This window comes from Hyperolius riggenbachi, chromosome 12, assembly GCF_040937935.1.
Source record: "Hyperolius riggenbachi isolate aHypRig1 chromosome 12, aHypRig1.pri, whole genome shotgun sequence".
In the NCBI taxonomy this organism is placed as follows: Eukaryota; Metazoa; Chordata; class Amphibia; order Anura; family Hyperoliidae; genus Hyperolius; species Hyperolius riggenbachi.
The window spans coordinates 221,821,046-221,893,134 of NC_090657.1; the positions used below are offsets into that span (position 1 = coordinate 221,821,046).

The window sequence follows — 72,089 nt, forward strand, 5'->3', positions numbered from 1 at the left end:
TAACATATTATCATTATGTATTATATAGCCCTGACTAATACATAATAATAATATGTTAGGGCATTAGACTGACTGTGGTAGGATTAGACCAGGCATGGGCAAACTTGGCCCTCCAGCTGTTAAGGAACTACAAGTCCCACAATGCATTGCAGGAGTCTGACAGCCACAGTCATGACTCATAAAGGCAAATGCATTGTGGGACTTGTAGTTCCGTAACAGCTGGAGGGCCGAGTTTGCCCATGCCTGGATTAGAGTGTGAGCTCCTCTGAGGACAGTCAGTGACATGACTATGTACTCTGTATAGTGCTGCAGAAGATGTCAGTGCTATATAAATACATAATAATAATATGGTAGGACATTACACTATGACTATGTTAGGATTAGAGTGTGAGCTCCTCTGAGGACAGTCAGTGACATGACTATGTACTCTGTACAGTGCTGCAGAAGATGTCAGTGCTAAATAAATACATAATAATAATAATATGGTAGGACATTAGCCTATGACTATGGTAGGATTAGAGTGTGAGCTCCTCTGAGGACAGTCAGTGTCATGACTATGTACTCAAAATGTGCTGCAGAAGATGTCAGTGCTATATAAATACATAATAATAATATGGTAGGACATTAGACTATGACTATGGTAGGATTAGAGTGTGAGCTCCTCTGAGGACAGTCAGTGACATGACTATGTACTCAAAATGTGCTGCAGAAGATGTCAGTGCTATATAAATACATAATAATAATATGGTAGGACATTAGACTATGACTATGGTAGGATTAGATTGTGAGCTCCTCTGAGGACAGTCAGTGACATGACTATGTACTCAAAATGTGCTGCAGAAGATGTCAGTGCTATATAAATACATAATAATAATATGGTAGGACATTAGACTATGACTATGGTAGGATTAGAGTGTGAGCTCCTCTGAGGACAAAGAGTAGAGAAACCGAGAGCCCAATATAGTGTAGTATGTTAAGCATAAATGAAGTAAAGGTTATCGTGAGAAAATTATACTCACAAACATGGGTTACCACACAGGCAACCACTGTATAGGCAGGTGAGGAGATTAGACCTGTCCTCACTCAGGGATAAGAAGTCGCTCTCTGTAGATGCGAAAGGGGGTAGATCACCCCTCCACCAGGGGTGGACACGGTATAGCAGTAGGAGAACAGAGGCGCCAGCAGGATAAAAGTGGATAAAAACTTTAAAATTTGCTGGGAGGAAGTGGTGGACTTACCTCCATAAAGCAGACACGAAAGACTGTCTGAATAGTAGTCACATTTATTAATTAGTACCCCAAAACAGTGCAACGCGTTTCGCAGGCCCAGCCCGCTTCATCAGGCAATAAAAATGGGGACAAGACAGAATTTCAGCCATAGCAGGTGTAGCGCTACACCTGCTATTGCTGAAATTCTGTCTTGTCCCCATTTTTATTGCCTGATGAAGCGGGCTGGGCCTGCGAAACGCGTTGCACTGTTTTGGGGTACTAATTAATAAATGTGACTACTATTCAGACAGTCTTTCGTGTCTGCTTTATGGAGGTAAGTCCACCACTTCCTCCCAGCAAATTTTAAAGTTTTTATCCACTTTTATCCTGCTGGCGCCTCTGTTCTCCTACTGCTATCCTCTGAGGACAGTCAGTGACATGACTATGTACTCAAAATGTGCTGCAGAAGATGTCAGTGCTATATAAATACATAATAATAATATGGTAGGACATTAGACTATGACTATGGTAGGATTAGAGTGTGAGCTCCTCTGAGGACAGTCAGTGACATGACTATGTACTCTGTAATGTGCTGCAGAAGATGTTAGTGCTATATAAATACAAAATAATAATATGGTAGGACATTAGACCAGTGTTCCCCAACCCTGTCCTCAAGGTCCACCAAAAGTGCATGTTTTGTATAAATCCACAGAGGTAGTTAATAAGTTCTGCTGAGATACTCATTACCTCACCTGTGCATGTTTGTGGTTTTCTGCAAAACATGCACTGTTGGTGGGCCTTGAGGACAGGGTTGGGGAACTCTGCATTAGACTATGACTGTGGTAGGATTAGATTGTGAGCTCCTCTGAGGAGAGTCAGTGACATGACTATGTACTCTGTAAAGTGCTGCAGAAGATGTCAGTGCTATATAAACACATAATAATAATATGGTAGGACATTAGACTATGATTATGTGCTCTGTAATGTGCTGCAGAAGATGCTAGTGCTATATAAATACATAATAATAATAATAAGGTAGGACATTAGACTATGACTATAGTAGGATTAGAGTGTGAGCTCCTCTGAGGACAGTCAGTGACATGACTATGTACTCTGTACAGTGCTGCAGAAGATGTCAGTGCTATATAAATGCGTGATAGGAATATGGTAGGACATTAGACTATGACTATGGTAGAATTAGAGTGTGAGCTCCTCTGAGGACAGTCAGTCACATGACTATGTACAGTGCTGCAGAAGGTGTCAGTGCTATATAAATACATAATAATAATAATAAGGTAGGACATTAGACTATGACTATAGTAGGATTAGAGTGTGAGCTCCTCTGAGGACAGTCAGTGACATGACTATGTGCTCTGTAAAGTGCTGCAGAAGATGCTAGTGCTATATAAATACATAATAATAATATGGTAGGACATTAGACTATGACTATGGTAGGATTAGATTGTGAGCTCCGCTGAGGACAGTCAGTGACATGACTATGTGCTCTGTACAGTGCTGCAGTAGCCAAGTAATGAAAGGCAACATGGTATAGACCAATCACTTCATATTAGCCAGCTGGAGTCTGGCGGCATCAGAGTGATGGTTTGCAGGTGCTGGGTGTGGTGGATGCCGTCCGCCATGCCTCTATGGCCAGGAAGACTCTCTATTGGATGGGTGCGGCACATGCAGTACCAGTGCGCCACATCCCCGTCCTGCCTGTACACTTCAGGTTGCTATAGCAGCCCATCTGCTGGGCACAGTCAAGAGGTGCAGTTGAGAGGACAGCAGGCAATTCAGCCCTGCGCAGCACTGTGAGCAAGTGGCCTCCGTCCCGGGATGCTACACTGGCGGCACCGTGTGGGCGGAGCGAACAGGAGAGAGCAATACACAATTTGAAACTTGACGACTCTATCGCGCTTCCGAGGACAAAGAGGGGCGGGGTGACCTGCAATGGCGTCTTTATTATGCATTCTCTGCCTGAAGCTTCTCATCCATGCTGCCCCCTGCATGCTGCCACTAGAGGTGTCGCGAACCTAGAATTTTCCAATTGCAATGGCGAACACGAACTTCTGAAAATGTCACGAACAGGCGAATCTAGCGAATTTTTATATACTTCAATGGGCAGGCGAATTGTAAAACCTACAAAGCCTGTTTCTGGTCACAAAAGTGATGGAAAAGTTGTTTCAAGGGATCTAACACCTGGACAGGGGCATGCCAGAAGGGGATCCATGCCAAAATTCCCACCAAAAATTACGAAGTTGACACAAAGTCGGGTTTTAATCCCTAAAGGGCAGAAATCACATTATGCACATCTCTGGGTGTCAGTGGGCTGTGGAGTGTCTCACACAGAAAGATACAATAGTACTATCAGAATACAGTGAAATAATAATGCACTGGAGTGGTTCTGTGCCTGCAACTTAATGAGGCAACAGCAGTAGTGTGCTTACAGCTCTGGGTGTCAGTGGGCTGTGGAGTGTCACACACAAAAAAACACAGGAGACCGATGTGCTAGTCCTCAAAAGGGCTGTTTGGGGTGCTTTCACAGCAAGTGAGGAACAAGAACACAGGCCTAGCTAATGCTTTCCCTACCTATCTGCAGCAAGTCTGACCCTGCTCTCACTAACAGTGAGCAGCCAGCAGAAAATGAATCCAATATGGCCACCGCAACTGCTATTTGGTAGGGAGGTGGGGGGTCCAGGAGGAGGGGGTGCTAGCTGATTGGCTGCCATTTGTCTGCTGACTGTGAGGTAAGGGGTCAACGTTTAGCTCAAGGATAATGTGTAGGGGGCTAATCGAACACGCCAAATGTTCACTGTTTGCTGCGAATGCGAAAAGCGGAAGTTCACAGGCGAACTGTTCAGACCATCTCTAGCTGCCACTCTGAATCATGTGATTCAGGCTGCTTCATGCAAGTTCCGGCCCTGGGGAAGGTATTACACTGAGTAGGGGAGGGGCAGGTTAGGTTTCAGGGAGGGGCTTACATTGAGTGGGTGAGGAGCGGGTTAGGTTTCAGGGAGGGGCTTACATTGAGTGGGGGAGTGGCAGGTTAGGTTTCAGGGAGGGGATTATATTGAGTGGGGGAGGGGCAGGTTAGGTTTCAGGGAAGGGATTACATTGAGTGGGGAGGGGCAGGTTAGGTTTCAGGGAGGGGCTTACATTTAGTGGGTGAGGATCGGGTTAGGTTTCAGGGAAGGGCTTACATTGAGTGGGGGAGGAGCAGGTTAGGTTTCAGGGAGGGGCTTACATTGAGTAGGGGAGGAGTGGGTTAGGGATCAGGAAGAGGTGTACATTAGTGATGGCCTAAACAGTACACAGGCGGACGGTTCCCGGCGAATGCCGGCTGTTGGCTGTTCGCATTTAATGCAAGCTGTTTTGTCAAGCGTTTGCGTTCACATTTAACATTAAGGTCAATCGATGCCGACTTTAGCGGTTAATAGAAAAGCCCAATTTGCAGGGTGTGTTAAGGGAGACAGTGGGAACAAGATGATTTTTCTTTTTCAAAAACACCTTCTAGGTTTAGAGAAAATCGATTTTAAAGTTACGATAGGAAAATCCTCTTGAGCAGTAATGGCAAAGATGATTTGCTGCATACCCGCGGCCCTATGAAGTCTTTATCCCCCCTGGGGCAAAATTCTACGACTTTCAAAGTTGCAGATTTTGCTGCCCAGGGGAGGTAGAGCTTTGGGCTGTAGATCCGCCTCCAGTCCATTCAATCAACGCTGATCGCCGCCTCTCCCCCCGCCCCTCTCAGTGAAAGAAGACTGAGAGGGGCGGGGAGAGGCGGCGTTCGGCGGTGATTGAATGGACAGGAAGTACCGGAGGATTTTGCCCTGGGGATTACAGGGAGGGGGGAGGATAAAGCCTCGTATGGACGCGGGGATGCGGCAAATTATCTGTGTTATTACTGCTCAAGACGACTCTGAAATAAAAAGAGTTAATTTGGGACACTTCAGACTCTTTAAAGAAACTGTGGCTCCGGAGATGCCCTTATAGTTTAAAGTGAACCTCCGGACTAAAAATCTACTCAGCAGATCTGAAAAGGTTTGGTGTTTCTTTAACAGTTTCACAGCATCAGAACTTTGCTTTTCTTACCAAAACATAATTTTTAGCTGCATTTTTAGCTAAGCTCCACCCTTTAAAGAAAAAAAGCCCGGGGTTTTTTCGCCTGATGCTGTGCAAAGCATGATGGGATTTCCTATGTTGTTCATGTTGCCTAGCAACTGGGAGAGGTGCTCAGGACACAGGATAGTTGGAACTGTGTCTCATGCTCCCTGTCACCTCCTTTCAACCAAAAAGATGGCTGCCATCATGAAATCAAACATTTGCCTGTTCTTTTAAAACAGTGTGGGTAAGAGATTATATTACCTATCTATTTTAATTAACTAATGTAACTTAATAACAGTATGTTTGTTTAGGCTGGAGTTCCTCTTTAAGTTCACCTGCCCATTAAAGTCTATGGAACTTGACGTGAACGGTCGGTTTGCGAACTTTTGCGGTAAATTTGCGAACGCGTTTGCAAGTGCTAAAGCTTTATGTTCTGTCGTCGCTAGTGTACGTTAGAGGACATAGGTGAGAGTCAGGTGTCAGGAAACAGAAGCTGATTGGTTGAGGATAGCTGGGTAATAGGTTATGGATCATTGCATAGCTAATACAGAATAATAAGTGCTCTATACCAATGCCCTGACTATAAATGGTATTCAGTTGCCCAAATCCTGTGTCCCTGGACTCCTAGTCCTAGCACCCCCTGGAGGACACCTGTGCAAATTATGGCTAGGAACACAGTTAAAGGACTTACGAGGTGAAAATAAAACTGATGAGAAAAACAATTGCATCTATTCTCAGTCTCCTAAAAATAACTTTTTTAGATATCCCACAGTTTTATTTTATATTTTAATCTAGATTTTAAGTTTTTATTGTTTCATTGTCTCTGCTCAATGACACCTTCATTGAAGTATGTCAGAGCTAAAATCTATGAACTATTGACCCTTTTTATCTCTTTACTGCTTTTAGAAGCCATTTTCTGCTAGGAAAGTGTTTAATGGCTGTAATTACTAATCAGTGAGGGTTATGCTATAGTCCGACCCAGTCCAACCCAGACAGAAACTGTCACTTGCATACCTGATGTTTAACTCTTCCAGGCAGGGAAAGAAAAAAAGGAACACAGCATAGTTATTTGTGTGCTAGGCACTGTACATACACATGTCTATCTCATCATGTCACATGTCACCTCGGGGATTCTTTAATACTCCACTGCTGCAAGGTAACATTGCTAACCACTTATCCTCCATATCTCCATTACCCGGATGTCCCCTAGAACAGCATACTGCAGCAGAGACCTATCCCAATGCTCCTATCAGCAGGGAGACACATCCCTCCATGTTGGATATTCCCCCTCATTTCTCAGCGGAGAGACACGAGAGGTTCCTCCAGCCGCCTTTTCTCCGAAAACATCAGATGGCGACTCCTCACCCTCCCCCTCCCCCGCAGGACCATCCTGTCCTCGTACACGTCCACCGTCCCAAACGCATTGGAGTCCGGCGGGGACTCCACCACCCCCTCCATGGTGATGTGATGGATGCCACGGGAGTCCAGGTGGTAGCCTCCGCTGTGGTCGTGGCCTGCAAAGTATGCCACCACACTGCGGTGTGACTGCAGCACCCGCAGGATGTCTCTGTAGTTCCACGCCAAGCAGTCGCTACGTTTCGCCTTAGGATGGACGGGAACGTGACCTGAAACACAGAATATCGCAGTGTTATGAGCTGGCGGACTACAGAGACCGCTGACATCATTCTCTACAAGAAAAAGGCTAATGATCTGACTGTCTTTCAGTTTTTTTTTTTTGTTTGTTTTTTTCAATTCTGAAAGATTTTTCCGCATGCGACCATTTTTCTGCAATTTTTCCGAAAATGCGTTAGAATGTGTGGAAAGTGCAGAAAAAAGTGTGGTATTTCAGCAGTAAGCATGCGGTAAATCAAAACAATAATCTTAACATCTGTATAGTGTTTTTCTCCTGTTGGACTCAAAGCGCTCAATAGCTGCAGCCACTAAGAGGCCATCCTGCAGTGTTGGGGAGTCTTGCCCAAGGACTCCTTAATGAATAGGTACTGACCCTAGCCAGGATTCAAACCCTGGTCTCCCATGTCACAGGCAGAGCCCTAAACACAAACAAGGGTTACCGCTGAGGCAACCACTGAGAATGCAGGTGAGGAGATTAGACCTGTCCTCACTCAGGGTTAAGAAGTCGCTCTCTGTAGATAGAAGAACGGTAGGGGTGGGTCCCCCTTCCACCAAGGGTGGACACTATAATGTCTTTGATGTACAGAGGCGCCAGCAGAATGAAAACAATAATTACAAGTTTTAACCACTTTGTCCTCCTTGACGTATAAAAACGTCAAGGAGGACATGCGCGCTCCCGCGGCCGATCGCGCACTCCCGGCCGCGGATTCATTAGCCCAGGAATCAATGAATCGGGCTATGGTGCCCGATCACTGATTCCTGTCCCCCGCAGAAAAAGCGACAGCTTCTCTCGGAAGCTTCACTTTTTCTGACTCTATGTCCCTCTAAGCGTACATTGTACGCTTAGAGTGACGTCATGTAAACAAACTCAAGGTTGCCATCTTGTGGCCAAAAAGTAAAACTACATATAAAAGTAATACAAATTACAATACACAAATATTTCCCCAAATCAAACACTATTTACATCCCACCCTCCCAAAAATACCCACATAAAATGTTTAATAATAATAAAAAAAAAATTACAATAAAAAAAAAACAACACATAAATATTTACCTAAGGGTGTAAACTTTTTAAATATCTATGTAAAGATGAAATATTTCTATTTTTTTTATAAGCTTGTAAATAGTGATGGATGAAAAACTGAAAAAATGCTCTTTTATTTCCAACTAAAATATTGTCGCCATACATTGTGATAGGGACATAATTTAAAACTATAATGGCCGAAAACTGAGAAATAATGAATTTTTTCAGTTTTTTTCTTATTCTTTCTGTTAAAATGCATTTACAGTAAAGTGGCTCTTAGCAAAATGTACCCCCCAAAGAAAGCCTAATTGGTGGCGGAAAAAACAAGATATAGATCAGTTCATTGTGATAAGTAGTGATAAAGTTATAGGCTAATGAATGGGAGGTGAACATTGCTCGGATGCATAAAGTGAAAACGACTGAGGGCTTAAGTGGTTAAAATATGCTGGGGAGGCAGTGGGGGACTTGCCTCCGAAAGCAGACTAGACTACTTGTCTGATATAAACACTTTATTAGTACCCCAATAGATGCAATGCGTTTCACAGGACCAAGCCCGCTTCATCAGGCAATAAAACAGGGCACAAACAGTAACTCTCAGGTAGCGTGTATATTATAGTGCCTCTGGGATATTTTTTTTATGTTCAGTATAGGTTCCCTTTAAGGCTGCTTTTCATGGAGACCACACCTGAGAAGAACGCAGCTGTTGTTAAACTGACGCTAAAGATGAAATGTGACTGTGCCCCAAGTCCGGTGTAATGACCTAACATTCGCTGGCGGTACGTACCGGCTACAATCGCCCTCTCATCGTGTCTGTCGCAGTAACCGAGCCGTTCATCCAGCCAGGACAGCTGCTCCGCCCCCATTCCACCATTAAACTCCACCAAGTGTCTGTCATCCAAACCTGCAGGAATATGAGAGGAAAATGCTCAGGTCAGTGTAATTCATGGCTGTACACCCCCATCCCCCCTTCCCGGTGCAGCTAAAACCTTGTTTCATGTGGTGTAATTAAATGTGATGTCAGGACCATGGTGCTAACATCACACTGTGGGAGCCTTGTTGCATTGTGGGAAATACAGCTGTTTCCAACTGCCAAAAAAAGCAAGCAGCGTCTCCTTCCAGTGACATCACCTGCCAGCAGTAAAAATGTCACCATGTGATAAATGTCAGAATGTAAATCAGGGAGAGGAAAGATTTTACAATGGGGAAACCGCTGACTAAATCATGTATACATAATTTTTGTAAAAATTAAGCACTTTTTTATTACATTATTTTCAATGGGTCTCCTCTTTAAGTTTTTGAATGCAAAAGCTATATACAGTGGTTTGCAAAAGTATTCGGCAGCCTTGAAGTTTTCCACATTTTGTCACATTACTGTCACAAACATGAATCAATTTTATTGGAATTCCACATGAAAGACCAATACAAAGTGGTGTACATGTGAGAAGTGGAACGAAAATCATACATGATTCCAAACATTTTTTACAAATAACTGAGAAGTGGGGTGTGCGTAATTATTAAGCCCCCTTTGGTCTGAGTGCAGTCAGTTGCCCATAGACATTACCTGATGAGTGCTAATGACTAAATAGAGTGCACCTGTGTGTAATCTGTCAGTACAAATACAGCTGTTCTGTGACGGCCTCAGAGGAGCAACAACACCATGAAGTCTAAAGAACACACCAGACAGGTCAGGGATAACATTATTGAGAAATTTAAAGCAGGCTTAGGCTACAAAAAGATTTCCAAAGCCTTGAACATCCCTCGGAGCACTGTTCAAGCGATCATTCAGAAATGGAAGGAGTATGGCACAACTGTAAACCTACCAAGACAAGGCCGTCCATCTAAACTCACAGGCCAAACAAGGAGAGCGCTGATCAGAAATGCAGTCAAGAGGCCCATGGTGACTCTGGACGAGCTGCAGAGATCTACAGCTCAGGTGGGGGAATCTGTCCATAGGACAACTATTAGTCGTGCACTGCACAAAGTTGGTCTTTATGGAAGAGTGGCAAGAAGAAAGCCATTGTTAGCAGAAAGCATAAGAAGTCCCGTTTGCAGTTTGCCACAAGCCATATGGGGGACACAGCAAACATGTGGAAGAAGGTGCTCTGGTCAGATAAGACCAAAGTTGAACTTTTTGGCCAAAATGCAAAACGCTATGTGTGGCGGAAAACTAACACTGCACATCACTCAGAACACACCATCCCCACTGTCAAATATGGTGGTGGCAGCATCATGCTCGGGGGTGCATCTCTTCAGCAGGGACAGGGAAGCTTGTCAGAGTTGATGTGAAGATGGATGGAGCCAAATACAGGGCAATCTTGTAAGAAGACTTCTTGGAGTCTTCAAAAGACTTGAGACTGGGGCGGAGGTTCACCTTCCAGCAGGACAATGACCCTGAACATAAAGCCCGGGCAACAATGGAATGGTTTACAACAAAACATATTCATGTGTTAGAATGGCCCAGTCAAAGTCCAGATCTAAATCCAATCGAGAATCTGTAGCAAGATCTGAAAACTGCTGTTCACAAACGCTGTCCATCTAATGTGACTGAGCTGGAGCTGTTTTGCAAAGAAGAATGGGCAATGATTTTAGCTCCTCGCCGTGTCAGCGGGGGCCGGCTCCTCGTCGTGTCAGCGGGGGCCGGCTCCTCGTCGTGTCAGCGGGGGCCGGCTCCTCGTCGTGTCAGCGGGGCTGTCTGCTTGTTAGGTCAGTGGGGGCTGGCTCCACATCATATCAGTGGGGGCTGGCTCCTTCGTCATGTGTGTTGGGGCCGGCTCCTCATCATATGAGTGGGGGCCGGCTCCTCATCATGTGAGTGGGGGGCATAGCAATACAGAGGTCAACAAAGGCTTTGAATTTTTTGATCTCTGTGTGAGCGCCTCCTAACATTTCTGTAGACACCACTAATTCAGGTGGGTTATGCACACAGTTTAACCACTTAAGGACCGAGGTGATAGAGATCTACGCCCTGTTTTGATGGGCTCCTGGCTGGCAGGGCGTAGATCTCTATCACCGGCGCCGCCGCTCCCCGCCGCGATCGCGCGCACCGAACCGGCTGCACTTAGCTGTCTTATGACAGCTAAGGCTTCCGGGTATCGGCAGGAGCCGTCACTGATTGGCTCCCTGCCGTGTGATCGCTGTGAGCCAATCACAGCGATCACCCTCCGAAAGGCAACATAGTTGCCGTTCCGCCTCCCTCTCCGCCTCCCTCTCCCTGTCACTGTGGATCTTGTGTGACAGGGAGAGACGCACAGCCTGCAGCCATGACAGGCTGTGCGATTTTAGTGTAAAAAAAAATCTTTTTTATATCCAGATCTCCCCCCAACCACCTATATATAGATATATATATAAAGATCTATATATATATATATAGATCTATATATATATATAGATAGATCTATATATATAGATAGATCTATATATATATAGATCTATATATATAGATAGATCTATATATATAGATAGATCTATATATATAGATAGATCTATATATATAGATAGATCTATATATATAGATAGATCTATATATATAGATAGATCTATATATATAGATAGATCTATATATATAGATAGATCTATATATATAGATAGATCTATATATATAGATAGATCTATATATATAGATAGATCTATATATATAGATAGATCTATATATATATATATATATATATATATATATATATATATAGATCTATATATATATATATATATATAGATCTATATATATTTTACTGGATTGTGATTTTAACCACTTGCTGACCGCCCCTACGCGGCGGCAAAGTGGAGCCCGCAACGACCGCAATACGCCGATCGGCGGCGGCTCGTTGCGGGCTAGCTGGCCGGGGATCGCACGCTGGATGTGCCCGCCCGCGACGTCAACCCTCCAGCCAATTAGCAGAGGCGGCGGGTTGTTAACCCCCGATCTGCCGCATGTAAAGCGGATAATACGCTTTGTAATGTATACAAAGCGTATTATACAGGCTGCCTCCTGCCCTGGTGGTCCCAGTGATTGAGGGACCACCAGGGCAGGTTGCAGCCCTCCTAGTAAGTACCCAAGCACACTGATCCTGCCCCCTGATCGCCCACTGCACCCATCAGACCCCCCCTGCCCACCCCTCAGACACCTGTTTGCACCCAATCACCCCCCTAATCACCCATTAATCACTCCCTGTCACTATCTCAACGCTATTTTTTAGATTAGGTCCTAAACTGCCCCCTGGGGGCTCCTGAACACCCCCCCCCCCACACCCTCAGATCCTCCCTAGACCCTCCCCCCTGTGTACTGTATACATCTATTCTTCCCTATAATCACCCACTGATCACCTGTCAATCACCCCCTGTCACCACCTGTCACTGCCACCCATCAGATCAGACCCTAACCTGCCTTTTGTGGGCACCTGATCACCCACCCACACCCTCAGATTGCGTGCAGACCCACCCTCAGATCACCTCCGAAAGTGCATTGTTTACATCTGTTCTCCCCTCCAATCATCCACTGATCACCCATCAATCACCCCGTCACCAACTGTCACTGCTACCCATCAGATCAGACACTAATCTGCCCCTTGCAGGCACCCAATCACCCGCCCACACCCTCAATTAGCCCCCCAGACCTCCTCTGATCAACTCGCCAGTGCATTGCTTGCATATATTCTCCTCTGTAATCACCTACTGATCACCTATCAACCACCCCGTCATCCCCTGTCACTGCTACCCATCAGATCAGGCCCTAATATGCCCCCTGCGGGCTTCTGATTACCCGGCCAAACCCTCACCCGCCCCACCACAGTGACAGAAATTTTTTTTCTGATTACTGCTGGTACGACTTAATTGCCATGTCCAGGTCACGATTTGAGAACATTCCTGCACTTCAGTGCCAATACAACCTGTCATCTAAGAAGCCACCCTGCTTATGACCGGTTCCACAAAATTCGGCCCCTCATAGACCACCTGTCATCAAAATTTGCAGATGCTTATACCCCTGAACAGTCATTTTGAGGCATTAGGTTTCCAGACTACTCCTCGTGGTTTTGGGCCCCTAAAATGCCAGGGCAGTATAGGAACCCCACAAGTGACCCCATTTTAGAAAGAAGACACCCCAAGGTATTCCGTTAGATGTATGACGAGTTCATAGAAGATTTTATTTTTTGTCAAAAGTTAGCGGAAATTGATTTGTATTGTTTTTTTTCACAAAGTGTCATTTTCCACTAACTTGTGACAAAAAATAAAATCTTCTATGAACTCACCATACACCTAACGGAATACCTTGGGGTGTCTTCTTTCTAAAATGGGGTCACTTGTAGGGTTTCTATACTGCCCTGGCATTTTAGGGGCCCTAAACCGTGAGGAGTAGTCTAGAAACCAAATGCCTCAAAATGACCTGTGAATAGGACGTTGGGCCCCTTAGCGCACCTAGGCTGCAAAAAAGTGTCACACATGTGATATCGCCATACTCAGGAGAAGTAGTATAATGTGTTTTGGGGTGTATTTTTACACATACCCATGCTGGGTGGGAGAAATATCTCTGTAAAGGGACAACTGTGTGTAAAAAAATCAAAACATTTTAATTTACAGAGATATTTCTCCCACCCAGCATGGGTATGTGTAAAAATACACCCCAAAACACATTATACTACTTCTCCTGAGTACGGCGATACCACATGTGTGACACTTTTTTGCAACCTAGGTGCGCTAAGAGGCCCAACGTCCTATGAGTACCTTTAGGATTTCACAGGTCATTTTGAGGCATTTGGTTTCTAGACTACTCCTCACGGTTTAGGGCCCCTAAAATGCCAGGGCATTATAGGAACCCCACAAGTGACCCCATTTTAGAAATAAGACACCCCAAGGTATTCAATTAGGTGTATGGGGAATTCATAGAAGATTTTATTTTTTGTCACAAGTTAGTGGAAAATGACACTTTGTGAAAAAAACAATAAAAATCAATTTCCGCTAACTTGTGAAAAAAAAAAAGAAATCTTCTATGAACTCCCCATACTACTAACGGAATACCTTGGGGTGTCTTCTTTCTAAAATGTGGTCACTTGTAGGGTTCCTATACTGTCCTGGCATTTTAGGGGCCCTAAACCGTGAGGAGTAGTCTAGAAAATAAATGCTTCAAAATGACCTGTGAAATCCTAAAGGTACTCATAGGACTTTGGGCCCCTTAGCGCAGTTAGGGTGCAAAAAAGTGTCACACATGTGGTATCGCCGTACTCAGGAGAAGTAGTATAATGTGTTTTGGGGTGTATTTTTACACATACCCATGCTGGGTGGGAGAAATATCTCTGTAAATGGACAATTGTGTGTAAAAAAATCAAAAGAAATCTCATTTACAGAGATATTTCTCCCACCCATCATGGGTATGTGTAAAAATACACCCCAAAACACATTATACTATTTCTCCTGAGTAAGGCGATACCACATGTGTGACATTTCTTTTGCAGCCTAGGTGCGCTAAGGGGCCCAAAGTCCTATGAGCACCTTTAGGCTTTACAGGGGTGCTTACAATTTAGCACCCCCCAAAATGCCAGGACAGTAAACACACCCCACAAATGACCCCATTTTGGAAACTAGACACTTCAAGGTATTCAGAGAGGGGCATGGTGAGTCCGTGGCAGATTTCATTTTTTTTTGTCACCAGTTAGCAGAAATGGAAACTTTTTTTTATTTATTTTTTTTGTCACAAAGTGTCATTTTCCGCTAACTTGTGACAAAAGATAAAATCTTCTATGAACTCACCATGCCTCTTAGTGAATACTTTGGGGTGTCTTCTTTCCAAAATGGGGTCATTTGGGGGGTATTTATACTATCCTGGAATTCTAGCACCTCATGAAACCTGACAGGTGCTCAGAAATGAGAGAGATGCTTCAAAATGGGAAAATTCAATTTTTGCACCATAGTTTGTAAACGCTATAACTTTTACCCAAACCAATAAATATACACTGAATGGGTTTTTTTTTTATCAAAAACATGTTTGTCCACATTTTTCGAGCTGCATGTATACATAAATTTTACTTTATTTGAAAAATGTCAGCACAGAAAGTTAAAAAAATCATTTTTTTGCCAAAATTCATGTCTTTTTTGATGAATATAATAAAAAGTAAAAATCGCAGCAGCAATCAAATAGCACCAAAAGAAAGCTGTATTAGTGACAAGAAAAGGAGGTAAAATTCATTTAGATGGTAGCTTGTATGACTGAGCAATAAACCAATAAAGCTGCAGTGGTCTGAATGGAAAAAAGGCTCTGGTCCTTAAGGGGTGAAAGGACTGCGGTCCTTAAGTGGTTAATTAGCTGTGAAACAGTTATAACTGTGCTGTAAGTATTTACTTATAGCGCACTGGCTAATGTTTGGCCATCTTTAGCTGACCTGACATTCGCCTCATCTACATACCATTTTGGTCTTCCATAACTTGGTCAACGAAGTCCCAGGAATCAAGATACCGCTGACAGTCCTGCCTTCTGCCGAGAACGCTTAAGTCGTAGGTGTCAACTAAGATGAAGCAGAACTTGGAGTGAGGACTGAAGTGATAGGCATAATAATCGGCATTGTTTGGGTTTTCGCTGTGGCTTCCCCCACACTCATCGCCCTGCTTCTCCTGAACTGGTTCAGTATTGAGTCTTGACTCTCTCAGAGAGTCCCGGTTAAAGTTGTAGAGCTCATGGTTCCCCCAAATGTGGTGAAAAGGCATTTTTGCTTGGCTAACATGTTTTAGAACCACCCCGAGGGCCTCTTGCGACAAACCATAACGTCTGTTGAAACTATCGATAATATCGCCGAGCTGCAGCACAAACTGGGGTGGAGGCTCCTCCTGGTTCCACTCTTCAATGGCCTCCTGGAGGTGGTGGAGGCTTTGCTGATAGTATCGCATGGTCTTCCAGTGGCTCGGTCCATTGGGTTTGTTGGCGTACTGGATGTCTGCTATCACCCCAAAAGAAAAATGTGGCTTTTGATCTTTGAGATCTTCTGTCACTTCTCCATGTTCCTCCATTCTGCATGAAAGATACAAAATAGTCACTAATATAACATTTCCAAGGCCTTGGGTACATGGACTTCATCAATTCAGCTCAGTGCCCGTCAGACCTCAGATTTAGGAGTTATTGGTGGTGTTTCTGTCTGTAATTTCCCTTCAATATCCTGTTTTAAGGTACTTTTGAGACATCTGACCTTTGCCCAATTCTACCTACTTCATATAATTAAATCCAACCTTTACAACTAACTAATGTTCATGCTTTTCTTACACCCATTTCTTCCCTCACAGGAGGCTATTAAAATGCTGCTACATGCTCTGATCATAGCCTGTGTTGACAACTGTAACACCCTACTCTCAGTCTACCAAAAACCACACTGGCACCTCTCCAGTGCCTACTGACCTCTTCTGCTGCTTCTTCCTCCCGCTCATCTGAGGCAGCCCCTCTCTTCCAATGCCTACTGCTTGCCTCATGATCCACCTCTCCTCCCGCTCCTCTGATGCTGCCCCTCTCTGTCAATCCCTACTGACCTCTGCTGCCTGCCTCATCCACCTCTCCTCCCGCTCCTCTGATGCTGCCCCTCTCTGCCAATCCCTACTGACCTCTGCTGCCTTCCTCATCCACCTCTTCTCCCGCTCCTCTGATGCTGCCCCTCTCTGCCAATCCCTACTGACCTCTGCTGCCTGCCTCATCCACCTCTCCTCCCGCTCCTCTGATGCTGCCCCTCTCTGCCAATCCCTACTGACTTCTGCTGCCTGCCTCATCCACCTCTGTTCCTGCTCCTCTGATGCCGCCCCTCTCCCTACTTACCTCTGCTGCCTGTCTTATGCTCCACTCCATCCTGCTGCCCCTCTCTGCCACTCCCTACTGACCTCTGCTGCTCATCTTATCCACCTCTGCTCCCACTCCTCTGATGCTGCTCCTCTCTGTCACTCCCTACTGACCTCTGCTGCCTGTCTTATGCACTTATCCTCCCTGCTGCCCCTCTCTGCCAATCAGTACTGACTATTGCTGCCCATCTCATCCACCTCTCCTTCCGCTCCTCTGATGCTGCCCCTCTCTGCCAATCCCTACTGATCTCTGCTGCCCATCTCATCCACCTCTCCTCCCACTCCTCTAGTGCTGCCCCTCTCTGCCACTCCCTACTGACCTCTGCTGCCTGTCTTATGCACCTCTCCTCCCTGCTGCCCCTCTCTGCCAATCCCTACTGACCTCTGCTACCCACCTCATCCACCTCTCGTCCCACTCCTCTGATGCTGCTCCTCTCTGTCACTCCCTACTGACCTCTGCTGCCCGCATCATCCACCTCTCGTCCCACTCCTCTGATGCTGCCCCTCTCTGCCAATCCCTACTGACCTCTGCTGCCCGCATCATCCACCTCTCCTCCTGCTCCTCTGATGCTGCCCCTCTCTGCCAATCACTACTGACCTCTGCTGCCCGCATCATCCACCTCTCGTCCCACTCCTCTGATGCTGCCCCTCTCTGCCAATCCCTACTGACCTCTGCTGCCCGCATCATCCACCTCTCCTCCTGCTCCTCTGATGCTGCCCCTCTCTGCCAATCCCTACTGACCTCTGCTGCCCGCATCATCCACCTCTCGTCCCACTCCTCTGATGCTGCTCCTCTCTGCCAATCACTACTGACCTCTGCTGCCCGCATCATCCACCTCTCGTCCCACTCCTCTGATGCTGCCCCTCTCTGCCAATCACTACTGACCTCTGCTGCCTGCATCATCCACCTCTCGTCCCACTCCTCTGATGCTGCCCCTCTCTCCCAATCCCTACTGACCTCTGCTGCCCGCATCATCCACCTCTCCTCCTGCTCCTCTGATGCTGCCCCTCTCTGCCAATCCCTACTGACCTCTGCTGCCTGCATCATCCACCTCTCCTCCTGCTCCTATAATGCTGCCCCTCTCTGCCAATCCCTACTGACCTCTGCTGCCCGCATCATCCACCTCTCCTCCTGCTCCTCTGATGCTGCCCCTCTCTGCCAATCACTACTGATCTCTGCTGCCCATCTCATCCACCTCTCCTCCCGCTCCTCTAGTGCTGCCCCTCTCTGCCACTCCCTATTGACCTCTGCTGCTCATCTTATCCACCTCTGCTCCCGCTCCTCTGATGCTGCTCCTCTCTGCCAATCCCTACTGACCTCTGCTGCCTGCCTCATCCACCTCTCCTCCCGCTCCTCTCTGCTAATCTCTCCACTGGCTACCTATTACCCAGTAGATCCAGTTTAAACTCACACCATGGGCTTGATTCACTAAATCGTGAAAACTGATATAACGGTCGTGCTAGCATTTGGTCCTCTGCTGCCCGCATCATCCACCTCTCCTCCTGCTCCTCTGATGCTGCCCCTCTCTGCCAATCACTACTGACCTCTGCTGCCCGCATCATCCACCTCTCGTCCCACTCCTCTGATGCTGCCCCTCTCTGCCAATCCCTACTGACCTCTGCTGCCTGCATCATCCACCTCTCCTCCTGCTCCTCTGATGCTGCCCCTCTCTGCCAATCCCTACTGACCTCTGCTGCCCGCATCATCCACCTCTCGTCCCACTCCTCTGATGCTGCCCCTCTCTGCCAATCACTACTGACCTCTGCTGCCTGCATCATCCACCTCTCGTCCCACTCCTCTGATGCTGCCCCTCTCTGCCAATCCCTACTGACCTCTGCTGCCCGCATCATCCACCTCTCCTCCTGCTCCTCTGATGCTGCCCCTCTCTGCCAATCCCTACTGACCTCTGCTGCCCGCATCATCCACCTCTCCTCCTGCTCCTCTGATGCTGCCCCTCTCTGCCAATCCCTACTGACCTCTGCTGCCCGCATCATCCACCTCTCGTCCCACTCCTCTGATGCTGCTCCTCTCTGCCAATCACTACTGACCTCTGCTGCCCGCATCATCCACCTCTCGTCCCACTCCTCTGATGCTGCCCCTCTCTGCCAATCACTACTGACCTCTGCTGCCTGCATCATCCACCTCTTGTCCCACTCCTCTGATGCTGCCCCTCTCTGCCAATCCCTACTGACCTCTGCTGCCCGCATCATCCACCTCTCCTCCTGCTCCTCTGATGCTGCCCCTCTCTGCCAATCCCTACTGACCTCTGCTGCCCGCATCATCCACCTCTCCTCCTGCTCCTCTAATGCTGCCCCTCTCTGCCAATCCCTACTGACCTCTGCTGCCCGCATCATCCACCTCTCCTCCTGCTCCTCTGATGCTGCCCCTCTCTGCCAATCACTACTGATCTCTGCTGCCCATCTCATCCACCTCTCCTCCAGCTCCTCTAGTGCTGCCCCTCTCTGCCACTCCCTATTGACCTCTGCTGCTCATCTTATCCACCTCTGCTCCCGCTCCTCTGATGCTGCTCCTCTCTGCCAATCCCTACTGACCTCTGCTGCCTGCCTCATCCACCTCTCCTCCCGCTCCTCTCTGCTAATCTCTCCACTGGCTACCTATTACCCAGTAGATCCAGTTTAAACTCACACCATGGGCTTGATTCACTAAATCGTGAAAACTGATATAACGGTCGTGCTAGCATTTGGCGCGTGTTATAACGTGCGTAATGGTTTTTCGTGCGTAATCGTGAATTTTCCGTGCGGTTTACTGAATCACGGTTTACTTAATCACGGTTTAATCGCGGTTTATATCACGGTTTACTGAATCTAGCTCTATCTACATTGTCACCTCCATACATTTTCTCATTAATCTCCAGATACCATCCCACCTGAACCTTTTCTCCTCCCAGGAGACCCTCTTGTCCTCTAGCTTAGTCACCTCCTCTCTCCCCTGCATCCAGGACTTCTCACGAGCATCACCTTTCCCTTGTAACTCTCTCTCACAACCTGTCCCTCATGCTCCAAGCTGGAAACCTTCAAATGTACTGCTAAAACACAGCTGTTTTTGCGGTGAATAGCGTAGCCCCCATACATGCTATTGCTACCACAATACAGTGGGATGCGAAAGTTTGGGCAACCTTGTTAATCGTCATGATTTTCCTGTATAAATGGTTGGTTGTTACGATAAAAAATGTCAGTTAAATATATCATATAGGAGACACACACAGTGATATTTGAGAAGTGAAATGAAGTTTATTGGATTTACAGAAAGTGTGCAATAATTGTTTAAATACAATTAGGCAGGTGCATAAATTTGTCATTTTATTGATTCCAAAACCTTTAGAACTAATTATTGGAACTCAAATTGGCTTGGTAAGCTCAGTGACCCCTGATCTACATACACAAGTGGATCCAATTATAAGAAAGAGTATTTAAGGGGGTCAATAGTAAGTTTCCCTCCACTTAATTTTCTCTGAAAAGTAGCAACATGGGGGTCTCAAAACTACTCTCAAATGACCTGAAGACAAAGATGGTTCACCATTATGGTTTAGGGGAAGGATACAGAAAGCTGTCTCAGAGATTTCAGCTGTCTGTTTCCACAGTTAAGAACATATTGAGGAAATAGAAAACCACAGGCTCAGTTCAAGTTAAGGCTCAAAGTGGAAGACCAGGAAAAATCTCGGATAAACAGAAGCAAAAAATGGTGAGTACAGTCAGAGTCAACCCACAGATCAGCACCAAAGACCTACAACATCCTCTTGCTGCAGATGGAGTCAATGTGCATCGTTGAACCATTCGGCGCACTTTATGCGAGAGTGATGCAGAGGAAGCCTTTTCCCTGCTCACAGCACAAACAGAGCCGCTTGAGGTATACTAAAGCACATTTGGACAAGCCAGCTTCATTTTGGAATAAGGTGCTGTGGACGGATGAAACTAAAATTGAGTTATTTGGGCATAACAAGGGGCGTTATGCATGGAGGAAAAAGAACACAGCATTCCGAAAAAAACACCTGCTACCTACAGTAAAATATGGTGGTGGTTCCATCATGCAGTGGGGCTGTGTGGCCGGTGCAGGGACTGGGAATCTTGTCAAAGTTGAGGGACGCATGGATTCCACTCACTATCAGCAGATTCTGGAGACCAATGTTCAGAAATCAGTGACAAAGCTGAAGCTGCGCCGGGCTGGATCTTTCAACAAGACAACGACCCTAAACACTGCTCAAAATCCACTAAGGCATTCATGCACAGGAACAAGTACAATGTTCTGGAATGGCAATGTTAGTGAATATAATTGAAAATCTGTGGTGTGAGTTAGAGAACTGTCCATGCTTGGAAGCCATCAAACCTGAATGAACTAGAGATGTTTTGTAAAGAGGAATGGTCCAAAATACCTTCAAGCAGAATCCAGACTCTCATTGGAGCCTACAGGAAGCGTTGAGAAGCTGTAATTTCTGCAAAAGGAGGATCTACTAAATATTGATTTTATTTCTTTTTTTTGTGGTGCCCAAATTTATGCACCTGCCTAATTTGGTTTAAATCATAATTGCGCACTTCCTGTAAATCCAATAAACTTCATCTCACTTCTCAAATATCACTGTGTGTCTCTCCTATATCATATATTTAACTGACATATTTTTTATCAAAACAACCAACGATTTATACAGGAAAATCATGACGATTAACAAGGTTGCCTAAACTTTCACATCCCAGTGTATGTTAAAGAGAAACTGAAGTGAGGATAGATTCTTTTTTTTTAACTTGTATTACTGTTAATGACCATAACAGCTGCTAATCTGCGGCAAAACGAGGGGTCTTTACCCTCCAAATCCCCTCTGCTAGGTTCTGGGAGTGCTTCCTGAATGAGGCAGAGCTAATGGCTGCATCTCTGCCTCTTCGCGTGTCAATCCCGGCTGATTGCGGCCTCTCCCCGCCTTTATTTATTTTATTTATTTATTTTGTTTTTATAAAGCGCCAACATATTACGCAGCGCTGTAAAGCGCCTTTCTCAATCTGCCTTCACAGAGAGGGGCGGGGGAGAGGCGGAGATCCGTGCGGTGATTGACATGCATGGAGGCAGAGCTGCAGCTCATAGCTCTGCCTCCAGGATCAGCAAAATCCACGACCAAGAAAGTCGTGGATTTTGCAGGGGGGTTTTGGGGGGGTATAAACCCCTCGTTTTGCCGCGGGATGGCGGCGGTTTCGCAGCTGTTATAGTCACTTACAGTAATACAGGTTAAAAAATAAAATGTATCCTCGCTTCAGAGTCTCTTTAAGGAGAATAGTGGGTATAAGTGAAAATAACCAGTTCGGCCTATCTGGACGAGTTTCCTCGTCCAGATAGGCACTGCTGCTTTCCCTGCGTGGTGCGCGATCGGGCGCGTGCCCGCCGCTAGCCCCCCGATCAGTGAATGGGAATATAATTCCCATTCACCGATCTAACTTCCCCGCAGAAATACCAACGCTTTCCCTCCAGAGAGCGCGGTATTTCTGCCCCCAGGAAACTTTTCCCCAGCATTTTAGTTCCTGGATGCGAGATCGTTCGCATCCAGGACTTTTTTCACTGTGGCCATCTTGTGGCCAAATAGTAAACTGCACCCACATACATTTTTGATTAAAAAAAATATAATTTTACATTTAAAATTAGCAGTTTCCCTCCCACACCAAAAATTACCCACATACACTTTTTTTTATTAAAAAAAAAAAAACAATAAAAAAAAAACAAAAACAACATAAATAGTTACCCAAGGGTCTGAACTTTTTAATTATGCATGTCAAGAGAATATGTTATTATATTATTTAAAATTATAAGCTTATAAATAGTGATGGACGCAAATTGAAAAAAATGCACCTTTATTTCTAAATGAAATATCGGCACCATAAATTGTGATAGGGACATCGTTTAAACGGTGTAATAACCGGGACAGATGGGCAAATAAAATACATGCGTTTTAATTACGGTAGCGTATATTAATTTCAAACTATAATGGCCAAAAACTGAGACATAATGAATTTTTCCGTTTTTTTCTTATTCTTCCTGTTAAAATGCATTTATAGTAAAGTGGCTCTTAGCAAAATGTACCCCCCAAAGAAAGTCTAATTGGTGGCGGAAAAAACAAGATATAGATCAATTCATTGTGATAAGTAGTAGTGATAAAGTTATAGGTGAATGAATGGGAGGTGAACATTGCTCGGATGCATGAGATTTTCGGCACTGCGGCGCTGAACTGGATAAAGAATTGTTCAAAAAGACCTTGCCGTTTTGGAGAACGTCTATTTTAAAAACACACAGAAAAATGGTTTTTAAACTCATTTTTTCTGAGTTTAAAAACCATTTTTCTTTGCAGTTTTAAAATAGATTTTCTCCAAAACTGCAAGGTCTTTTCAAAAATTTTTGTAACTTGTACCCACAATTCTCCTTAACATATGTTGGAAATTGTGGTAGCAATAGCTTGTATGGGGGCTGTGCTATTAACCACCAAAGTTGGCATGAAATTACGCGTAAATTCATGCATAATTACAAATGTTAATACAAAGTCATCTGTATTACGAATTGGTATTTGCATATAGGCGTAATTGCAAAAATGTATGCATAATTCCGTGTAATCGTAAAAAACATTTCTTTCTTACAGCTGATACTAATCCTGCAATAAATCTGCAGTGTGTCTACTTCCTGCTTTCATGAAAGCAGATATATTGTTAACATCCTGTGTTTACCAATTACGTCTATGGCATGGTAGCCAGCTGACACAGCTGAGGGATCAAATTGCAACTTGTGATTAGACATACATGAGGGGGAATTAGACAGGCTAAACTATCTAAATTCATACAGGATACATTTCTCTATGTTTTCCTTCTGTCCTGTACAAGGGTTCAGGTCCACTTTAACCTACTGCCTAAGCTTACCCCTTCTCTGCCTGATGTTTAATCCTAACCACCCCCCAATTATTCCTAGTCTTAACATCCACCCCTTAACCTCCTGCTGTGGTACCAACCTTCTCCTTCACCTTCCTGTGATCCCAAACGATACACCCATCCTAACCCAAGTCTACACTTCCGATATCGCTGGGCACTCAGCATAAAGACCTGACCCCTGACATCGCTGTGTAATTGTTTAGAGGGCTACTCAGCAGCGGGGCCGAGGCAGAGGCGAGAGATGTTCCAGCCTCAGGGCGCAGTGTAGGAGGGGGCGCAGGGCCGGACCGAGGCAGAGGTGAGAGAGGCTCCAGCCTCAGGGCGCAGTGTAGGAGGGGCCGGGCTGAGGCAGAGGCGAGAGAGGCTCCAGCCTCAGGGCGCAGTGTAGGAGGTGCCGCAGGCCGAGGCAGAGGCGAGAGAGACTCCAGCCTCAGGGCGCAGTGTAGGAGGGGGCAGGCTGAGGCAGAGGCGAGAGAGGCTCCAGCCTCAGGGCGCATTGTAGGAGGGGGCAGGCTGAGGCAGAGGCGAGAGAGGCTCCAGCCTCAGGGCGCGAGGGGGCAGGCTGAGGCAGAGGCGAGAGAGGCTCCAGCCTCAGGGCGCAGTGTAGGAGGGGGCGGGGCTGAGGCAGAGGCGAGAGAGGCTCCAGCCTCAGGGCGCAGTGTAGGAGGGGGCGGGGCTGAGGCAGAGGCGAGAGAGGCTCCAGCCTCAGGGCGCAGTGTAGGAGGGGGCAGGCTGAGGCAGAGGCGAGAGAGGCTCCAGCCTCAGGGCGCAGTGTAGGAGGGGGCAGGCTGAGGCAGAGGCAAGAGAGGCTCCAGCCTCAGGGCGCATTGTAGGAGGAGGCAGGCTGAGGCAGAGGCGAGAGAGGCTCCAGCCTCAGGGCGCATTGTAGGAGGGGGCACAGGCTGAGACAGGCGAGAGAGGCTCCAGCCTCAGGGCGCAGTGTATGAGGGGGGTGCAGGGCAGGCAGAGGCAAGAGAGGCTCCAGCCTCAGGGCGCAGTGTAGGAGGAGGCGCACAACTCACTCCGCTATCATTCCCCTATTGTGTTTGAAGCAGAGAGAAATAAGAAAAGGTGACACATGGCAGGTGTTGGGGTCTCTGGGGCGCTTCTTAGTCTAATAGCAATCAGTGTGTGACGGCTGGGGTGGGAGGGATGGGGGAGGGGTGCACTTTGATATCTCAGCCTTGGGTGCTGGAGGACCTTGTCCCGGCTCTGCTCAGCAGTTTGTACATGTGGTGGGTACTCTCTTATTGAGATCTCCTTTCAGTATCTCCTTTCCCAGCGCACTCTTGTGGTCTCTCCACCAATACGATCACACTGAGCATAATATACAATAAATGGATGATCCAGCAGGTGGAGGGGAGCCCCTTGTGATGGATGCAGCAGGTGGAAGGGAACCCCTTGTGATGGATGCAGCAGGTGGAGGGGAGCCCCTTGTGATGGATGCAGCAGGTGGAAGGGAACCCCTTGTGATGGATGCAGCAGGTGGAGGGGAGCCCCTTGTGATGGATGCAGCAGGTGGAAGGGAACCCCTTGTGATGGATGCAGCAGGTGGAGGGGAGCCCCTTGTAATGGATGCAGCAGGTGGAGGGGAGCCCCTTGTGATGGATGCAGCAGGTGGAAGGGAACCCCTTGTGATGGATGCAGCAGGTGGAGGGGAGCCCCTTGTAATGGATGCAGCAGGTGGAGGGGGAGCCCCTTGTTGTGATGGATGCAGCAGGTGTGCAGAGCTGGGAACTCAGGAAAAGATAACTTATTACCAGAGAGGTAGAAGAAACTGGTGGTTTTACTCTCCAAATTCCACCAAACATTAAAATCTTAGTTCTGGGTGGAATGACTAAAGCAGGATCATCCACCAGGCAACCTAGGCAGTTGCCTGGGGCCTAATGTGTGTCAAGGGGCCCCTCTGCCACCTTCTCTGACCTCTCTCCACGTCAGCTTACCAAAAAGACCACAGGGGAGGCCTCAAATCAACTACCTTACCTAGGGCCCCATCACATCTTAACCCATCTCTGGGAATAACCCTGTAGGGAACCAGAGATGGAATAAGATGTAATGGATCCCTAGGTAGGGTAGTAGATGTGGGGTCCTTTTGGTAAGCTGACGTGGAGAGAGGTCAGTGAAGGTGGCAGTTGAACCCCTTGACACCCACCACGCCCCAGGCACCTGCCAATTTGCCTATCGAGGAGAAGTAACTGAGAGATATTAGTAAATATAATGCTGCCTCATTGCCTGCAGTGATCATATCAGGACATCTACACAGAATGCAGCACACTGCGCCAACCAGAAGGGGCGGAGCCTCAAGACGCACTCGCTTACGAAATGTATCATCTGCCTTCTGGAATGTGTAGAATCTCACCTCTGCTTTCTGGGCTGAGAATGAGGAAAACCCCAGAAAACTTCCAGTCATACAGCAACACAAGGAACCAACTTCCTCCTCACACCTTCAGTCCGAACACTGGCAATCCAGCGCAGGAAGCTTTAGGCGCAGCCGGCGCCACCATAGGCCGTAATATGAATGACGTCTATAGCGGCACACAGTGAGTAACATCGGCGCCGTCAGAAGACGGACCTGAAGTTACTTATAAAACACTATAATTCGGCCGTCAGCAATAGCTGGAAGCCGAATTACATCATTCCTCACCATCCACGTGGACCTGGAGGGGGAATAGTAATTACTGCCGCCGGGACTTGTGCACCAGCAGGGGGAGCCGTATATCGGCTGTATCCTGCGCCCATGTCTCCTGGCAGCTTTTTAATCGATACGCCCTCAGTCACTACAACCGTCAAAAATCACATATTCACCAACCATATTTTAGGGTTTTTTCTTAAATCACAATAAGGCTTAGAACCCTCTACAAACCTCTAGCGCAATCGCTAGCGTTTTCAATTAGCGTTTAGTAAGCGATTTCATGAGCATTTTCTGGCGATTTTGGGAGCGATTTTAAAAAGTGTAAGCTTTTTGCCAGCGATTTGCGATTAGCGATTTTAATTCTGATTGGTCCTGTCTATTCATAAATTATTTTTATTTTTTTTTACATTTTGCAGTAATTTAAAATCGCACACAAAGTGCTATGTGTAGCGATTCATGAGCGATTTGCCAGCGCTTCAATACTTTACATTGATGCTCAAACGCTCCCAAAATGCCGCATGTCCTGCGATTGTGATTTTGCTAATCGCAATCGCTACTGTGGAATTTGTTACATTTATTTACATTAGCAGAGCGTTTATGGAAATCGCTCGTGATTTAAAGCGCTCCCTAAAGCTCAAAAAATCGCTCTAGTGGGTTCCAGCCCTGAAGAAGTTTGTTAATGTCATCATGCATACATACACAAGAATCAAAGTAAAGGTGGCATCTAACGATACAATGTGCTGAACGATCGTTTACAAACAATTCTTCATGTGAATTTGCATGAATGATCGGAAATAATCTTTTGCTACCACTAATGGACAAAACTCTCCTAACCAATCCAATCAGATTAATGAAATAAATCCAGAAATCGGATCAATATCTTTGTCTATTAGTGATCCCAAACGATCATTCATGCAAGTTCATATGAAGAATCATTCGTAAACGATCGTTCAGCAAATTGTATTATTATTGGCCACCTTTACTGGCCCAAAAGGCAGGGCAAAATGCTGGAAATAACATAGATGAGATAGTGAGCTCCTCTGAGGACAGTCAGTGACATGACTATGTACTCTGTAATGTGCTGCAGAAGATGTCCGTGCTATATAAATACATAATAATAATATGATAGGACATTAGACTATGACTATGGTAGGATTAGAGTGTGAGCTCCTCTGGGGACAGTCAGTGACATGACTATGTACTCTATAATGTGCTGCAGGAGATGTCAGTGCTATATAAATACATAATAATAATATGATAGGACATTAGACTATGACTATGGTAGGATTAGAGTGTGAGCTCCTCTGAGGACAGTCAGTGACATGACTATGTACTCTGTAATGTGCTGCAGGAGATGTCAGTGCTATATAAATACATAATAATAATATGATAGGACATTAGACTATGACTATGGTAGGATTAGAGTGTGAGCTCCTCTGGGGACAGTCAGTGACATGACTATGTACTCTATAATGTGCTGCAGATGTCAGTGCTATATAAATACATAATAATAATAATATGGTAGGACATTAGACTGTGACTATGGTAGGATTAGAGTGTGAGGTCCTCTGAGGACAGTCAGTGACATGACTATGTACTCTATAATGTGCTGCAGATGTCAGTGCTATATAAATACATAATAATAATATGGTAGGACATTAGACTATGACTACGGTAGGATTAGATTGTGAGCTCCTCTGAGGACAGTCAGTGACATGACTATGTGCTCTGTAATGTTCTGCAGAAGATGTCAGTGCTATATAAATACATAATAATAATAATATGGTAGGACATTAGACTATGACTATGGTAGGATTAGATTGTGAGCCCCTCTGAGGACAGTCAGTGACATGACTATGTACTCTGTAATGTGCTGGAGAAGATGTCAGTGCTATATAAATACATAATAATAATATGGTAGGACATTAGACTATGACTACGGTAGGATTAGATTGTGAGCTCCTCTGAGGACAGTCAGTGACATGGCTATGTACTCTATAATGTGCTGCAGATGTCAGTGCTATATAAATACATAATAATAATAATATGGTAGGACATTAGACTGTGACTATGGTAGGATTAGAGTGTGAGGTCCTCTGAGGACAGTCAGTGACATGACTATGTACTCTATAATGTGCTGCAGATGTCAGTGCTATATAAATACATAATAATAATAATATGGTAGGACATTAGACTATGACTATGGTAGGATTAGAGTGTGAGCTCCTCTGAGGACAGTCAGTGACATGACTATGTGCTCTGTAATGTTCTGCAGAAGATGTCAGTGCTATATAAATACATAATAATAATAATATGGTAGGACATTAGACTATGACTATGGTAGGATTAGATTGTGAGCCCCTCTGAGGACAGTCAGTGACATGACTATGTACTCTGTAATGTGCTGGAGAAGATGTCAGTGCTATATAAATACATAATAATAATATGGTAGGACATTAGACTATGACTACGGTAGGATTAGATTGTGAGCTCCTCTGAGGACAGTCAGTGACATGGCTATGTACTCTGTAATGTGCTGCAGGAGATGTCAGTGCTATATAAATACATAATAATAATATGGTAGGACATTAGACTATGACTATGATGGGATTAGATTGTGAGCTCCTCTGTGGACAGTCAGTGACATGACTATGTACTCTGTAATGTGCTGCAGAAGATGGCAGTGCTATATAAATATAAATTAATATGGTAGGACATTAGACTATGACTATGGTAGGGATTAGAGTGTGAGCTCCTCTGAGGACAGTCAGTGACTGTAAAGTGCTGAGGAAGGTGTCCGTGCTATATAAATACATAATAATATAATTTACACATTACATACAACTGTAGTTTGTAAACTTTACATAGAGTTTAGCATAACATAAATATTCTTTGTAAGTGAAAAGCACATGAATGAACATACACGGGTATATATCTGTGAATCAGAGCTAGGAAGAGACAGATGAGGAGGACTGGGGGGATTTGGTTGTAGAGTCACTGTATTTGGGATCTGCAGCAAGTTGAGGCAGTGTGACACTGACGATCTGTAGACACAGTCAGGGGCTATCCTCACGTACCTGTTACTCGCAGCCTGTCGCGGGATCCGTAGGCTGAGCAGCTCTGTGCGATCTGTACGACTTCCTGAAACTAAGAGATCTACTTTTACTGTCACGACACGCCTATCCCTGTCTTGTCATACTTAAAGAGCCACACACAGCAGAACAGTGACACAGCCGATCTGCGGAGAGTTAACCCTCTCATGACAAAAGTATTCTGCTGTGTTAGCCATCAGTAAAAGCAAGAGGTTTAGAATCGTTATGAAACCATTTATTGGCTAACTTAAAAGAACATTGCTCACTACAGTCCCTCTTTGGGAGCTCTGTCCCTCTTTCCTCCTCATGTGTCCCTCTGCAGGACTTATGTACAGACCTGTGCAAATATATGTATTATTCTACTGAAAAAAAATGTGTTCTATTGACTCTAAACTTTATTCCCATACTTTAAATTGATGAAGAAACCAAGGTGGTCAGGAGCACCAAAATGAGCAATCAACGGTGTGCCTAGGTCACACCCCAGTATCCAAGGGGTCACCGCAATCTCCAACTCAAGGACCGGCACCACACTGCAGGATGTAAGCTCAATTACTTTATTCCATCATGACAGCAACAATACTTTAAATTGATGTATTTCTTCTTTTCAAATGTTAATATGAAGAAAATGGACCAGGATAGAAAGGACTAGCGTGGTTTTAATTACAAAACAACATATTTTTCTTATGAAATCTTTATGGTATGTGTGACTAGGTGTGTGTCAGGGGTGTGGTTAGGGGTTTGGCAGGGGTGTGGCTGAAAGAGACACTGAAGCGGAAAAAAAAATGATATAATGATTTGTATGTGTAGTACAGCTAAGAAATAAAACATTAGGAGCAGAGACATAAGTCTAATATTGTTTCCAGTACAGGAAGAGATAAGAAACTTCAGTTGTTATCTATGCAAAAGAGCCATTGAGCTTCACCACTTTCAAAGTTGCAGAGAGCTCTGTCTTCTAAAGCTTGTTTTCTCAACTGTCTGTCACTATATTGTTTTTTCTTCTGCACAGGCCAGGTTAAAAGTTCACTGGCCTGCTCTGGGAAATCATTTAGAATGCTGAGTAGCGTGTAAACTGCAAATATTAGAGAATGATGCATTGTTATGATAAACAATATATAACTGAAAATAAAAATGAGAATATTGTTTTTGGCTTCTAATATTCTAGTAATTATCCGCACCACGCAACCAATTAATTATATCATATATTTTTTTTTCCGCTTCAGTGTCTCTTTAAGTGTCCCTCTTTCTCATCTCAAAAAGTTGGGAGGTATGAAAGAATGAGCGTTTGGCTGTGAAGCCTTCCTCAGCCGGAATCCTGTATGCTGACAAGCTGTTGAAGCACACAGCTACATACACATACAACATCAAAAGGGGATACTTGGATTTTTGTCGAAACATAAGTACATGCCATTACAATGCCTTAATTGAAACAAGACATCCAAATAGGGTCTTGAGAGGATGTTGGCTGATTTATGACAAATAGATCTGCCCCTTTGTTTTCTTAATCCTCACTTAACTGAGACTCTGCCTGGCACAAGCATGTACATTCCGAGTTCAAGAGTTAGCTGGAAGAAGAACGGATGCAGTTTGTCCTGTCTGAAAAAAAATCAGGACATTAACCACTTCAGCCCACAGGCCCTTTTACTCTTACCGCCAAGAGCTACTTTCTCCTCAGCTCCTCCCATTCATTTGGCCATAACTTTATCAATGCTTCTCACACCTGAATGATCTATATCTTGTTTTTATCTCACCATAAATTAGTCTTTTTGTGAGCGATACTTTTTTACAGTAATTACTTTTTCTATGCATTTTATAGGGAAAAACAAGAAAGAAAATTAAAAGATACACTATTTCTCAAATTCCATTCAGCAATGCTACTATAAATTAAACCCACCCATTTTTTTTGCCCGTTAGTCCTGGTTATCACAACAGTTAAATTATGTTCCTAGTACAATTTATGGCGGCAATCGATTTGGAAATAAAGGTGTCTTTTTTTCTGTTTTGGGTTTATTTGTCTGGTTAATAATTACAAGCCCTTATTTGCTAACATAACAGTAATTATACCCTCATGACATATGTATTAAAAAAGCTGAGTCCCTAAAGGCGTGCGTACACACGCCTGGCTCCTTCAAACGACGGGTCGTTAGACACGCCCGCGGGGCGGCCGTTCTGACAACAGTTTGCCCGTGTCTACAACTCCATTCATCATTCTACTGTGTGTATGTAATTCACATGTACTTGCCAATCTCTCACATTCATATATAGTCATATACAGTGGGATGCGAAAGTTTGGGCAACTGTGAGGAAACGCGGAAAAGCCGCCGCGTGTACTAACGGCAGGACGGCTGAGTCCGCGTCCAGCACAGCAGCGGGCATGCGGAGACATGCGCCTGGCACCACGAGGGAACGTGGAAAAGCCGCCGCTGATACTGACGGCGAGGTGGCTGTTTCCACGTCCAACGCGGCGGTTTGTACGTGGCGGCGTGTGGTAGGTGTAACTGGGTCTGTTGGTTCATATGGACGACATGGAGAGCTACGCGCGCGCGGCCCAGATGTCAGGACCTTTATACCAGCAGAGGAAGTGTCAGCTGATCAGGAGGATCAGCTGATTCCTGCTAGACTCACGATTGGCTGAGTGGCTTGGGCGGGACGGCAGACTCCAGCAGCTATATATACAGCTTGCTTGCCAGTTGCTGGTTGTCTGCCATTGCAAATGCTTTATGTGTTAGCACACAGACCTCAGTCAGATCCTACAGTGTGTTTGAACCAGGAAGGACCTGGGAATTCACACTGAGCCAGATTACTTGTATTGTCAGTTCTATGTTATGCTTTAGACCAGTTCCAGGGTGTTGTGACTACGGACCTCACACCCAAGACTAGGATACTGTGTCAGTTCTATGTTATGCTTTAGACCAGTTCCAGGGTGTTGTGACTACGGACCTCACACCCAAGACTAGGATACTGTGTCAGTTCTATGTTATGCTTTAGACCAGTTCCAGGGTGTTGTGACTACGGACCTCACACCCAAGACTAGGATACTGTGTCAGTTCTATGTTATGCTTTAGACCAGTTCCAGGGTGTTGTGACTACGGACCTCACACCCAAGACTAGGATACTGTGTCAGTTCTATGTTATGCTTTAGACCAGTTCCAGGGTGTTGTGACTACGGACCTCACACTCAAGACTAGGATACTGTGTCAGTTCTATGTTATGCTTTAGACTAGTTCCAGGGTGTTGTGACTACGGACCTCACACCCAAGACTAGGATACTGTGTCAGTTCTATGTTATTCTTTAGACCAGTTCCAGGGTGTTGTGACTACGGACCTCACACCCAAGACTAGGATACTGTGTCAGTTCTATGTTATGCTTTAGACCAGTTCCAGGGTGTTGTGACTACGGACCTCACCCCCAAGACTAGGATACTGTGTCAGTTCTATGTTATGCCTTAGCCCGGTTCCAGGGCATAGAGTATAGGCCCTCACACCTAGTTAGGGCAAGTCTGTTCATATTAGCAGCAGGGCTTCCTGCAACCCAGCCTGGGTCCCACTTCTAGGGAGTCCTCAGGCTACAGGAATATTCCCCACAGTCAGGGGAGTATTCCTCAAGTCACTCAGGCCACCGGGGTCCCTGGTGGTCTATGCTCAGAGTAGTACTGTTACTCCAAACACTCACTTCACTCAGGTGTCCAGAGGTTAGACATACCTGTCTAACGTGGGTTCCGCTCCCTCCCTCCCCATGATGGTTAGTCATTGGAGGATACTAAAGCCTATAGATTCTCGGCTTGAGTGTCCGGAGTCCACTCCTCAGGGGGGGGGGTACTGTGAGGAAACGCAGAAAAGCCGCCGCAGGTATTAACGGCAGGACGGCTGAGTCCGCGTCCAGCACAGCAGCGGGCATGCGGAGACATGCGCCTGGCACCACGAGGGAACGTGGAAAAGCCGCCGCTGGTACTGACGGCGAGGCCGGCTGTTTCCGCGTCCAACGCGGCAGTTTGTACGCGGCGGCGTGTGGTTGGTGTGGCTGGGTCTGTTGGTTCATATGGACGACATGGAGAGCTACGCGCGCGCGGCCCAGATGTCAGGACCTTTATACCAGCAGAGGAAGTGTCAGCTGATCAGGAGGATCAGCTGATTCCTGCTGGACTCACGATTGGCTAAGTGGCTTGGGCGGGGCGGCAGACTCCAGCAGCTATATGCTTTATGTGTTAGCACACAGACCTCAGTCAGATCCTACAGTGTGTTTGAACCAGGAAGGACCTGGGAATTTACACTGAGCCAGATTACTTGTATTGTCAGTTCTATGTTATGCTTTAGACCAGTTCCAGGGTGTTGTGACTACGAATCTCACACCCAAGACTAGGATACTGTGTCAGTTCTATGTTATGCTTTAGACCAGTTCCAGGGTGTTGTGACTACGGACCTCACACCCAAGACTAGGATACTGTGTCAGTTCTATGTTATGCTTTAGACCAGTTCCAGGGTGTTGTGACTACGGACCTCACAGCCAAGACTAGGATACTGTGTTATTTCTATGTTATACCTTAGCCCGGTTTCAGGGCATAGAGAATAGGCCCTCACACCTAGTTAGGGCAAGCCTGTTTATATTAGCAGCAGGGCTTCCTGCAACCCAGCCTGGGTCCCACTTCTAGGGAGTCCTCAGGCTACAGGAATATTCCCCACAGTCAGGGGAGTATTCCTCAAGTCTCTCAGGCCACCAGGGTCCCTGGTGGTCTATGCTCAGAGTAGTACTGTTACTCCAAACACTCACATCACTCAGGTGTCCAGAGGTTAGACATACCTGGATTATTAGTGATTCTGCAGATCATTCATAATCTGGTGTATATCTGCATTACTGGTGAATCTGCAGTTCACCAATAATCAGATTCTCTCTGCGTGTTGACACCAATCGTTACAGAATGGCAGACCCAACCCAAATGGACGCACTATGTAGACATGTTGAAGTCCTGACCACTGCGGTAAACCAGCTCTCCGGGATAGCTTTGAACGAGCAGAATCAGATCAGTCAGCTATTTGGGGCTATTCAGGAACTTCAATCTGCTATAAACATAGTGCAATCTCCTCTTGTTACAGACTTACGTATGCCTGTGCCCGAGAAGTTTTCTGGTCACAGATCTGACTTTCGAAACTTTAAAAATCGAGTGTTGTCTTACTTTGAGTTAAAACCTAATTCTTCAGGTACTGTCGCACAGAGAATTACCTTCATTAAGACACTGTTGACGGGGGATTCTCAGACCTGGGCATATAGCCTTCAACCTGGGGATGGGGCCCTGACTTCAGTTGAGGAATTTTTTAAAGCGATGGCCATAATTTATGACGATCCGGATATCGCTTCCACCACTGAGCGGAAGCTCAAGTTGCTCAGACAGGGTCGTAAATCAGTAGAGGTTTACGCTGCTGAGTTTAGGAAGTGGTCTGCTTCAGCGAGATGGGGGGATTATGCCTTGTTAGACTGTTTTATAGCAGGATTGTCAAATGAAATTCACGATGTTATGATTGGATATCCTGAGCCTGAATCTGTGGACCAGGCAATTTCTTTGGCCATACTGATAGATCGCCGTTTGCGATACCAGAGACAGATTCGAGGTAGAGATATGGGAAGGACTATCCTACACGACTCTTCTCGGTCTCCCTCACCCCCAGCCGAACCAATGCAAATTGGGTATACAGGGATGAGTCTAGGGAAGAAGAGTCACAGGAGGCCAAAGAGAAACGCTTTGTCAGGTTCTACTAGGCCAGACAAATGCTATCGCCTGGGATTAGTCAATACCACAGGTGAGCAGGTTTCGTCTCTGAACAATGGCCGGTTGTTCCTTCCCTGTTCGGTTACATGGGAGGGTTGGACAGGGTCCGCAGAGGCCATGGTGGATTCGGGTTCAGCAGCGAACCTCATGGATTATGATTTTGCTAAAAGTTTGGGAATACCTTTGTCTGCACCTGACCGGCAGATCTCGGTCACTGCAGTGGATGACTCTCCACTGCAGAGTGCTCAGTCTCTTTTCCAAACTCCCCTGCTGTCTTGTCGTTTAGGGGCATTGCATGAAGAGAGGTTATGGTTCCTGGACTTGCCAATGAAAAGCTCGCCTGTCGTTCTCGGTATGCCCTGGTTACAGCTTCACTCTCCGCTGATCGACTGGGCTACAGGACAGTTACTGAGCTGGTCAGCCCATTGTCATGTGCACTGTTTGAAGAGAGCTGATGTGGGTAATACCAAGGTACAGGTTGGAGGAAAGGCAGGACAGTGTACAGAGTCCTCTAACGGATCCGGTTCCTCACGGTTACCTCGCAGGTATAAATTAGATAGCAAAAGCTCCAAGGCAGACGCTTCAGATAGGGGTTTTGGGCCCAAACTCATTTTGCCATTGAGAAAACAGGTTGACAAGAGTTAATTCCCGGTGTCCGTGCCTAAACCGGCGGTGCACGTGGGTTCCGCTCCCTCCCTCCCCATGATGGTTAGTCATTGGAGGATACTAAAGCCTATAGATTCTCGGCTTGAGTGTCCGGAGTCCACTCCTCAGGGGGGGGTACTGTGAGGAAACGCAGAAAAGCCGCCGCAGGTATTAACGGCAGGACGGCTGAGTCCGCGTCCAGCACAGCAGCGGGCATGCGGAGACATTCGCCTGGCACCACGAGGGAACGTGGAAAAGCCGCTGCTGGTACTGACGGCGAGGCCGGCTGTTTCCGCGTCCAACGCGGCAGTTTGTACGCGGCGGCGTGTGGTTGGTGTGGCTGGGTCTGTTGGTTCATATGGACGACATGGAGAGCTACGCGCGCGCGGCCCAGATGTCAGGACCTTTATACCAGCAAAGGAAGTGTCAGCTGATCAGGAGGATCAGCTGATTCCTGCTGGACTCACGATTGGCTAAGTGGCTTGGGCGGGGCGGCAGACTCCAGCAGCTATATGCTTTATGTGTTAGCACACAGACCTCAGTCAGATCCTACAGTGTGTTTGAACCAGGAAGGACCTGGGAATTTACACTGAGCCAGATTACTTGTATTGTCAGTTCTATGTTATGCTTTAGACCAGTTCCAGGGTGTTGTGACTACGAATCTCACACCCAAGACTAGGATACTGTGTCAGTTCTATGTTATGCTTTAGACCAGTTCCAGGGTGTTGTGACTACGGACCTCACACCCAAGACTAGGATACTGTGTCAGTTCTATGTTATGCTTTAGACCAGTTCCAGGGTGTTGTGACTACGGACCTCACAGCCAAGACTAGGATACTGTGTTATTTCTATGTTATACCTTAGCCCGGTTTCAGGGCATAGAGAATAGGCCCTCACACCTAGTTAGGGCAAGCCTGTTTATATTAGCAGCAGGGCTTCCTGCAACCCAGCCTGGGTCCCACTTCTAGGGAGTCCTCAGGCTACAGGAATATTCCCCACAGTCAGGGGAGTATTCCTCAAGTCTCTCAGGCCACCAGGGTCCCTGGTGGTCTATGCTCAGAGTAGTACTGTTACTCCAAACACTCACATCACTCAGGTGTCCAGAGGTTAGACATACCTGGATTATTAGTGATTCTGCAGATCATTCATAATCTGGTGTATATCTGCATTACTGGTGAATCTGCAGTTCACCAATAATCAGATTCTCTCTGCGTGTTGACACCAATCGTTACAGCAACCTTGTTAATCGCTATTATTTTCCTGTATTGTTGGTTGCTAGGATAAAAAATGTCAGTTAAATATATCATATTGGAGACACACACAGTGATATTTGAGAAGTGAAATGAAGATTATTGGATTTACAGAAAGTGCACAATAGTTGTTTAAACAAAATTAGGCAGGTGCATAAATTTGGGCACCACAAAAAAGAAATGAATTTAATATTTAGTAGATCCTCCTTTTGCAGAAATTACAGCCTCTAAACGCTTCCTGCAGGTTCCAATGAGAGTCTGGATCCTGGTTGAAGGTATTTTGGACCATTCCTCTTTACAAAACATCTCTAGTTTATTTATTTAAGTATTTAAATAGCGCCAACATATTACGCAGCGCTGTACAGAGTATATTGTTGTCACGGAATAGCCGTGAGAAGCGCAGGTGAATCTAGAGAATTCACAGTCGCTTTCCTGATCGCTCCCTGTCGGATCTGAGCAGTCGTGCAAGCGATCCGAAAATGACATTTTGTGTTATTTTAAATCCAGAGATATGTTCCCCTGTGAGCCAGAGCAGTCCCCTCACCCCTCCGGAATGTCGCACGTGGCTGGACTCCCTGCAGGGCCCAGCTCATTCCCCCTACAGCAGATGTCCCCATGAAAAGGACCAGGAAACTGGCTCCACAGGGGGGCCATAGAAAGCCAGCCGATCCGGCACCGAGCATGGGCCATAAGGAAAGCATGGGTGATATGATTTCCTGTCGGCATACGAAAACCGTATGTCGCACAGCTATAAAATTCATATCGTCTTGTCCGGTAAAATCTGGCCATCGTGCTGATATGAAATTCCTTGGGATAGACCGTCCGGTTATCGAGATATGAATCTTCTCAGGAGCCTGACCCGCTGGCTTAGCCGTGTCTGATGTCATATTAATCTGTATTTTCCAACAAGTCTGAAGCTGTTACCCCCCTAAATATAACGTGTATGGTTCAGGAGTTACAGCATTTCATAAGTTTAGCCCTAAAATCTCTCAGAGGGAATGAGCTGTCATTGGTGGGTGACTCAGAGGGGCCGGCATTGCTTAAGTATTTTTCTCCCTTCTTTTATTTTTTATACTGGCTATTACTGTCTTAATAATTGTGATTTTAATAATTGTCTGTATATATTAATTATTTATATTGCGTGAATAAACGACTTTCTCCAAGTCATTCACTGTCCGCTACCCTGCTTATCAGCACACACAGAACTGATCCCGGGTCTCTGAAGATACGCTACTGTTTGTTTGTTGTTGGCTAGACAGAATATCGTGTGTTTAACCATTTTATTCGCAGGACTAGTCAGTTAGTGGGCTCCACGGTCCCATGGTAACCGCGGTGGTGGCAGTTTACTCTGAACCAGTGGGTGAAGTTGTAATCACCCGTGTCTCACAGGCTCCCTTCTGAGTTGTCTGCGGCTAATTCTTAACGGTTCCTGCGCATTGACTGCGACCAGAGTTCGCACGATCTGTGCGCTGGCACCGTTTAGAGGGCTAAGTGCGGTCAGCCACTAGGGCTCTTGTGACAGTGTTAGGCAGCGGTTGGGACCTGTGTTGTGCTGAAAGTATCTGCGATAGCGCTAGCGCTATCGAGAAACGAACTAATTCGTTGGTGTAGCTGGAAGGCAATATATTTTTTATATATACAGAGAGACTGTGTAGCCAGTACCCCTCCCCAAAAGTTTTATTTTATTTGGCATGGAAATGTCCGGGAATTACCAGAACATGTGCCTGGCGGACCTGCAAAATCTTTGCCAAGAGAGAGGCATTGATGTCGGCCGCAGGAAACAACAGGACCTGATAGCAGACTTGTCCAGATGGGATACCCAGCAACTGCAGGAGCCGGGAGTGTCCGCTGAGGTGGATACCAGCCCATCTGACAATCGAGGGGAACCAGAGGCTGAAGATCCTAGGCGTACAGAGGTTGAGCATCCTGCGGGCCCTGTTGCAACAGTTACGCCAGAGACTGTCAGTATGGACCCCAATCCCAGAGTTTCTGAAAGTACTCGCCTGGAACCGGCCAGTACTGGACTGTCCGTTTGTACTGATCCGCTAATGCAGCAGGCATTACAAAAGCTGATGGACACTGACCTGGACAAGTACCTGCAGTACATGCGTGAGGAGCGCCAATCTGCAGAAGCGCGGACAGAGCGCCAAATGCGGGAGGAACGGGAGCGGCAAGCTGCTGCTGCTGCTGCTGCTGCTGAACGCCACGCGGAGAGGGATGCCGCTGAGCGAGAACGGGAACGCCAACGACAGCATGAGCTAAACATGGCAAAAGTGCAACAGGCCAGCCGGAGTTCACCGCCCAGTCTCCCTGCTGAAGGAGCTGCACCACCCGTAAGTGCAAAATTTAAATTTGCTAATATTGAAAAAGACACAGACATTGACTTGTTTTTGCGGTCTTTTGAAAAAGCATGCCGTCAGTATCGTCTGTCCCAAGACCAGTGGGCCAGACATCTGACACCTTTGCTGCGCTACAAAGCGCTTGATGCCTTCGCAGAATTGCCTGCGGAGAAGGATAATGATTATGCTGCTATAAAAGACGCTATCATTACTAAGTACCAGCTGACGCCAGAAGCCTATCGGAAAAAGTTCAGGGCCTGGCAGAAAAAGTCTTCTGATTCGTACCGAGATGTGGTCAGCAGCTTGCTCACCACACTCCGCAAGTGGACACTAGGCCTCACCAAAGGGTCTTATGGCGTCCTGGAGGACTTGATAGTCCTCGAACAATTTCTGAACATTTGCCCTGCTGATGTACGACAGTTTGTGTTAGAACGCAGGCCGGCTTCAGCAACTGTCGCTGCAGACCTTGCTGAGACTTTTGCAACTACCCGGGTGGCTGATACCCGCAGAACTGTCCCATCCAGCTGGAGAGGAGGTCAGCCCAATACCTCGGCAGACCCTCCTGCCCCTGTGAGCCGTCCGCCACAGAGGCCACCCAGCGCAGCTGCTGCACCCAGGCCTGCAGCGCCTGGAGAGGTCACCTGTCACTACTGCCGCCAGCCCGGACACATGAAATTCGACTGTCCGGAGCGGAGACAGACACCACCAGCACCTGGATCATCTGCATCACCTGTACCTCACCCACAGCAGAGGCAACCCGCCAGCGAACCACAGCCTGGATCATCAGATTTTGTCCTGTTTGCACGCGGAAAGGAAATCCGCGACCGAACCGACCAGCAGCAACTTGTTAGAGTGAACGGCAAAGTTGTCACCGGATTCCGAGACACCGGAGCTGACATCACGTTAGTTCACTCACACCTTGTGCCAAAGGAGAGCATCAGCTCCAGCCAATCCCTTGCCCTTACTGGAGTAGAGGGCACCCTTTTTCACATAGCCCACGCAAGAGTGAAGCTGGATTGGGGAGTAGGAGGAGTCCAAGAAAGGGTTGTTGGGGTTATGAAGGATCTCCCAGTCCCTGTGTTGCTAGGGACTGATTTGGGCAAGCTTGTGTCCTACTATGAACCTGCCACGACCGCCTTGTCGCTCACGGAAGGAGACGGACTCTCCACCCACCACCAGGTACTTTATACACTTGGGGGAGCACCAGGGGGAGGTGGGTTGAATTTGCCCAGTTCAAGGGTACCAGGTTCAATAGTGCCTGCTTCAAAGGCACCTGAGTTTGAGGTACAGACTGTCTGTTGTGATGATGCTGTAACTGTACCTGAGTTTACTGTACAACCTGTCTGTGATGAAAAACTGTCTATACCTGTCAATGTCATTACTGCATGCAATGATGATTTGAGGAATGTCCGTCTGTGCCATTCTGACCGTGTACCTGTGCTAGCAGTACCGCGCAACTGCACTGCTCAGAACCCGAGCTCAGAACAGGTGGAGGGGGTTACGGCCTCCTCCCCCTCCTCTGACCGCAGGGATGGGACCTTTCAGCCGCTGGCCTCGTGTGACATGAGCCAGTTGGCTGAAACTGACAGCGCCGTATTCTCAGCCGCACTACAAAGTGACCCAAGCCTGGAGGTGCTCAGGCAGCAAGCCGCTGAGCCCCTCGCAGACGGGGCCGCTTTCAAGGTGTACTGGGAAGGTGGGAGACTGTACAGTGAGTCTGTACAGCCCCCTACAGGTAGATCCCACGCGAATACCAAATGGCTTGTGGTCCCGAGTGCGTTCAGGGGACATGTGCTGAAATCCGCACATGGTAATCCTCTGACAGGGCACTCGGGTGTCCGCAAGACACTTGCCGGTATTCGGAAACAGTTTTATTGGCCCCGGATGAACGGGGATGTAGCAAACTACTGCAGAGCATGTGCCGTCTGTCAGGAGCTGGGAAGGTCCAGGGATTCCCGCGGATTTCCCTTAGGTCCACAGCCACTTAGCAGGGGAACCCTGCGTGGGCTGGCTGTTGACCTAACCAACCCACTGCACGTTGTCAGCAGTCCCGGCAGACACCACGTCCGACTGCAGTGGCGCAAACGCCCTGTCCAGAACGGTCCATGTCGGGTCAAACCTGAGGGTAGCAGACCGCGACCGGTCCAGGGGAACCGAGCCACAGGCTCCAATAGGTTTTCCCGCCGCACCGGCAACCCGAGACCTGTCAGCCAGGTTGGCCGACACCGGAACGCTGATGGGCTGTTCCGGTGTCAGGGGGAACTAGACCCAACAGTGCCAATGGCTGCTACGGCGGATGTCTTGCTGACAACCCCCCACACAGCGTCAGGAAAGGGAGGTGTCACGGAATAACCGTGAGAAGCGCAGGTGAATCTAGAGAATTCACAGTCGCTTTCCTGATCGCTCCCTGTCGGATCTGAGCTGTCGTGCAAGCGATCCGAAAATGACATTTTGTGTTATTTTAAATCCAGAGATATGTTCCCCTGTGAGCCAGAGCAGTCCCCTCACCCCTCCGGAATGTCGCACGTGGCTGGACTCCCTGCAGGGCCCAGCTCATTCCCCCTACAGCAGATGTCCCCATGAAAAGGACCAGGAAACTGGCTCCACAGGGGGGCCATAGAAAGCCAGCCGATCCGGCACCGAGCATGGGCCATAAGGAAAGCATGGGTGATATGATTTCCTGTCGGCATACGAAAACCGTATGTCGCACAGCTATAAAATTCATATTGTCTTGTCCGGTAAAATCTGGCCATCGTGCTGATATGAAATTCCTTGGAATAGACCGTCCGGTTATCGAGATATGAATCTTCTCAGGAGCCTGACCCGCTGGCTTAGCCGTGTCTGATGTCATATTAATCTGTATTTTCCAACAAGTCTGAAGCTGTTACCCCCCTAAATATAACGTGTATGGTTCAGGAGTTACAGCATTTCATAAGTTTAGCCCTAAAATCTCTCAGAGGGAATGAACTGTCATTGGTGGGTGACTCAGAGGGGCCGGCATTGCCACACCCCCAAACCAGCTTCATCAAAAGCACCTGGCCAGCAGGAGGGCATCAATTCCTCCCTTTACCATCTTCATGACACACGGCCACTATGAGGAACAAGTGGTGGCCATCTTGACAGAGCTGAAACAAAGGACATCCTCCATTTTGTTTGGATTTTAAATCTTGCTGAACTGTACTCTGAAACAAAGAACTCTAAGAACTTGAAACCGTTTTGCTTGAACTGATGATTTTCCCACAAAAAGGACATCTTTCCAGGAACTAAGTATTTTTCTCCCTTCTTTTATTTTTTATACTGGCTATTACTGTCTTAATAATTGTGATTTTAATAATTGTCTGTATATATTAATTATTTATATTGCGTGAATAAACGACTTTCTCCAAGTCATTCACTGTCCGCTACCCTGCTTATCAGCACACACAGAACTGATCCCGGGTCTCTGAAGATACGCTACTGTTTGTTTGTTGTTGGCTAGACAGAATATCGTGTGTTTAACCATTTTATTCGCAGGACTAGTCAGTTAGTGGGCTCCACGGTCCCATGGTAACCGTGGTGGTGGCAGTTTACTCTGAACCAGTGGGTGAAGTTGTAATCACCCGTGTCTCACAGGCTCCCTTCTGAGTTGTCTGCGGCTAATTCTTAACGGTTCCTGCGCATTGACTGCGACCAGAGTTCGCACGATCTGTGCGCTGGCACCGTTTAGAGGGCTAAGTGCGGTCAGCCACTAGGGCTCTTGTGACAATTGTCTTCTCACTAACTGTCCCTCAGAGGGGCTCACAATCTAGTCTCTACCATAGTCACATGTCTATGTATGTATCGTGTAGTGCATGTATGGTCTAGGGCCAATTTTTTTTTGGGGGGGGGGAAGCCAATTAACTTATCTGTATGTTTTTGGGATGTGGGAGGAAACCGGAGTGCCCGGAGGAAACCCACGCAGACATGGGGAAAACATACAAACTCCTTGCAGATGTTTACCTGACTGGGATTTGAACCGGCGACCCAGTGCTGCAAGGCGAGAGCGCTAACCACTACGCCACCGTGCTGCCCCCTCAGGTTTGATGGCTTCCGAGCATGGACATCTCTCTTTAACTCACACCTCAGATTTTCAATTATATTCAGGTCTGGGGACTGAGATGGCCATTCCAGAACATTGTACTTGTTCCTCTGCATGAATGCCTTAGTGGATTTTGAGCAGGGTTTAGGGTTGTTGTCTTGTTGAAAGATCCAGCCCCAGTGCAGCTTCAGCTTTGTCACTGATTCCCTGACATTGTTTTTCAGAATCTGCTGATACTGAGTGGAATCCATGCGTCCCTCAACTTTGACAAGATTCCCAGTCCCTGCACTGGTCACACAGCCCCACAGCATGATGGAACCACCACCATATTTTACTGTAGGTAGCAGATGTTTTTCTTGGAATGCTGTGTTTTTTCCTCCATGCATAATGCCCCTTGTTATGCCCAAATAACTCAATTTTAGATTCATCAGTCCACAGAACCTTATTCCAATATGAAGCTGGCTTGTCCAAATGTGCGTTAGCATAACTCAAGCGGCTCTGTTTGTGCTGTGGGCAGAGAAAAGGCTTCCTCTGCATCACTCTCGCATACAGCATCTCCTTGTGTAAAGTGCGCCGAATGGTTAAAGGGATATTGTAGGGGGGTCAGGGGAAAATGAGCTGAACTTACCCGGGGCTTCTAATGGTCCCCCGCAGACATCCTGTGCCCGCGCAGCCACTCACCGATGCTCCGGCCCCGCCTCCGGTTCACTTCTGGAATTTCTGACTTTAAAGTCAGAAAACCACTGCGCCTGCGTTGCCGTGTCCTCGCTCCCGCCGATGTCACCAGGAGTGTATAGCAGAAGCCCAGTATGGTCTGTGCCTGCGCAGTACGCTCCTGGTGCCACGTCACTCCATAGGTCTGTGGGTTGGAATCAATAAAATGAAAACAGTGCCCAAATTTATGCACCTGCCTAATTTTAGTTAAACAATTATTACGCACTTTCTGTAAATCCATTAAGCTTCATTTCACTTCTGAAATATCACAGTGTATGTCTTCTATATGATATTTTTGACTGACATTTTTTATCATAACAACCGATGATTTATACAGGAAAAGCATGACCATTATCAAGGTTGTCCAAACTTTCGCATCCCACTGTATTCACCACTTTTATGTACCTGCCGATCTCTCACATTATACATTTTTTCAGAATTTGTGCATCACATTTATTTAATTTTTATTTTTTGTTACCCATTTTTGTCTTTTTTTTCTATATTTTTTTCAGTTAATTCACTAACTGCATTTATTTTCCTTTGACACAGCCTTGTGATTTTTTGCTATTTGCAGTGGTTACACTTTTTGTTTGGGTAACTACTATACACAATTTTGCACAACTGCATATTTCATATTTTATGATACATTTTTGCACGGTTGCATATTTTTCCCATTTTTTCCCCACTTTGTTCTTTTTCTCTTACCTAGGGATCCTATACACAAACAATGCATATTATTAATATATTCCCAGCAGAGGTATGATTATATTCATGACCAGGGAATTGTATTAGTTTTTAATTGTTTTTATTGTCAGAGTGTATATTTAAATAAAGGTTTTTCTCATTTCTGTATATATTAGTCTTGCCTCATAATTGAATACACAAGTGGGAATACACAAGTGGGGATTGAGTATCGGTCAAAACCAGCCTTATCAGCCTGCCGACAGACTGTACACACTGGCAAACTGTAGTCAGAATGGCCGCCCTGCGGGCGGGTCTTACAACCCGTCATTTGAAGGAATCAGGCGCGTGTAAGCACCCAACTATTTATGTATTTTTTTTTTTAAACTGTTAGTCTTTTGTTTGTCTGTTTTTTGCAAGTGTTTGTTTGATAAAGGGAGAATGGGGGGGGGGGGATTAATTTATTTAATTGTGTCTATCCTGTGAGTTTACTTTTTGGACGCTAGATGGCGCTATAAACACTATCCTGGGTTACCAGGAAATGTTTACATTTTTTGTACACTTTATTTAAAGAGTAACTTGTCAGGCTGCAAAAGCTAATTTAAACCTCTATTCTCCTGTGTTAAACAGTTTAGAAGGAAGCCAAAAAGGCAATACTGAAGTTAAAAATCTCTCTTACTGTGATATTTGCTGAACAGCAAGGCTCTGTATTCCCAAGCTCCTAAGGAGGCCGGCAGGACGCATAACAGATACTGCAAAGCATTCTGGGGCTTCTTCTTCCCCCCCCCCCCACTGCACTACCTTGGTCCTCCCCTTCATTTCCATATCCCGCCCTAAGGCTGCTTTCACAGTGAGAAGTTACAGGCTCATGTTACAGCAGCTTGTATCTTTCAGCCCAGCTCACAGCACTGAAAAATCAATGTGCTGTTCACAGGTCACATGTTGTTAGCGTATACTGCATGAGTCTGCTATTGTTCCTAGCCACATGGCTAATTAATATTCACTGCACAGTATTGTTCTCCAGATCATGAAGGATTAGGATCTTTGATCCTGATCTTTTTTGTGAGTCGAATCATCAGGAAGCAAGGTAAGGGAGGATATTACATCACAATTGGCTTCATACAAGACAGACAAACATGGAACCTGCCATGAGCTGTCAGGAGCATCAATCTCTGCAAATACTATATAAAAATTCTGTGAAATCCAATCGTGGACAGTGAAATGCATATGTAATGTAAGTACAGCCAATATTTAGCTACTGATATATGTGGTTTTTTTTTCTCTGAGACCCTATACCTAACAGCTCCTCTTTAAACGTTCGCTATTATGGGTGTGTGTACGGCTGACAAACAACCAGATAACAAACTGATAACAGGTGGTTTGCCAGATCCAACCGGTGGATCAATCTGCCCAACTATCATGCAGGTTGGGCTGTGTGTACAAGTCTCTTAAGGATACCCGAAGTGACGTGTGACATGATGACATGTGTATGTACAGTGCCTAGCACACTAATAGCTATGCTGTGCTCCTTTTTTTCTTTGGCTGAAAGAGTTAAATATCAGATATGTAAGTGGCTGACTCAGTCCTGACTCAGACAGGAAGTGACTATAGTGTGACCCTCACTGATAAGAAATTCCAACTATAAAACACTTTCCTATGGCTTCTGAGAGTAGGAAAGAGATAGAAAGGGTCAATAGTTCATAGATTTTAGCTCTGACATACTTTAATGAATGTGTCATTGAGCAAAAACAATAAAACAGTTAAAACATTAAAAGTAGATTTAAACATAAAATAAAACTGTGGAAAAAAAATAATAAAAAAGTCATTTTTAGGAGAAGGAAGATACAATCGTTTATTTCATTCGTTTATTTTCGCTTTGGGCGTCCTTTAACCTCCTGAGCGTTACTCTGCTCAAGAGGTTTTGCTGGCCTCAGAAGTCACCCCCTATAAAACTATTAGGTTATCTGGCTGTATAAGATGTTAGCTAGTACTAAGCTAGCTAGTATAGGTTGCTGGCACCCCCCGATTGCCTCTAATCCCCCCCCCCGATCCAGCCGCTTATACATTACCCAGCTCGGTTCCAGCGATCGGCGCAGCCTCCCCGCACAGCTCCGCTCTTCTCAATGGAGAGTATCGTACATGGCGTCACCGACATCATGACGTCATGCACAGACCCGATCCTCCCCATAGAGAGGACCGGAGCTGTGCGGGAGGCTGCGCTGATCGCTGGAACTGGGCTGGGTAGTGTATAAGTGGTTGGATCGGGGGGATCGGAGGCAATCGGGGGGTGCCGGCCACCCATACTAGCTAGCCTAGTGACTTCTGAGGCCAGCAAAACCTCTTGAGCGGCATGCCCGACACAGTGTTGGGCATACCGCTCAGGAGGTTAAAAAACTTTGTTTTTGAATGCGGACATGTTGTGCAGTTTGTCATTTAGCTTGCACGCCGAGTATTTAAGTGCATTGGTTGTTTAGTTGGTTGGCGTGTGTGTACGTACTTGTCAGGTAGACAACTTGTTGTGCAGTTGGTCATGTAGTGCGGTTGGTTGTGCATTAAGTTGGACGTGTGTATGAGCCTTAAAGAAAACCTGAACTGAAAATTAAAAGTCAAAATAAACATACACAGGTCATGCTTACCTCCCGTGTAGTCTACTCCTCAATCTATTTTTCCTCTCCTGCTTCCTGTTTGTCCACTGTGATCAATGGAATTCTCTGTCCTCCATTTTGAAAATGGCCACTACACCATAACAGCTTCCTGGTCAGCACACTGTTAAACTGTAACATCGTCCACTTGAGCCAAAGGGAAACATGGACACATCAGTTCTCCTCTCAGCTTTAACTGACAGCAACTGATATATAACTGACAGCAACTTCTAAAAGGAACTGATGGCAAGGTAACTATGTAATGTTCATTTGAAGTTACCTCATGTGTTTATTTTAAAATGTTTTACTCAGTACAGGTTCCCTTTAAGATTTCCAGGTGAAGGCTGTAGGTGACAACCATTGGGACACTTCTCTCTTCCTGGTTTTGCATATATTTCAGGAGCTAAGTCCTGGGGATACAATACAATACAATACAATAACATTTGTAAAGCGCTTTTCTCCCATAGGACTCAAAGCGCATAGCTGTGTCTCAGATTAATACAGGGTTGCAGGCTGGGTTGTGTTACAGAGGAGATAGTCAGATGTTCATGAATGCCAGACTGAAGAGGTAGGTTTTCAGTTTAGACTTAAATGCTTCCAGGGATGGAACTGTCCTGATTGGGTGTGGCAGGGAGTTCCAAAGTGTAGGGGCAGCATGACAAAAGGCTCTGTCTCCAAAGGTTTTGAGGTGGACTCTGAGGGTGACCAAGGTGTTACGTCCTTTTGATCTAAGATTGTGGGGGGTGTGATGCAGTTGCAACAAGTCCTTCAGGTATCCAGGGCCCAGATTGTGCAAGGATTTGAATGTCAGTAAGCCAATCTTAAACAGAATTCTCCATTTTATCGGTAGCCAGTGGAGTGAGCACAGGGTTGGTGTTATGTGGCAATGGCGGGGTTGGCTCGTTAACAGCCTTGCGGCGGCATTCTGTACTAATTGCAGGCGGCGTAAGTCTTTCTTATGCAGGCCTGTGTAGAGGACGTTGCAGTAGTCTAACCTTGATGTGACGAAGGCATGAACTAGGGTTGGAAGATCCTCTGAAGGAATTAGGTGTTTAATCCTTGCAATATTCCTTAGGTGAAAGAAGGAATGTTTCACAACAGCTGAGATTTGATTCCTGAGGCTTAATTTCCCATGAATCAGTACTCCCAGGCTGCGCACACAGTCTGAGTTGTTCAGGTCTGAGCTCCCTATCCTTAGTGGTGTTGGTTGAGACTGGGGCTGCTTTGCTGTTGAGCCCTGGCCCTCGATAACAAGAACCTCAGTTTTGTCAGCATTAAGTTTTAGCCAATTATTATTCATCCACTCCTGAAGCTCGGCTAAGCATGCGTTTATTTGTGGAGTAGGGTCTGTGACGTCAGGTTTGAATGACAAATATAGCTGGGTGTCATCAGCATAGCAATGATATGTCAGGCCATGTTTTTGTATGATTTCTCCAAGTGGCAGCATGTATATGGTGAAAAGTAAAGCGGATAATATTGCGCCCTGAGGTACACCGTATTTTAGTGGTACAGGGTTGGATAGGAAGGGCCCTAAGGCTACCCTTTGTGTTCTGCCAGCCAGGAAGGAGTTGAACCACTGGAGAACAATGCCATCTATGCCACAGTACTCTTGTAGCCTGTTGAGCAAGATTCCATGATCGACTGTGTCAAAAGCCGCTGAGAGGTTGAGCAAAATCAGGATGGAACATTGACCCTTGTCTCTTGCAATGAGCAGATCATTGCAAATCTGGGTGAGGGCTGTTTCACAGCTGTGATATTTCCTGAAGCCAGATTGAAGAGGGTCAAGGATGTTATTTCTGGAGAGCCTGGCTTCAAGTTGGAGGTAGACAGCCTTTTCAATAACTTTTCCCAGAAAGGGGAGGTTAGAGACAGGTCTGTAGCTGTTTAGAGCATCTGGGTCTAAGGATGGTTTCTTGAGTAGAGGCCTGACGGTTGCTTCTTTCAGAGTAGAGGGAAACCACCCTTCTTGTAAGGAGCCGTTGACTATTTTGTGGAATTCCGGTGTAAATAGTTCAGGGCATTTCAACATAAACTTAGTGGGGCCAGGGTCCAGATCGCAGGTAGTCTGGCGAAGGTTTGAGAGGATATCCAAGATGTCTTTTTCAGTGATTACCTTAAAATCAGACCAAGGTGGTAGGCTATTTTTGCATGGCTCTGCATGGGTTTCTGGGGCTGTGAATTGAATGGCAGATCGTATGGAGGAGACTTTGTCTGAGAAGAAGTGGGCAAATTTCTCGCACAGTTCCTGTGAAGGTCTGATGCTGGATTTCCTGCAAGATGGATTACAGAGACTGTCAACCGTGCGGAAGAGTTGGGCAGGTCTGTTGGCTGCATTTGCAATTTCGTGAGACAGGAATAAGGACTTATTTTTGTTAATCATCGTTTGATATTTTTTCAGGTGAGCAATTAGGGAAAGTTTGTCATCAGGAGACTGATGTTTGCGCCACCTTCGTTCCAGTCTGCGGCCCTGTTTCTTTAGTTCCTTTATAGAGTTGTCAAACCAGCGAGCGTGATGTAATGGTGCGGAACGTTTAATCTTTAAGGGAGCTATGGCGTCAAAAGCGGCTGAGACATTGTGGTTATAATTAAGGACCATGGATTCAAGGCCTAAGTTGTGATCTGTCAGTCCGCCTAGATTGAGGCTGTTCTGAAGGTGTTGGGGTGTCAAACCTTTCAAGGAACGATATTTTATTAGTTTTTTCACTTGGTGTTTTGTAGCCGGTGCTGTAAAGGAGAAGTGGACAGTGTGGTGGTCTGACCAAACTACTGGATCAATTTCCACATTGGATATTAGGCGTTCTGAATGGAAAATGAGGTCCAAAGTGTGTCCTTTTTTGTGGGTAGGGAGTTTGATGGCTTGAGAGAAGCCCAGTTCATTCATGGAGAGAAGTAGTTTAGTTCCAAATTGGGAAGAGTGTGTATCGACCCGTGCGTTAAAGTCTCCAAGAATTATCCACCTAGGGTGTTTCAGTGTTATGCAAGATACAAGTTCTGCTATTTCCTTGAGAAAAGCTGAGCCAGCGTCAGGGGGTCGGTAGACAAGCAGTATGTTTATTTTTTTTCCAGCTGAGAGATGGGCTGCCAGCAGGGACGGATCTAGGAGGGGGGGGGGGGGGGGGGGGGGGGCAAGCGGGTATCTTGCCCCAGGCGCAGTTTCTGGAATTCTTAAAAAGGCGCCAAAACGAATGGCAGTTTAGGCGCCAAAACCTGATCTTTAGGCACCGAAACCTGACCTTGCCCCAGGCGCAACTTGGTCTTAATCCATCCCTGGCTGCCAGACATTCAAAAGAGTGGGTGGGGGCTACAGCGAGGGGTTGATGTTTGCTGTCCTGATCTGGGCCTAAGTCATAAGAGGACTGCAGCCTTGTTTGATGTGTCACGAGTGATGAGAAAGAGCGCAGGCCACGCACATTGCACGCTATGTCAAAGACGGCTTGGTGCTCTTTACGTTTTGCCAAAATATTGAGAGGAAAGAGAATTTCCGGGCACCAATTGCATACAGATATAATTATCTGCTGGAGGCACAATTGCTTGTCTGCACCTGCATCTCCCGATCTGCCAAGTCTGCATCTAGTGCCGATTTTTTTCTTTGCTCTTTAAGTTTTGAGCCCATTCTGGTGGGGGTGTGTTTATGTATTCAATCCTATGATCATTAGGGATGGTCCAAAATGCCGATTTTCGATTCCGCAGAAATTCCGCTGCCAATACCGTTTCCGCTTTCCACATATTTCCTGATTTCCACCAAAATGTCGGCATTCTCTGATTGGCTTATTCATTCTGAGTCTTCTGATTAGCTTAAAATTACCGCATTTCAGTAAGCAGATTTTACCACAGTTTCCGCGAAAATCCACTTACCGCATTAGTATTTCCGCATTCCGATGCATAATCTGAATGAGCACCCTTAATGATAATCAACTGATTCAATATTTATGGCAAAAGGAGAGAAATGGTCGGCACATGCAATAATGTCAGCATAGAAAAGCTTTATTCCATCATGGCTTCCTGCATCATGCTCAATAAAACATCCATATAAAAAAGTAGATCCTACCCGATACTCAGATGGCTGTGGGGTGTAGTGGGAGCGGTGGGGGCCGCCTTACGACCGTTTCGCTCTCTTGAGCGTCTTCAGAGGCAATGCGCACTAAGGTGCAGGAAGCCATGATGGAATAAAGCTTTTATTGCATGTGCCGACCATTTCTCTCCTTTTGCCATATCTGACTTGTATATATCTGAGGTCTGAGCACGCATTGAGCAGCACTACCCGTTACCATCTCCCCAGCATCCTATGACAACTTATTGCACAACATCTGAGACCTGCATTGCTGGTTCTTTACTTCTTTTTTTTACATTACATGATTAAATATTTAAAGGAGTACTATAACAAGAGTTAGACTTCCTGTGCCTACGCTGGGATAAACCAATCCTCCGGTCCCCCACCGCTGCGGCACACTTCCGGAATTTGAGACTTTAATGTCGCAAGCCACTGCACCAGCATGCGTCCTCGCTCCCGCTCACGTCACTGAAAGCACCCTTTAAGTAGGGCAGTGCATGTGAGTCAGGCGCAGATGACCCGACCCCGCCGGCCAGCGGGGACACCGAGAACCGGGGCTGCGGCGAGGGACTGATAAAGCTGCTAGGGGCTGGAAGAAGCCCCAGGTGAGTAAAAAAATTGATTTTTAACTTCGCCTCAGAAGTCCTTTTAGGCTGATTTCACAGTAAGACGTTACAGGCGCACGTTAGTGCAATCTGTAACGCAGCCCACCGCACAGCAATGAAAAATCAATGGGCTGTTCACAGTGCCCACATTGCGTTACAGTGTAACGCAGCAAGTTAAAAGAAAGTACTGCATGCTGTACGTTATACGCGGCTAAGCCGCGTTAGACTGTTTGCACATGCTCAGTAATGTTGGAGGAGGAGATCTCCCCTCCTCCTCCATGGCCAGCCACATGGCTAATTAATATTCACTGTGACGTGCAGTGTTTACTTCCTGGAGCGTCCGCTCTGTGCGGCAATTGGCTGGCGGGACCACGTGATGCGGATCACGTGGTCTCCGCATCGCACAGCACAAAAAAAGCGCACCAAGAGCTGCATAGCGCAGCTCTTGGTAGCGTCGTCCTCCAGCACCACCAGGCGTTGCGTTAGGGGCACGTTATGCGACCTATAACGTCCCCTAAAACACAACGTCCTGGTGGGAAAGAAGCCTTAAACAGAAGGTATTTGTGATAATTCAGGTTGGAGTGAGCATATGGTGCCTCCCATGATGCATCACTGCAAAATATGCAAATCACCCCTTGTTGTCCCTGTAAGCTAACCACTTCTTACTGTGGTGTGTGTAAATACACAATAACAGCCATTGGCAATTAAGCATTAAATCTAGGTGAGGTCGCAGATCTTTACTACAGTGCCTGGATTGCCCCATGTGGTTCAGGGGCTTCTGGAGGACTCCTTGGTACGTTGAGTCTTCCTGGTTGCAGTGTCTGTTGGGCATTGATTTTGACTTTGCACACTTTTGAGAATGCAGGAGAGCCTCTCATAAACATGGGTGCTGTTCAAAGGTGGTGCAGATAGGGCAACAGACTATTGGTCAGGAACAGTAGCCAACCCCATATAGGCCGATGTTGCAAGCCACACCTGTTTATTTGTTTTCACATTTATGTGACAGGTTGAGTTGAAAGGTCTTATGATGTGGTTATAAAGATTGTGCTCCTGTAACTGTTTTGCCGTGAGAGAAACTGTCCACGCCCTGCAGTGAGGTGGCATAGCTATAATACTTCAGTTACACACAGTTCTCTATTCATTCTCCTGTGAACAGTAATGGCCTCTGCTATTGTGAGAGACGAGGTAAAATGCTGCATCTGCCTAGAGATTTTCAAAGATCCGGTCTCTCTACCGTGTGGACATAATTTCTGCCGAAGCTGCATCACCCAGACATGGAAGAATCAAGATGACAGAGAATCTTCTTGTCCTGAATGCATGCGGAGATATATCAATAGACCTGTTCTGCAGGTGAACACAAGACTGCGAAACATCGCTGAGGCCTTTCAACATGAGGCAAATCAACCTAACATAACGTGCACTTACTGCATTGACTCACCTTCCGCTGCTATTAAGTCATGTCTTCGTTGTGAAGCTTCACTGTGTGATAGACACCTAAAAGTCCACAGCAAGTCTCCAGAACATGTCTTATGTGACCCCACCGCTGACCTGGAGAGCAGAAAATGCACCAAACACGGCAAGATTCTGGAGTACTACTGCCAGGAGGAATCTATCGGTATCTGTGAGTCTTGTAAACAGCAAAACAAGCACCGGGGACACAGAATAAGAACCCTGAAGGAAGAATCCAAAAAAAGAAAACAAAAATATCAACATACCTTGGAGAAGCTGACCAAGAGGAGAGAGGTAGCAGAAAAGAAAATCCAAAGTTTGCAAAACCATAAAGTGCAAGTAGAAGGAAAAGCTAGAGTTGTGGCAGACAAAGTTGCCTTGCTATTCAAAAAGCTCAGAAGGCAGCAGGATGACCTTGAGAACCAAGTCCTGAAGGACATCTCCAACAAGAAGGAACAGATTTCAGGGTCGTTATCTCAGCAGGTCCATCAGCTGGAAATGAGGAAGGACGAGCTGTCCAGGAAGGTGAGTCACATGAAGGACATCTGCGGCACAGCAGACCCACTGACTATGGTATGGGAATCAGACAGGGAAGACTCACGAGTTTATGATAAAGACAACCATGAAGAGGAAGAATTTGAAAGCAACCAAGATATTGTTAATGTGGACGAGACTCTGGTTGCACTGAAGATACGGAGAGAGTTAGGCGATATCGTGAACAATGCCATGAAAAGTCTACTGACTCTGGAGGAATTGGATATATGTTTGGATGAAGACACTGCGGCTTATAATGTGGAAGTATCTAGAGATCTGAAAGTTGCATTTGGACTAGAAAATGATGAAACCGATGAAAAAACGCCAGAAGAATTTGACTCCTATCAGGTTATTAGCAGCACAGAATTTCACGCAGGAAAACATTACTGGGAAGTGGATATTTCAGGTGATAATAACTTTAGAATAGGATTGTGTTATTCCAGCATAGACCGTGAGGGCCTACTTTCTGTCATAGGCAACAATGATGCCTCCTGGTGCTTTGTACATTCTGCGAACGGATTTTCATTTAAGCATTCTAATACTGAGCATGGTCTTTCTCAAGAAACTTTCATCAGAAGACTAGGAATCTATCTGGATTATGAGGCCGGCCGGATCTCTTTCTATAAAGTGGATGATCAGATTAAACATCTCCACACCTTCACTGCCGCCTTCACTGAGCCCCTCCGTGCTGCACTTCGAGTGGGCTTAGATGTCTGGGTGAGGATTAGGAATTAGGAAGAACATGTAGTTAAGGAGATGGGGGATTATCATCCAGGGGGATATCTAGTGGGAAATACAAATACAAAATAACATTTAATATAATTGTTAGCCAATAGCCTTTATTTCAAAAGTGCCATCATATTCTAGGGCGCTGTAGAAGAAATGATTTGGGGGTGTAGATTACAAATGCGAGATAAACCACCACAAAAACAGGACACAACAGAAATACTAGAGAATCTTGATTAAACAAATCTACAGGAGGCCATTGACCTCAATTCACTAAGATCATGCTGGAGATAATAAGGCAAGAGAAAACTTACCTCCACATAAGAGAGAGTTATCTTATCTCTTCATTCCTTAAAGAGAGTCTGAAGGAAGAATAAATCTCGCTTCAGACCTCATAGATAGCAGAGACATGTGTGCCCCTGCTAAAACGCCGCTATCCCGCGGCTTAACGGGGGTCCCTTCACCCCCAAATCCCCTCGGTGCAGCGTGGGAGTGCTTCCTGGTTGAGGCAGGGCTAACCGCCGCAGCCCTGCCCCACGCGCGTCTGTCAGCGCTTATCTCCGCCTCTCCCCCGCCCCTCTCAGTCTTCCTTCACTGAGAGGGGCGGGGGAGAGGCGGCGATGCGCGTCTGATAGACGTGACTGGAGGCAGGGCTGCGGCCGTTAGCCCTGCCTCCAGGAACGACCAAATCCACGACCAAGTCTTGCGGGGGGAATCTGGGGGTGAAGGGACCCCCGTTTAGCGGCGCTATAGCGGCGGTTTAGCAGGGGCACACATGCCCCTGCTATCTATGAGGTCTGAAGTGAGATTTATTCTCGCTTCAGAGTCTCTTTAAGTTAACTCCTTTGTAGTTAAGTTACCTCCACTGTAGTTAAGTTACCTCCACTGTAGTTAAGTTACCTCCTCTGTAGTTAAGTTACCTCCTCTGTAGTTAAGTTACCTCCTCTGTAGTTAAGTTACCTCCTCTGTAGTTAAGTTACCTCCACTGTAGTTAAGTTACCTCCTCTGTAGTTAAGTTACCTCCTCTGTAGTTAAGTTACCTCCACTGTAGTTAAGTTACCTCCACTGTAGTTAAGTTACCTCCTCTGTAGTTAAGTTACCTCCTCTGTAGTTAAGTTACCTCCTCTGTAGTTGTTACCTCCTCTGTAGTTATTTTCACACGCAGTTAATTAACAACCTGTCTTTAACTTTAGAATTCTGGAGTTATTTTAAGGATTGAAGAGTTAACTTAAAGACAGAAGAGTTAACTTTAGGTTTGCCTGAGATAAACTGTTTCCTAAATACTACATGCCTCATCACCATGGTAACCACTCTAGAAACGGTATTAAAGACAGGAGATAAGCTTAGTGAATTGAGGCCATTGTGTTCTACAATCAGGCCTGTTCCCAGTGTAAATTGTCCTATATGTTAATGTATGCCATCTACAGTATAACTGAATAATACCAGCTAGATAGCCAAATACTTGAATATGTTTAAATATCTGGAGTGTCTTTACTAGTGTTGATCACAGAGATGCAACTGGGCCAGTCTAATCCAAAAAGAATGTACTTTAATTTTAATTGATGCCATGTGATTACTTTTATATGATTTAATGTAATCATATGGGCAGCACGGTGGCGTAGTGGTTAGCTCTCTCGCCTTGCAGCGCTGGGTCCCCGGTTCGAATCCCAGCCAGGGCACTATCTGCAAAGAGTTTTTATGTTCTCTCCGTGTTTGTGTGGGTTTCCTCCGGGCACTCCGGTTTCCTCCCACATTCCAAAAACATACGGATAAGTTAATTGGCTTCCCCTAAAAAATTGGCCCTAGACTACTACAGTACTTACACTACATAATATAGACATATGGCAATGGTAGGGATTAGATTGTGAGCTCCTTTGAGGGGCAGTTAGTGACAAGATATATATATACACTGTACAGCGCTGCGTAATATGTCGGCGCTATATAAATACTAAATAATAATAATAATGATAATAAAATCATTTTAGTTAACTATATAAATTGTGTACTTAAATAATAATACTACTTCTGCCAAATGATGCCCGAGTTATTTATTTATTCTTGTATGTATTTTGTGGAATGCTATTTTGAACTAATTGTACATAACAATATTTTGCACACAAAAAAAAATGGTAGTTTTCACCTGCTGCCCCTAATTCATGGATTTTTATGCCCTCAGTAACATCCTCTGTCCCTAAAGACTTCACTTACAAACCAGGGGTATATACAGTATATTTAAAATCGAATTTGTGTATGTGGGCGTATGTGCTGCCTTCACTCAACACTTGTTGATTGATATCAGTGAAACTGGGGTAATATGTTCTGGGGGTCTCGCAGCCTCCCTGCACACCTGGGTGGAACCCCAATCAGATTTCACCCATTCATGTCAATGGAAAAAATGTAAAAGGCTGCCATTCTCACAGTAATCAAGCCAGAGTCCCCACACTTTGAGTTGGTCACTTGGTGACCGAGGTGAAAAATTTGGGGAAAGTGGGCGGAGCATAAAACAGCCAATCACATTTCAACAATTAATTTTCACTGAGAAAATGTAAACTGCATTCATTCTTACACTGTTAATGGCGGGGTTGTCAAACTTGGCACAGTTGGTCACTAGGTGACTGGGATTAATATTCAGGAAAGTGGGTGGAGCCTACAACAACTAATCAAAATTCACCTATTCACTATCAAGGGGAATATTTAAACTGCTGCCATTCTTACACTGTTTATGGCAGAGGCTTCAGACTTGCTACAGTCGGGTCATTGGGTGACTGGGGCTCAAATTCACCAAAGAGGGCGGAGCCAAAAAGCCACTCAGATTTCATTGCTGAATAAACTGCTTCCATTCACACATTTGCCGATTGGCGTGAGCAGCGCGGCAGCCCCAGGACCACTCCACGCCAATTGGCGTGAATGGCTGGGGGCAGCACTGTACTGGAGACAGCCGTGTCACATGGCTGTCCCCCTGGGAGGCAAAAAGTGATAGCCGATCACACTGATTGGCTGGCAGGGAGGGGGATTTAAAAAAAATAAATAAAAAATAGTAAAATGTATTTACAAAATAAAAAGATAAATATTTATATATAAATAAATACTGAGGGTGCAATCAAAGCCAATCTCACTGCGAAAATGTAAACTGCAGCTATACACTGTTACTGGCAGGGTTCTCAAACTCCACAAAGTTGGTCACTGGGTGACTGAGATTAATATTTAGGAAAGTGGGTGGAGCCTACAACAGCCAATCAAAATTCACCTATTGATTTTCAAAGGGATTATTTAAATTGCTGCCTTTTTTACACTGTTAATGGCAGAGGCCTCAAACCTGATACAGTCAGTCGTTAGTTGACTGGAGTTAAAATTCTCACAAAATTTCACAATTTTAGTCATTGAGCGACTGTGTGTCATTAGGAAAAGTGGGCGAAGCCAACAACAAACATGCCTTGGCAACGCCGGGGCATTAGCTAGTATATTGAGTGTGTGTGTGGGCGGGGGAGTGACAGAAATACTGGTGGATGGGAAGGGACTGAGACAGCCAAAGCTGACATTGTCCAGGGATGAGTCCATCCGCTTACTACTTCCCTGGCTGCCTCTTCCTATTGCACAGCTGTGTCCCCGCCTCTTTCTCCTCTCTGCCACTAGGTCTTATTTTCAGAGTAGGGCTTATATTTCAAGCATGCTTGAAATATGAGCTAGGTCTTACTTTCGGGGGATGTTTTACTTTCAGGGAAACACGGTACATGTTTACAAGTGGACACGTGTACACCTGATGCCACCTGGCAGAGCACTGATCGGTGAATGGGAACATGTGTTCCCATACCCAATCAAGTGCCTGATGCGTGAATGATCACTGCAGCAGCCAACAGCAGCGATAATTTATTAAAAGTTTGCAAACCGATACAAACTTTAATTTTCCTGTTAATTCAGAACACTGTGATTCAGTGTTCTAATCTAAGTAGACGGGAAACAGTGTGTGGGGACATCTAGTGGATACATTTAATATTACGTTGAAAAATACATCGCCTATACCCATAAAAAGCCTATTAACCCATTCTTGCCCCTCCCCTGCCCCCATATTTACTAAAATATAACACTTGTAAAAACAAAAAAGAAGCCAAAGTGACAGAGTTTAAAAGATAATATACATAGTTACTATAAAGGAACACTATCAAACCAAATGTTCTAAAATGACAATGTACAAATAATGTCTAAGTAGCTGTGTAAACATTTTCCTACTTTTCATGTTATATATCAGAGGCAAAAGCTATAACTCATTGTGTGTAGGATTTAGCTCCATTGGGACCAATCGTGCTCAAAAGGGGTGTCTGCTTAAATGCACAGCTTTTTGGGGGGTTTTCTTTTGCATATCCGGCTAAAGGAGTATTTTTTTCTGAAAGCAAAAAAAAAAGTATGTGGTGCCACAGACAATTACAAGTGTTTATAACAAGTTACATTTCCTTTGCTCTCTTGACACACTAGTCAGAGACACAGGACTTTCTCTCACACACACAGCTAACAGATGCACTGTGAGGGAATTTCCCCTCCCCTCATGGCTCATTCTGCTGTCAGATTAGAGCAGACTTCAGGCAGTTCAGAGTGAAAGGAATTTGTTACAGTAAACAAATGAGATAAGCAAATGAAATGTATACTTCATTATTTACCAGCACTTCAGGAACTCTCTCAATCCCAGGTTAAAAAAAAAATGCTATTCGATAGTGTTCCTTTAAGTGTACACAGTGATAGGTGGTACAGAAAGGGCTTCTGCCCAATAGGAGTGGTCTTACCTATTTCTGGTGGGTGGGATGACCCTTATGGGTAAGCCTGCAATCTCTCTTGCATTCCTCTAGAGCCGGGGGCCGGGCTGTCGACTGGTGGGTCCTAGTGGAAGAATATCGTCCCAGGATGGTGCTAGATGGAGGGAATGCAGATACACTGGGAACCGATTGCGCCTGGCCGGTACAGGCGGGTTCCCTGGCTGTGTGTGTGAAAGTACGGCAAACAGTGGGCAGACTTAGTGGCGTTATCCACAGTGAGAGGCTGGACACTGTTTAAGGTTTTTGATTTGCAAATGCTTTATACAGAAATGTAAAATTCCCACCCACTGTGTGGACTGGGAGCAGGAGGGGTTAATGCAGGAAGTCTTTGCTGATAGGTTATTAGCTTGAGTGGATTAATATGAGTTGATTTCCAAGTAAACTGTTTATATGTGCAGGTGCACATGCACACCTGCACATATAAACAATCTCCATGGAAACCAACCCATAATAATCCACTCAAGCTGACACCCTATCAGCAAAGACTTCCTGTCTAAACCCCCTCCACCTCCCAGTTGGTAAAATCTAGCAGGGGCGTTTTTACTTTTGCAACTCTACAAAAAATTTTAACATTTTAAAAACATTTTTTTATTTGTAGCTGCCCCTCTCTCACTTGGAGAGATCTCTGCACCGCCTGTCTGGACATGAACTGTCAAGGTGGCCACACACTATACAATTAAAATATCCAGTTTTTTACCAATTCGATAATTTTGATCAATTGGCTCGAAAAATCGAGAGCTTTTCTTTGTTTTCAATCAATAAATCCGATCAAATTTTTTCTGGAATTTCTTGATATACAGTTCCAATCATTTTTTTCTGAGCTTTCAATTATTTTATTCATGATTGGGGAAAAAAATTAACATAGGTGTGTGGTACATTGGTCAGATTTTTGAATTGTTACAATCAGAAAAATTTATTGCTATTCTTGAATTGAACAGATATTTAAAAAAATTATATGGTGTGTAGCCACCAAAATTGTATGGTGTGTGTTGCCACCTTTAGAATTTCTCAAAGATCGGAACAAAAAATTGCAATAAGAATCCAAAAAGTCACTAACTGCTTACTGTACGATCCAAAAATATAATAATTAAAAAAAAAAAATCTGGGAATAAGCAAACCTGGGCCCATATGTGATTAACTTTTTCTCCTGAGTTATCTTCTGGGACAGTGGTCCTCAAAATACGGCCCGCGGGCCAAATGCGGCCCTCCAAGGCTTTTTCACTGGCCCCCCAAACACAAAATGTATAACTTATAGATGTGGCTCACTGCACCTTTAAATATCAGTAGCCTGCATATAGTATAGCAGCGCTACCCATCCACATACTTATAGAAGCCAGTGAGCAGTCATTCACTGGCCTCCAATCCAATTCTGCATCAGGTGACACTGCTGTCCAACTGGGCGGCAGGTTATCACCTGGGTATGCTTCACTGTCTGGTGCACAAAGAAGTTCTCCGGGTGCCGCATGACTGAATAGCTGCTGCTGGGAGTTCTCCTCTGGGCATGATTGGGGGGATTCAATCCCTACATTCAATGTCATGTTTTCCAACATCATTTTATGTACGTTCCGGCCCCCCAGCAGTCTGAAGTATATTAACCCGGCCCTTGACCAAAAAAGTTTGGGGACCCGTCTTAGGAGATAATTTTTCATCTTCTCTTTAAAATAACTTTTCAGCAGTTTTCTATTGAAAAATGTTCCATATTTATTTTCTTTTAAACAATACCCTGCTGATTTATTTGGCTTCAATAGTGTCTCAATCACACCAGGAACAAGCACACAGCTAATCTTGTCAGATCTGCCAATAATGTCAGAAACCCCTGATCTGCTGCATGCTAGAAGCTAGCAAAGGCTAGAAGTATTAGAGGCAGAGGATCAGCAGGACAGCCAGGCAACTGGTATTGTTTAAAAGGAGATAAAAATGGCAGCCTCCATATACTTCTCATTACAGTTGTACTTTAAGTATTTTCTTGCTTGCTAATGGTTTAAAAGGAATTTTATTGGATATGTAATGAAAAGATCGCCCACGAAAAAACTCAGGAGAAAACATTAATGACGGTCCCTGAACTGAAAATAATAATAATTTGTATGTATAGTACGAATAGTATTGTGACATTGTGTCAAGTTTACCATTCAGCCTCAGACCCTGAGGGAATCCTGAAGGCATCCAGCACTGCAGGCAAAGTAACCTTTTGAATTGGTTGGTGAATCCACACACAATACAATTTTGATTGTATGTACAATCAATACAATCTGCAATCTCGTATATAGATCAGAAAAGCTGCCAAATTTAACTCTTCTAGTCCTGGAGGAAAAAGGGTTATTTCAACAACCTCCCTAGACATAGCGTAACCATATATATTAATAAAACTGTTATGGTAATGTTCTCTCCGAAAGGCAGAATTCTTTGCAGAGAATACTCAAAACAAGCGCAAAAGACTGAAACGATTTTATTTTACACGAAATTGTGCATAAAAGACTACAGAAATGTGTCAAAAATGATCTAACAAAAAAGAATGAGATTTGATATAGAGTAAAAATATTGGGGAAATAAAGTAAAAACAAACTGATTAGCGTCTGAGTAGTCCATGGAATGATCATGTCCATTGGAATTGTTAGTTCAAGAAGTTGATAGAAGTTCTTTCTGAAAGCGGATCCGAGATGAAAAACCAACTATAACAAGTAACTTATCTAAAGTCTAGATCGTTTACACAGCAAATCTAGCTGCAAACAGCTTCAAACGTTTATCATTATTTATTCCTGTGATATAATGAAGGGCAGCCATGTTCTGCTTGTCACATTGTCACAGGCTGAGGGCTGGAGATGCTATCAGCTTGCCTGTGTGTAAATTCAGTCCCCTCTCTTCCTCCCTCCTCCCCTCTGACCTTGAAATCTCGGGTTGGTAACCTCCTCCTGCCCAGACTGAGCTCCCATAAGCCCTTGCTACTAAGGCTCAGAGTGCCAAGGCTCTCTGGAAAAGCTGTGGGCGTGGCTTGTTTAGTTTATAGGGAATTAGAGTATTAAAACAAAACAAAAAAAGTATTTGGCTTGAGGAATGCCCTATAAACTATATGAAAGGAACACAATTATGCAATGAGTAAAAGTTTATCTAGGATCCACTTCAATAATCCAAAGATGAGCTCGGGTCCAGTCTGCCTAGCAGGGCCACCACCTTTGCTAGGCGTCCTGCTTCCATGCGGCTCCTGTTCCTTCCCTCCTAGTTGGTGGTACTTCCTTGCTTTGTTATTGTCCAGATGTGGTATACTTATTGATCTACGTATTTGCAGATGTTCACTGTATTGTTAAAGGCCTGAAGAAGGGTCAACGACCCGAAACAAATCGATTTTGTTGCCTTATTCATTATTAATCATCAACATACACAATAGTACGCGATGTGTTTCACCTATGGAAGTTTTGCTGTCTTTTTGATGCGTAGCATATAATGTGAAATAGCTCTTTGGATTCATCAACTCTGCACTTTTTTGAGACAATTGAATAAACAGAAAAACTTCTTGCACCCAATCCTGCCTGCCAGATGAATTATTTACAACATGTCCGATCTGAATTTCGATTGATTTTTCGATTCCCCAATCCTTTTTGTAGTCATTTTGTTTTAATCGATTTTCATAAAACTGAACGAAAATTGATTGAAAAAAACAATCGGAAAAAGATTGAAAAAAAAAAACAATCGGGAAATCGATCTAAATTCAGATCGGACATGTTGGAAATAATTGATCTGGCAGGTGAATCTGCCAGAAAATTGTGTGGTGTGTACCTGGCAGAAGTGTCCGGCTCTCTGCAGCTCGAGCAAGCAAGCCTCGCAGTCCTTCTCAGTGCGTTTCCTTCAGAGCTCTTTTCTCTCCTGGAGCTCCCCCTAGTGGCACCTCCTCTCTGTTCTCTCCCCAGACGTAACAAGCAGCTTTCCATCGTTTTCTGATCGATTTTCAATCTCCATAGAAGGGAACGGAAATTGGAATATTGAAAAATAGAGGTAAAAATCAGTCTGCAGTATGAGAAGATATGATTATTCCGTGACAATATTGAGAAGATAAAGATCAACTTCATACACATCAAACACAGGCGGGTTATCATCCTTTATAACAGAGACATTAATATCTCAGTTCAATGATAAACTACAAATCATGATCAGCAAATAATTACTTGAGTTTCCTCTCTCCCCCTGCCTGACACCAATTTCTGTCCTTGAAACGATCATGTCAGAGGGAGGCACTGCTTGCTTCTACCTATTAGTGTTCTCTTCTTGTCCAGACTACTTCCTCCGCCTCTTATCTGCTGTATCTGGGATCAGGGGCGTAACAATAAACCCTGCAAGGGATGCAGCCGCAGGGAGGGGGGGGGGCAGAAGCTACAGTGGGCCCTATGTGAGAAGTTTGTTTTCCCTGTCCTGAGAGACTGACAACTAAGGGCATGGATAGAAAAAAACTTTCTGCTCTCTGCACAATTGTCCTAATGACTGCATCTGCTCGGCCACCTATGAGGAATCATACAAAATTTTGCAGACATAGATTTGTAGACAGTCCCTAGTCAGTGTGCAACAGGCTCTTGTGTACAGTGCTCAGTCCCCAGCCTCTCTACTCCTCCCCCAAGTGCAGTGTAGAGTAGTGATGCTGAAGAAGTCTGCAGAGTAAGTTCTGCTCTATCAGAGATGGACAGAGTAAGAGTAATAAGCTGAGGCTGGGAGCACACTCGTCTGTCAGTTTTCTGTATACCATGTGTTTGTATGTATGAAAAGATGCATTATCACAGAAGGGAATGTGAGAAGAGAAGAGAAAATGCCTGCAGTGCTTCACTGCTGTCAGTTTTTATCTGCATGGGGAAAACACTAGTTTACCTGTGCAGAAAGTGTGTGTGGTGGTGGGGGGGGGGGCATGCAAAGTTTTGCAGGGGAGTCCAGTGATTTCTAGTTATTCCCCTGTGTGGGATACGCAATCAACCTACAACAAAAACACAGGCAGCTGAGGGGGCGAGTATTTTCCCGAACAGAAGATTCCTGGTCCCTGATGAACACTGTCTGCCTTATGGGGAGAGACAGAGGCAGGAGAGCAGGACTGTGGCCTACTGAAGACCCTGACTCCCCGCTGTAGGCCCATATACTATGGAGGATAGACACATATGGCATCTGAGGGAAGTACTGGGGGCAAGTACAGGGGGCTATGAAGGGCAGTACAGGGTGCTATTGGGGGCAAGTACTGGGGGCTATGGAGGGCAGTACAGGTGGCTATTGGGGGCAAGTACTGAGGGCTATGGAGGGCAGTACTGGGGGCATCTGAGGGCAGTACTGAGGGCTATGGAGGGCAGTACAGGGGGCTATAGAGGGCAGTACTGGAGGCTATGGAGGGCAGTACAGGGGGCTATGGAGGGCAGTACTGGAGGCTATGGAGGGCAGTACTGGAGGCTATGGAGGGCAGTACAGGGGGCTATGGAGGGCAGTACTGGGGGCTATGGAGGGCAGTACAGGGGGCTATGGAGGGCAGTACTGGGGGCAGAACAGGGGGCTATAGAGGGCAGTATAGGAGGCTATGGAGGGCAGTACAGGGGGCATCTGAGGGCAGTACAGGGGGCTATTGGGGGCAAGTACTAGGGGCTATGGAGGGCAGTACAGGTAGCATCTGAGGGCAGTACAGGGCGCTAGGGAGGGAATCTGATGCGGCATCCGAGGGCATTACAGTGAGCAAAGCACACACAATTACTGTCACCTGCTATCGATTGGGACTTGACGCAACAGTGGGCGACAGATGTGGGCTGATCGCTGTACAGATACGTCGCTAACCTATGAGCTAGTGTTGCATTCTGTTACTAGGGGGGAGGAGTGATGATGGTGTGGCACAAATTGGAGGGGTGAATAAAGGAACAATGAGCTCCGCGTCTGGTTGAGATGATTCGACGCTCTGGATCTCTCAGCAACACTTTGTGGATGTTGTACACACAGTAGATTCCCGACAGACCCACCTGACCACCCCTCAGCCCAGAGCAGTCCAGCGTCTGTACATTGCAGAAGGCTGTGTTCCCACTAGAGCGCAGAACAGTCATTTCTTGTCTGTTCCGTTCTCATTGCAAGTCGGAGAGTGAACCTGTGTTATACATAAAAGTCGCTCACACTTATCCCTCTGCAGCGGATCTGCGGGATCCATGGCTGTAAGCAGGCCGCACGTCTGTACACATGCACTGCTGCTCCATGCTCTGTACACACGCTGCTGCTCCATGTTCTGTACACAGGCTGCTGCTCCATGCTCTGTTCACACGCTGCTGCTCCATGCTCTGTTCACATGCTGCTGCTCCGTGCACACGCTGCTGCTCCATGCTCTGTACACACGCTGCTGCTCCATGCTCTGTACACCCCCTGCTGCTCCATGCTCTGTACACACGCTGCTGCTCCATGCTCTGTACACGCTGCTGCTCCATGCTCTATACACCCTGCTGCTCCATGCTATGTACACATGCTGCTGCTCCATGCTCTGTACACACACTGCTGCTCCATGCTCGGTACACACGCTGTTGCTCCATGCTCTGTACACACGCTGCTGCTCCATGCTCTGTACACACGCTGCTGCTCCATGCTCTGTACACACACTGCTGCTCCATGCTCTGTACACATGCACTGCTGCTCCATGCTCTGTACACACGCTGCTGCTCCATGCTCTGTACACACGCTGCTGCTCCATGTTCTGTACACAGGCTGCTGCTCCATGCTCTGTTCACATGCTGCTGCTCCGTGCACACGCTGCTGCTCCATGCTCTGTACACACGCTGCTGCTCCATGCTCTGTACACCCCCTGCTGCTCCATGCTCTGTACACACGCTGCTGCTCCATGCTCTGTACACGCTGCTGCTTCATGCTCTGTACACCCTGCTGCTCCACGCTCTGTGCACATACTGCTGCTCCACGCTCTGTGCACACCCTGCTGCTCCATGCTCTGTACACACCCTGCTGCTCCATGCTCTGTACACACACTGCTGCTCCATGCTCTGTATACACACTGCTGCTCCATGCTCTGTACACATGCACTGCTGCTCCATGCTCTGTACACATGCTGCTGCTCCATGCTCTGTACACACACTGCTGCTCCATGCTCTGTACACATGCACTGCTGCTCCATGCTCTGTACACACGCTGCTGCTCCATGCTCTGTACACATGCTGCTGCTCCATGTTCTGTACACAGGCTGCTTCTCCATGCTCTGTTCACACGCTGCTGCTCCATGCTCTGTTCACATGCTGCTGCTCCATGCTCTGTACACATGCTGCTGCTCCATGTTCTGTACACAGGCTGCTTCTCCATGCTCTGTTCACACGCTGCTGCTCCATGCTCTGTTCACATGCTGCTGCTCCGTGCACACGCTGCTGCTCCATGCTCTGTACACACGCTGCTGCTCCATGCTCTGTACACCCCCTGCTGCTCCATGCTCTGTACACACGCTGCTGCTCCATGCTCTGTACACACACTGCTGCTCCATGCTCTGTACACGCTGCTGCTCCACGCTCTGTACACACACTGCTGCTCCATGCTCTATACACACCCTGCTGCTCCATGCTCTGTACACACCCTGCTGCTCCATGCTCTGTACACACACTGCTGCTCCATGCTCTGTATACACACTGCTGCTCCATGCTCTGTACACATGCACTGCTGCTCCATGCTCTGTACACATGCTGCTGCTCCATGCTCTGTACACATGCTGCTGCTCCATGCTCTGTGAACACGCTGCTGCTCCATGCTCTGTACACACGTTGCTGCTCCATGCTCTGTACACCCCCTGCTGCTCCATGCTCTGTACACACCCTGCTGCTCCATGCTCTGTACACATGCTGCTGCTCCATGCTCTGTGCCCACGCTGTTGCTTCATGCTCTGTACACGCTGGTGCTCCATGCTCTGTACACACGCTGCTGCTCCATGGTCTATACACACCCTGCTGCTCCATGCTCTGTACACACACTGCTGCTCCATGCTCTGTACACATGCACTGCTGCTCCATGCTCTGTACACACGCTGCTGCTCCATGCTCTATACACAACCTGCTGCTCCATGCTCTGTACACACACTGCTGCTCCATGCTCTGTACACACGCTGCTGCTCCATGCTCTCTACACATGCTGCTGCGACCATGCTCTGTACACTTACACTGCTGCTCCATGCTCTGTACACACGCTGCTGCTCCATGCTCTGTACACATGCTGCTGCTCCATGCTCTGTACACACACTGCTGCTCCATGCTCTCTACACACGCTGCTGCTCCATGCTCTATACACAACCTGCTGCTCCATGCTCTGTACACACACTGCTGCTCCATGCTCTGTACACACGCTGCTGCTCCATGCTCTCTACACATGCTGCTGCGCCATGCTGCTCCATGCTCTGTACACTTACACTGCTGCTCCATGCTCTGTACACACGCTGCTGCTCCATGCTCTGTACACATGCTGCTGCTCCATGCTCTGTACACATGCTGCTGCTCCATGCTCTGTACACACACTGCTGCTCCATGCTCTCTACACACGCTGCTGCTCCATGCTCTCTACACACGCTGCTGCGCCATGCTCTGTGCACACGCTGCTGCTCCATGCTCTGTACACACGTTGCTGCTCCATGCTCTGTACACCCCCTGCTGCTCCATGCTCTGTACACACGCTGCTGCTCCGTGCTCTGTACACACGCTGCTGCTCCATGCTCTGTGCACACGCTGCTGCTCCATGCTCTGTGCACACGCTGCTGCTCCATGCTCTGTACACCCCCTGCTGCTCCATGCTCTGTACACATGCTGCCGCTCCATGCTCTGTACACACACTGCTGCTCCATGCTCTGTACACATGCTGCCGCTCCATGCTCTGTACACACCCTGCTGCTCCATGCTCTGTACACATGCTGCTGCTCCATGCTCTGTGCACACGCTGTTGCTTCATGCTCTGTACACACGCTGCTGCTCCATGCTCTGTACACAGGCTGCTGCTCCATGCTCTGTACACACGCTGCTGCTCCATGCTCTGTACACACGCTGCTGCTCCATGTTCTGTACACAGGCTGCTGCTCCATGCTCTGTATATGCTGCTGCTCCATGCTCTGTACACACGCTGCTGCTCCATGCTCTGTACACACGCTGCTGCTCCATGCTCTGTACACACGCTGCTGCTCCATGCTCTGTACACACGCTGCTGCTCCATGCTCTGTACACACGCTGCTGCTCCATGCTCTGTACACACGCTGCTGCTCCATGCTCTGTACACACGCTGCTGCTCCATGTTCTGTACACAGGCTGCTGCTCCATGCTCTGTTCACACGCTGCTGCTCCATGCTCTGTTCACATGCTGCTGCTCCGTGCACACGCTGCTGCTCCATGCTCTGTACACACGCTGCTGCTCCATGCTCTGTACACACGCTGCTGCTCCATGCTCTGTACACACGCTGCTGCTCCATGCTCTGTACACACGCTGCTGCTCCATGCTCTACACACGCTGCTGCTCCATGCTCTGTACACACGCTGCTGCTCCATGTTCTGTACACAGGCTGCTGCTCCATGCTCTGTTCACATGCTGCTGCTCCATGCTCTGTTCACATGCTGCTGCTCCGTGCACATGCTGCTGCTCCATGCTCTGTACACACGCTGCTGCTCCATGCTCTGTACACCCCCTGCTGCTCCATGCTCTGTACACACGCTGCTGCTCCATGCTCTGTACACGCTGCTGCTTCATGCTCTGTACACCCTGCTGCTCCATGCTATGTACACATGCTGCTGTTCCATGTTCTGTTCACACGCTGCTGCTCCATGCTCTGTTCACATGCTGCTGCACCATGCTATGTGCACACGCTGCTGCTCCATGCTCTGTACACACCCTGCTGCTCCATGCTCTGTACACACGCTGCTGCTCCATACTCTGTACACACACTGCTGCTCCATGCTCTGTACACATGCACTGCTGCTCCATGCTCTGTACACACGCTGCTGCTCCATGCTCTGTACACACGCTGCTGCTCCATGTTCTGTACACACGCTGCTGCTCCATGCTCTGTACACACGCTGCTGCTCCATGCTCTGTACACACGCTGCTGCTCCATGCTATGTACACACGCTGCTGCTCCATGCTCTGTACACACGCTGCTGCTCCATGCTCTGTACACACGCTGCTGCTCCATGCTCTATACACACCCTGCTGCTCCATGCTCTGTACACCCACTACTGCTCCATGCTCTGTACACATGCACTGCTGCTCCATGCTCTGTACACACGCTGCTGCTCCATGCTCTGTACACACGCTGCTGCTCCATTCTCTGTACACACGCTGCTGCTCCATGCTCTGTACACACACTGCTGCTCCATGCTCTGTACACATGCACTGCTGCTCCATGCTTTGTACACACGCTGCTGCTCCATGCTCTGTTCACACGCTGCTGCTCCATGCTCTGTATACACACTGCTGCTCCATGCTCTGTACACATGCACTGCTGCTCCATGCTCTGTGCACACGCTGCTGCTCCATGCTCTGTGCACACGCTACTGCTCCATGCTCTGTGCACACGCTGCTGCTCCATGCTCTGTACACCCCCTGCTGCTCCATGCTCTGTACACACCCTGCTGCTCCGTGCTCTGTACACACGCTGCTGCTCCATGCTCTGTACACACACTGCTGCTTCATGCTCTGTACACACACTGCTGCTCCATGCTCTGTACACACACTGCTGCTCCATGCTCTGTACACACGCTGCTGCTTCATGCTCTGTACACACACTGCTGCTCCATGCTCTGTACCCACACTGCTGCTCCATGCTCTGTACACACGCTGCTGCTTCATGCTCTGCACACGTGCTGCTGCTCCATGCTTTGTACACAGACTGCTGCTTCGTGCTCTGTATACACGCTGCTGCTCCATGCTCTCTACACACACTGCTGCTCCATCCAAAGTCATCAGTAGCAAGGAAAGAGAGGGGGCGGTGCTGTGAGCTGCAGGATATCTGCAGATATTCTGGTGTCTCAACCTGTGCCCGTTCCCAGACACTGCACCGGCCCTGGTCTGAGGGGGGATTCTTGGCGGCTGTAATCCCCCCCCCCCCCCCCCCCCTGCGTTTGCTTATGCTATGTTCTGATATCACCCTGGAGAGGTTTTCAGACTTATTCCAACTTAAACATATTATTAAAGGATACCAGAGCCGAAGAGGGGGGGGGGGGGGGGGGCAGGCATGTATGGGGAGCTGTCCTGATGGCCGTATACTGTGCTTATTTGTGACTTACAAACATACATGCCTGCTTCCCCTCTTTCTCCTAATGTTTTCATCAGTCCAGGTTTGTTGGATGAGTTTTGTTCTCCAAACTTTGCAGCAGATGGCAGCGTACAGACTGATCGTGCCATATGAAAACTCCAGCACGCGTAGATCCATTCTACACATCAGGGAGGAAACATCACAACCAGGGACACTGGAGCATGTCCTCACATCAATGACTGGTCACAGCAAGGACATGCATTCCCACAAATTGTCTGTGCACTGCTCTGTTCTAATATAACCCAGGTGGAGAATGCAAACTGGGGTCAAACTGGGCATTTGCCTAGGGCCTCACGCTCTGCAGGGGCCCCACAAATCATTGACTGTAGCGTCAGAAGTTTGCTGTCAGTGCAGTATGAGCATGGACGGGCCCCGGGGTCTCTTGTTGCCCCTGCAGAGATTTCTCACCTCATAGTAGAAACTTTTTGAAAATCCCTTCTGGATCTGCTGGATCTTGTCTTCTGTTGTCCAAACTTTATGTTGGGTACGCACAGTGAAATTTCCCGTCAGATCGAGGCGAAGAGATACCGTAACTTCCGACAATTCCGATCTGCTCACAACCGATAACAGGATTGTGCAGTAGCGATCTGAGAATATCCAATTATCGAACGGAACATGTCAGGAACTATCAGCTCTCCGATCTGACAGGAGTAAAGGTGGCCGTACATCAGGCGACTTGGAGGCCGATCCACCATCCGATTTGGTTATTATAATCAGATAAAAATTGATACCGCCAAATGCCTGCCCGATCGACAATGCGACCAATGCCGAAATTGGTGGCATATATTGGTCGGACATGCTGCAAGATGTTGGGCTGTCGTGGTCGGTGCGCGGCGGTAACTGCGAGCATTATCGGGCTGAACGCAACAAAACCTGTGACGCTGTGTCCCCAGTGTATAAATACACATGCATGCTGCGTGCATGCGTGCGCTTATATATTACCTGTCCTGTGTCGCGGCGCCTGTCCGTCTTCCGCCTCCTATTAGCCGCATACATGCTGCCAGCGCGTGACATCACAAGCGCCCCACTGGCAGCGTGTATGCGGCTATGGAAGAGGCGGAGTCATAAGACAGACGTTGCGAAACAGGACAGGTAATGTATAAATGCACACATGCCCACATATACAATTATATACTAGGGGAGGGCAGCGGCGGACTTGGCCG

At 46.5% G+C, this 72,089-nt stretch overlaps 2 protein-coding genes across 2 annotated transcripts; one reads left to right on the forward strand and one right to left on the reverse strand.

Annotated features, from left to right (window-relative positions):
• Window positions 1–1,598: 1,598 nt before the first annotated feature.
• Window positions 1,599–29,447, reverse strand: LOC137542215 (manganese-dependent ADP-ribose/CDP-alcohol diphosphatase-like). The gene is made up of 4 exons (XM_068263960.1): window positions 29,389–29,447; window positions 15,360–15,958; window positions 8,753–8,869; window positions 1,599–6,937 (listed from the first exon to the last, which is right to left on the reverse strand). The coding sequence occupies exons 2-4, from the start codon at window positions 15,955–15,957 to the stop codon at window positions 6,609–6,611; spliced, it is 1,044 nt and encodes a 347-aa protein (XP_068120061.1). The 5' UTR covers window position 15,958; window positions 29,389–29,447; the 3' UTR covers window positions 1,599–6,608.
• Window positions 29,448–53,304: 23,857 nt separating this feature from the next.
• Window positions 53,305–55,325, forward strand: LOC137541057 (E3 ubiquitin/ISG15 ligase TRIM25-like). The gene has a single exon (XM_068262201.1). It carries the CDS (start codon window positions 53,305–53,307, stop codon window positions 54,862–54,864), a length of 1,560 nt encoding a protein of 519 aa, XP_068118302.1. The 3' UTR covers window positions 54,865–55,325.
• Window positions 55,326–72,089: the final 16,764 nt, after the last annotated feature.

Coding starts and splice junctions, on each gene's coding strand:
- LOC137542215 (XM_068263960.1), bottom strand. CDS start 15,957: ATGGAGGAACATGGAGAAGTGACAGAAGATCTCAAAGATCAAAAGCCA. Junction 8,870..15,359: donor AGTTATGGAAGACCAAAATG/GTATGTAGATGA, acceptor ATATTCCTGCAG/GTTTGGATGACAGACACTTG. Junction 6,938..8,752: donor TGAGAGGGCGATTGTAGCCG/GTACGTACCGCC, acceptor TCTGTGTTTCAG/GTCACGTTCCCGTCCATCCT.
- LOC137541057 (XM_068262201.1), top strand. CDS start 53,305: ATGGCCTCTGCTATTGTGAGAGACGAGGTAAAATGCTGCATCTGCCTA.